Source organism: Rutidosis leptorrhynchoides, chromosome 7 (genome assembly GCF_046630445.1).
Source record: "Rutidosis leptorrhynchoides isolate AG116_Rl617_1_P2 chromosome 7, CSIRO_AGI_Rlap_v1, whole genome shotgun sequence".
Lineage (NCBI taxonomy): Eukaryota > Viridiplantae > Streptophyta > Magnoliopsida > Asterales > Asteraceae > Rutidosis > Rutidosis leptorrhynchoides.
This window is the reverse complement of record NC_092339.1, coordinates 200,017,616-200,089,704: the sequence shown is the minus strand read 5'-3', so window position 1 is coordinate 200,089,704 and position 72,089 is coordinate 200,017,616.

Sequence of the window (72,089 nt, the reverse complement as noted above, 5' to 3'; positions counted from 1 at the left end):
TCTATTGGTTGACCCATGAATGTCAATCATAGAAGCAGTGCTGGTGTTGATGATTTCTCTGGTGGGGTGCTCATTTCGGAGGTCTTCAAATAATGTCAGAAACTATATCTTTAGAATTTCGAAGTCTTCGGAACGGTGATCTCCACAATAAGAGTCAGTAGCTTTGCTCAAATTTACTAAGAGGCGAAGCTGAAAAGAACTGAAGAGCAATCCTGATCCGAGCATTAATTTCACCATCTTTGAGTATATCTCCCTACATCCAGCTTTAAATGTGAAACTAGGATCCGTGGATTCTTGGAAGATACGTGTTATCTGCTTAGTAACGTAGGTGGCAATGTTGACTCGGTCTGGTTCAAGATGAGAGAATAGATTGTTTCTCCTTGCTTCTTCCATAACAATGTCTCGTAGCTATTTGATAATCAGATCGGCGTGGTGATCAATTGTTACGTAAATTACTAGCCTCTCTGGTGTGCTTTCGAAATTATATCTTTCCAAGAGAGCGAAAAAGCTGTGAATATCCTTGATCATTTACAAGTCAGAGTGATAAGTCGGGCGTCCGGTGGAAAGATCCATATGCTTCCGGATGAGAGTCAGTAGTGCTCGTTGGTTTTGTGAGAACGGAAGTGCAGATCTGGCTAAGGCATTATAAACCTTAGAGTAAATGATCTTCTGATCTCGACAGAATCTTGTCTCGAGAATAGTACGAACCACTGAATTGTGCTCTCGTTGCCTTTCTTCGTGTTAGATATGATTGTGAAGAGAATTGATAAAGTCTTGAATGCGTTCTTCTAGGATTTCAACATCATTGTCTTCTCTTTGGAGTTAGAGGTGGTGTTCTTCTCAGATAGCCATAATTCGTTCTGTTAAGCGTAGCAAAAAATCAATGGTTGATTTTCGGATGGCTTCGAGAATGTCTTCAAATTCATCGGTATTATTGATGAAGGTGATCATGTCTGCATGTGTGGAGATAACCGGAATTCGATCTGAGGAAGAGTCCGGTTCCCCTTGATCTGGTTCGGTTGGAGAGTGCGAGTTATTCAGAATGTCTTCATGTTGCTCTTCCTCGTCATCATCGGTGTATTGTTCTTCTGAGGATACGTCTGATGAACGGGTTTCTTCATTATTCTGATTCTCCACTTGGATACTTGCAGGATCAATTTCTATATCCTTAACCTCAGCCTTATCGATCTTCTTTTTAAAGCGAATGATTAAACTGTGATCTGCCGTCTCAAGCCTCATTACTTCTTCATGATGCTCAATGCTTGGAGCGGGTATTGTCGTAGTTTCTTTTACGTCTTCCATTTCCTCTTCCTCTTCAGAGTCCTCCTCTTCCTCTATTTCTTCGCTAGGATCCTCTTCTTCCATTTCTGGGTCATCTACAGACTGTGATTTGACACCCATCTCGATATCGTCGGCTGGTGGTGAAGACTCATCATCGGAAGTGATCCGTCTGGTGGAAATAGCAAACATCTCTTGTAACGTCCTCCCAATAGGGTCTGGAAGGAACGTCACTAATATCAAAACATACCAACATATTATAATAAACGAGAACAATACTAAATGATGAATTTAACTTTAATGAGTACGCAGCGGAAAATGAAATATCGTTACAATGACAGGAATAACAATATAGTAAATGTTCACATGCAGAAGTAATAAATGCGATATCTCTTGATCCTATGTCCAAGTAGCATCACATAAGCAGTAAGTATAAGAGCTTGAATCAAACAGTACCTGAGACAAAACATGCTAAAGTGTCAACCAAAAAGGTTAAGTGAAGTTCATAGGTTTAACAAAAAGTTTGTCGTTGTTTTAGACCACAAGATTTAGTTTGTAAAGTTGATCTCCCGCAGGATCAAAAAGTTATGCCAATGCGTGATATTTAGACTAAACGTTCAAGTTTGCCCCATGACAAGTTGTGTCTTTCCTTGTCAGTTTAATTTCATTATTAAGTAATACAATGACTTGGTCAAATGTATCGGGGACATTACTCCCGATAGGCCTACCCCCAATAATTAAGCATGCCGCAGCAATTAAAAATATCATTGTAGGGACTTAGTCGGACCTAGCCGGGTATAGCATAGTTTAACAGTTTGGTACTTGTGTCTAAAGTGTAAAAAGTAAAAACAGCATGTGTCTCACCCCAAGTAAAGTAAGTAAGTTTGCTAGCAATAAAGAGGGGCTATGAATTCACCTTAGTAAGTAGAGAGAGAGTTATTCCTCGGAATAAAGAGTTGAACGAGTGAGCAGGAAAGTCAACCTATTGACATTTAAGAGTAGTTAAGTGTTTTGCCCATGTTTAAGTTTAAGTATGTGTTTAAGTATAGTTTGTTTTACTAAGTTCCTATTCCTAGTAAGTTACTATTTTTATAAAGTTTCCATTTTTAGAAAGTTTCTTATTTTACTAAGTTTTTATGACTAGAGAGTTTCTACTTTTATCAGTGTTTTCCATTTTAGGATACTTGCCGTATTAGATAAGCTTTCAATCACCCCTTTCCCTTCGAATGGCTAATTTAGATCTAGGGGCTTGAGCCATAGGGCCCTTTAAATCGGAAATCCAAACCCTCTGCCTAGAATCTCATAGAAACCATTCGTCAAGAAAGTTCGAAGATCTTTACATCTCTAATACATATCCCAAAATGTTTTTATGTTACAATATAAGTAGTAGGTTATAGGTGCTAGTAATAGTAATAGTGTATACATGTTATTTATTTTATTTTTAATTGTATATAATTTATAACATTATTTACATGTTTAGGTAAAAATAATAACCGAAGTAAAAAGTAAAAAGTAAAAAGTAAAAAAGTAAAAAGTAAAAAAAATAAAAAGTAAGAAAAGAATACTTACTAGTAGTAATTCTTTAAAGAGAGAATGAGAGAAATTTTGGTGTGAGTTTGAATGAGAAATGAGGGGTATTTATACTTGAAAAAATTAGGTAAAAAGAATAAAATAATTAAAAGAAAAAGAAATATTTTAATTCATAATGGGATTTTAAAATTAAAAAGTATTAAATGTTAGGTCATGGGATAATGCACAAAATAAAATAATAAAAGTAGTTTTTCCATTACAATTTTTAATTAAAAAGTAATTTATTTATTTATTTATTTATTTATTTTTATTTTAAGGATTTTTTTATATAAATAAACAAATTGATTTAATGCTTTTCCAAGAATATTTGACAATATTATTTTATTTTATTTTTTTATTTTATTTTATTTAATTAATAAATACAAATTTTGCATAAAAATAATAAATAATTCGGTATTTTGTATTTTTAATAATGATTATGATTTTAATTATTAAACTATAGTTTTAGTAAGTTTGTAAATATTATTACATTTATATATAATTGGATTTATTATATAGTTAAATATACAATACATTAACTAAATAATAAAAGTGATACAAAGTTTATATACTTAGTTAAATTATGTCAAATTATATAAATTAATGATATATTATTTATTTAAGAGTACATTGTTGACTAAAAATTACTATTCGGTCAATATTTAATTGTATATAACAACCCTTAATACATATAGTCAGACATCTAACTCTAGGGTTAATTCAGTAATTTAGAAGTCGAAAAGTGAGGGTTGTTACAGTAACTCCCCGTTAATAAAAACTTCGTCCCGAAGTTTTAGGTAGACTTCTCGGAAGCATCAGCGGTTGAGAAGAGATGGGGATATTTCTGTTTCATTTGGTCTTCACGTTCCCAGGTATGTTCGGGGCCTTGCGTGTTTTCCAAAGGATAGAATATTGTTTTGTTTCAAGCGTTTAAGTCATACAAACCATAATCTCTATAGGTTCTTCTACGAAGTGCATTTTATCATTAATGCAGAGATCATTCAAAATGATGATGTTATGCAAGTCATTTCAGTAAATTGGATACATGAAATGTGTTATGAATAATATTGAGCTCATTTAAAACCTTGAGCGTTTATGCTGCAATATTAGGCAGACAAAACAGAGAGGAGTTCATGAAAATCATAGTCATGAAATTTGATAGAGATCGTCATTCTTTATAACAAGAATGATGAATTAGAGTTTTATCGACATTAAATAATATGGATAAAGTAATTCGATTATAGAAAGAGTATAAACGAAGCTATCGTAAAAGAGTAAATTAGAAAATTAAATGTTTGCCTTAACTTTTGACGTAGTTATGATTGATTTCCGGATTTCAGGGAATTAAAGAAATCTTCGAAATCTTTATAAGATTTGATTTTCCGGTAATTACAGAAATTAGGATTTTCTTTAATTAAAGGCGGTGAATTGCCTCGATTGCTGTGTCTGGAATTTTTGCTATAAATTAGTTTCTTCCGTTTCATTATCTTCACCACTTATATACTTTCTTTCTCAATTCATACTTCTAAAAGTTTTGTTAATATGCTCAATCCAGTTCTTGTCTTTGACATTATATTGGTTATCGCCACAATCATCCTTCTTTTCCAACTCCCACTAGAGGAGTCTGTTTACTTCTACTATGCTCTAGAATTTATTGTGTTTTTAGTTCTCCCTTGTCTTTATATTGCTATACGCATTGATATACACGGTTTGTAATTTCAGTGTTGTTATCGGGATTTATATTTTCCCTTATATGTCGAAGTTTCATGCTTTTGTAAAGCAAGTAATGGTCCAGAATTCGTAGGTATGAAGTTTCGAATGATCATGATATTCAAAGCAGAAGGAAAGGTAATAGCACGATTTGATTTGTCATATTACCAGAATATCCGAAAAAGACCGAATTATCAAGAAAAATATTTTTTTGATATGTTTAGAGTTTAAATAGATAAGAGTCGTGTAACATGGTAAATGATGATTATAAGGTCTATGAATCACCATCTTCCATTAAAAATTTAGCATGACTTACTGTAATATAATCACGTTGGCCTGACGTCATTATATTATACTAACTCATGCTTCAATTCCCAACACTACTTCAAATCATTCATAATTTAAACTTGAACTTTACAGAATATAGAAACTAAAACAGTGTCCTTTATGATGTGATAAAGATATCGCAAAGAGATAATTAATTGCTGACAAGAATCGTTATAAAGATATCTTCAGAAATATAGAGGATATTTATAACGAAAGATACAGTGATATCTCAGAATTTCTAAGTTCCAATGATGAGGAAAATTCTTTTGTTTCCTCTGCATTTAATGCTACCATATCTGAATCATTGGTTATCAATCCGAGATGGTTTCAAGAAATTTTATTTTTTAAGATGATTAAACGCTGATTGTAATCGTCAACGGATCTAATGGTTAACGAATATGCGTTGTTGATGATAATTTCGGTGGTTTGATGTGATAATTCATCATAGAATACGAATGAATATAATTCATGAATGTAGTGATCTTTAGGAAGATAACACCTGCTAAAGCTTTACTTGAATTCTGGTATGTTAATTTCAGAATGTGTAATTAAATTTGTATGAAAATGATTGTGTATCACAGTGAAGGCAGTGAGTATAATTAATGATTTATGAATCGAAATTGAAGAATGTACAGTGTATTTATGTGAGATGTAAATATTTCTCGGGTATTACCTACCCGTTAAAATATTTTCACAATTAACAGTTTTTACAATCTTTATAAAGATATACGTTCATATATGTATTCTTCAGATATAATCATGGATTTAATGAGTTAATATATATTAAACTCATTTGATTTGCGTTTTGGAAAGAGAGTAAATAATCTCCAAAATCTTAGAGATTTCATAATTGTTGCAAAATATTTCGCTAATGAAGTTATGAATCAATACATTCATCATTATACTTGATTTATTATGAAATGGAGTTTATTATGCTGAAGCAGTGATTAACAATTGTTAAGTCATTAGCGAAGGGTGTACATCATAGCATATTAGTGATATGAATTAACCAAGTAGTACATACTAGTTGAGATTCTCACGTAATTGCTTAGTACGACAAGATTTATTATTGTTCCAAATCATATATATATAAGGTATACATATATAATTCTTCACGAAGAATGAGTCAATACATCTTAACTCTTTATTGCTAATATTCCTTGGTATCTATGGGGCGTATCATGTTGATGTTTGAGGTACTGAGTGTGTTGTTGAGGCGGGGGATGTGAATGTTGTTGTTGATGAAGCTGATGCTGTTAGTGGTGATGTTGATGGTACTGGTGGTGATGCTGGTTATGCTGCTGGTGCTGCTTCTGGTGTTCGTAGGTTTCGCACCAGATTTTCCAGAGCCACTACTCGAGCGCGAAGCTCGTTGACTTCTTCTATTATTCCGGGATGATTGGTGGTTGGAACAAGGGGGTGAATAAGATCTAGAATCTTTGATATTATATATTTGTGATGGGATACCCTGGAAAGAAGAGAGAAAATGGTGTTTCGGACTGGTTCGCCGGTAAGCGCTTCAGGTTCTTCGCCAAGTGGTGAATTCGGTTGGTGGAAGGGATCACCTTCTTCTTGTCTCCATTGATTGAGTCGGCTATGAACCCATCCCCAATTCATCTAGAATAGATGATGGCTGATTGGTTCATTTGTTCCGGTAACGCTGCTGTGGGAGCTTGAAGAGTTTGAGAAATTCATATTATATCTTTGGAATAGGGTTTGTTATGAAATGGGTATTGAATACCGAATGATATATTCGTCTCCTTAAATACGTATTTATAGCAAAAAGATTTTCGTAATTTACGGAGGAAATTTAGGATAAGTGGTAGACAAAGTTTATAGACATGATAATATATGATAAGATATGATGTGTCATCCATTTATGTAATAATGGGGGTATGACCTGTTGAGATTTGTAACCAGATATTGATTAAAGAATTTCAATTCGTATACTGTGATAACCCAATAATATTTTCTGGTTCGTAAACCGATGCATAAAGGCATAAGATACGTGAGTGTTTGAAGTAGTAGTAGGAGCTTGTGGACGAACCGTTATCTTCAATAACATATAGAAGTTTGATAAACTTGATAGGTCATAAGTTTGAAAAAAAAATTTAAGTGGAATAAAGATGAATATGATATAAACGAAACACTTTATTTTATTAAGAACAAGGCTTTAAACAAGCCTTCTTATTACACGATTCGGGGATAGAAATAGTTTAAGGCCTAGCCTTTGCATAGATAGAAAATAACTAGGAAATATTAAGATTGAAGTAGTCTTCATATTTCTTCTTCTCATCCTCAACCTCCTTCATAAACTTCTCAAACTTGTCGTTCTTCTCCTTTTGTTCCTCATAAAGATACTCGATGTTATCATAAAGATTGGAAACATCATTGTTGATTACATGGTACTTGTGGTCCCTCATAGAAAGTTGATTATTCACGCGGTTTTCCTCCATCTTCAATCTAAAGTCAACATCTTCTCTTAGGTAGGAGAGATATTGCTTCCCCCATCGGGCATTTCTTGTAAGGGTGCAAACCAAAGTCCCACATCGGTCTTGGGATAAAACAAATGTATGTATATAATCTCTTTCTTTAGCTCAGCATTTTCCTTCATGATCTTCTTGATCGCTAGGTCTTTTTCCTTCATTTGAGCATCGACCCTTGCAATATGGCGAATTAGGCCTTCGGTAGTTCTTCGCAGATTCATGATCTCGTACTTGACATCAACTTCATCGTAGGAAGGAGATCGGGATCTTTTCTTTGACGGGCCAGTTTCTTCAAGACGTTTCCTCTTGTCTTTATTTCTTGGGGTTGGATAGTATTGAGGAGACCCATGTGAATCAAGATTAGTATTTGGGCTATAATTTGGTGATGGAGGACCACCAAAGCCATAAGGTGGGCTTTGGACTGGTCTTTCAGTGGAAGATCTTTCAGTATCTTTTTCGGTTGGCTCGAAAAGATTCATTTTGTTCGCTTGATGAGAATTAAACATCCTAATATTAAGAAAGAGATTTTGATTAGAATCTTTAAGTCAAGTATATTAAAGCATAATCGTTAAGATTATGGAGCAATCCTAAGTGCTTTAATTCTAAGGCAGGAAAGGTTATAGTTTCCTAGATTGCTAAGGCACCCTACCTAACAAGTAAGGCACACATAAAAATGCAATCCTGGTTCTCTATAACAGCCTGGTTATGCTCTGATACCAATCTGTAACGTCCTCCCAATAGGGTCTGGAAGGAACGTCACTAATATCAAAACATACCAACATATTATAATAAACGAGAACAATACTAAATGATGAATTTAACTTTAATGAGTACGCAGCGGAAAATGAAATATCGTTACAATGACAGGAATAACAATATCGTAAATGTTCACATGCAGAAGTAATAAATGCGATATCTATTGATCCTATGTCCAAGTAGCATCACATAAGCAGTAAGTATAAGAGCTTGAATCAAACAGTACCTGAGACAAAACATGCTAAAGTGTCAACCAAAAAGGTTGAGTGAAGTTCATAGGTTTAGCAAAAAGTTTGTCGTTGTTTTAGACCACAAGATTTAGTTTGTAAAGTTGATCTCCCACAGGATCAAAAAGTTATGCCAATGCGTGATATTTAGACTAAACGTTCAAGTTTGCCCCATGACAAGTTGTGTCTGTCCTTGTCGGTTTAATTTCATTAATAAGTAATACAATGACTTAGTCAAATGTATCGGGGACGTTACTCCCGATAGGCCTACCCCCAATAATTAAGCATGCCGCAGCAATTAAAAATATCACTGTAGGGACTTAGTCGGACCTAGCCGGGTATAGCATAGTTTAACAGTTTGGTACTTGTGTCTAAAGTGTAAAAAGTAAAAAGAGCATGTGTCTCACCCCAAGTAAAGTAAGTAAGTTTGCTATCAATAAAAGGGGCTATGAATTCACCTTAGTAAGTAGAGAGAGAGTTATTCCTCAGAATAAAGAGTTGAACGAGTGAGCAGGAAAGTCAATCTATTGACATTTAAGAGTAGTTAAGTGTTTTGCCCATTTTTAAGTTTAAGTATGTGTTTAAGTATAGTTTGTTTTACTAAGTTTCTATTCCTAGTAAGTTACTATTTTTATAAAATTTCCATTTTTAGAAAGTTTCTTATTTTACTAAGTTTTTATGACTAGAGAGTTTCTACTTTTATCAGTGTTTTCCATTTTAGGATACTTGCCGTATTAGATAAGCTTCCAATCACCCCTTTCCCTTCGAATGGCTAATTTAGATATAGGGGCTTGAGTCATAGGACCCTTTAAATCGGAAATCCAAACCCTCTGCCTAGAATCTCATAGAAACCATTCGTCAAGAAAGTTCGAAGATCTATACATCTCTAATACATATCCCAAAATGTTTTTATGTTACAATATAAGTAGTAGGTTATAGGTGCTAGTAATAGTAATAGTAATAGTGTATACATGTTATTTATTTTATTTTTAATTGCATATAATTTATAACATTATTTACATGTTTCGGTAAAAATAATAACCGAAGTAAAAAGTAAAAAGTAAAAAGTAAAAAAGTAAAAAGTAAAAAAAATAAAAAGTAAGAAAAGAATACTTACTAGTAGTAATTCTTCAAAGAGAGAATGAGAGAAATTTTGGTGTGAGTTTGAATAAGAAATGAGGGGTATTTATACTTGAAAAAATTAGGTAAAAAGAATAAAATAATTAAAAGAAAAAGAAATATTTTAATTCTTAATGGGATTTTAAAATTAAAAAGTATTAAATGTTAGGTTATGGGATAATGCACAAAATAAAATAATAAAAGTAGTTTTTCCATTACAATTTTTAATTAAAAAGTAATTTATTTATTTATTTTTATTTTAAGGATTTTTTTATATAAATAAACAAATTGATTTAATACTTTTCCAAGAATATTTGACAATAATATTTTATTTTATTTTATTTTATTTAATTAATAAATACAAATTTTGCATAAAAATAATAAATAATTCGGTATTTTGTATTTTTAATAATGATTATTATTTTAATTATTAAACTATAGTTTTAGTAAGTTTGTAAATATTATTACATTTATATATAATTGGATTTATTATATAGTTAAATATATAATACATTAACTAAATAATAAAAGTGATACAAAGTTTATATACTTAGTTAAATTATGTCAAATTATATAAATTAATGATATATTATTTATTTAAGCGTACATTGTTGACTAAAAATTACTATTCGGTCAATATTTAATTGTATATAATAACCCTTAATACATATAGTCAGACATATAACCCTAGGGTTAATTCAGTAATTTAGAAGTAGAAAAGTGAGGGTTGTTACATCTCTGCATGCCCAGAAAGATCGGTTGATCGGTCAATTTTGAAGGTAACGCTATCCCCATGTGATCGTAAGATCAAGGTTTGATTGTACACATCAATGACAGTCCTAGCCGTATTCATGAAAGGTCTTCCTAACACCACTGATGTGTGTAGGTCTTCCTTAATGTCCATCACTACGAAATCCGTAGGATACCAGAATTTGTCGACTTTCACCAAGACGTTCTCAACTATGTCCTCTTAGGATATCGAATTGTGTGATCGGCAAGTTGGATTGTCATTTTGGTTGGTAACAAGTCTCCTAACTCTAATCTCTAATAGAGAGAGTAAGGGATTAGGTTGATACTTGCTCCTAAATCTGCTAGTGCCTGAATGGTTGCAGATTGGTAGATTGAACATAGAAAAAAGAATCGGCCTGTATCTCATAGCTTTGGTGGTAAAGAGTTTCTGAGTAATGCAGAGCATTCTTCACTTAGTGGAATTTTGTTGGAGTCTGGTATCCTCTCCTTTGTAGAAAGAAGCCTTCAGATGTATCTCTTCTGGTTGGGGACTTTGGACATGGTGTCCAGGAATCTTCCATCAAGTTTGAAGGAATCAAGCTTAGATGGTTCTTCTTGTAGCCTTCCAGGATAAGGTACGCTAACTAGAGTTTCAGGAGTCAGCTTCTGAGTATATGTCGATTTGTTCTTGAGCCTAGTTGACCTTCTCCGTGGTTCTTCCTCCGAGATTACGGCGTCCATTTGCTTTGCTTCTTCAATGTGGGGATTTTGGATAGTATTACTTGGCAATCTTCCCTGCGATCGGGTTTCAAGGCGTTGTGATAACTGTCCGAGCTGCGTTTCCAAACTTTTGAGCAGAGCCAATTGATTTCTCATTAGTATCTCCGTCTGATCTTGTCTGGTTGCAATTCTCTGATTTAACTATTGTTGCCCTTGAATGAACTGAGTTAACTGATCATCAGCTCCGAGAGTGAGGTTAGTTGCTTTTATAATCTGGGTGGTAGGAGAATTTTCCTCAACTGAGGGACCTGTGAATGGAAGTGGTTGATCATAGTTCAATTGAGATTGTTGGGCTGGATAAGGTGGATAGCGATAGTGAAAAGGTTGATTGCTTCGCTAAAATTGATTAACCCTAGGTGGTTGATTGAATCCGGGATTTGGTGGACGAGCTGGGTATTGGACGTAACAGACTAAACCGTCAGGGTTTTCGTACTCAACTTGATATTCTTCAGTAGGTTGCGGGTTGGTACAATTAACACAAGCCTGAGCTTGGTTAACCTGCTATGGTTGCGTCTTCAGTTCTCTGAGTTGTTTAGCAAGAGATTCCATCTTATCCGTGAGAGATTTGTTGGCCTCCGTTTGATTGTTAAGTGCAGAGAGTGGGGCAGATGATGAAGTTGTTTCACCACTGTTCCAGTCATGATGATGCATTGTCATGTTCTCGAGTAATTCCCATGCTTCGTCTGCAGTTTGGTTCATCAGATTCCCTTGAGATGTTGCATCGATCGTCGTCCTATGATTTACCGTAAGACCATTGTAGAAGGTACAGATTTGGGCTAACCATTCTAGCTGGTGATTAGGGCATTTCTTTAGCAGGGTTTTGAATTGCTCCCATGCAGTGTAAAGAGATTCATCATAACTTTGTTTGAAGTTAATGATGTCATTCTTTAGTTTGGTTTATTTAGAAGGAGGGAAATATTTGGTTAGGAATTTAGTAGCCATCTCCGTCCATGGCGTGATGTAATCTTTTTCCAATCCTTCAAACCAAGTTTGAGCATGATGAGTGAGAGAATAGGGGAACAAGTATAGCAGGACTATATCTTGTCATATCCCTGGCTGTTTGTAGGAGTTCGAAAGAGATATGAATTTATCAAGGTGAGAATTAGGATCATCATTCGGTAATCCATGAAACTGACAGCTATTCGGGATGAGTAGGATGATGTGATGTTTTAATTCGAACGAGTGTCCTTGAATCTCTAGAAATCTGATTGGTCCTCCTCGACCTTTAATCGAGGGTTTGGTGTTTTCTACTAAAGTAACGTGTAACGCCATTTGATTTCTGATTCGTGCTTCCTTGCATGCTTTAGAGATTATTGTGTTTGGATCAGGTACGAATAACAACGGCCCTGGTCTGGATCGGGTTTGGGTCATACACTAGGTATGCCTTTTTGTTTTTAATTTTTCGCAAATAAACTAAATTATCAAGTAATCTAAAGTAAGCTAAACTATTCTAAGGTAATCTAAGTCTAATGTAATTTAATCTAATTTAATCTAGGGTAGTCTAAAGTAATCTAATTTAATTAACTAACTATCCTACGGTGAAATATGTTTTTGGTTCTGGCTACTGATTCCCTAGTATTTCGGTAACAGAGCTTCGCACGAACTATCCAACAAACCAAGTGGCTAGGCCGACTACGGAGAGGCAGGATCCTTTTGGTCCCAATATAATTGGCAACTGTTCGAAAAATCCAATAACCAAGTCCGTGTATAATTGTCTTTCTTAGACACCACTAAATGCTTGTGAATAAGTTTGATAGAGAGCAGTATTGCCTGATACCAGTTCCCCGGCAGCGTCGCCAAAAACTTAGTATCCTCCCGTGATATGGCCGAAACGGACGGTTTTTATTCGCGCGGTGTCTTCAGGCCGCGGCTCGCCAGGATCAGCCACTCGTGGGAGGAAGGTACTTGTTTTAAATTTATATTTAGCGGGGCCTAAATCTTACTACTCCTTATAAGTAAGGGAGGTATGACCTAGAGTCGTATTTTTAAGATATCAGTAGAATCGAACCTATATTTAAGCCTAAGATAGTTAGGGAGTAGTGAATATTTATTTTGGAATTTTCTAATTTATAAGATAGATAAAGTAAATGCGATAAAATTCGTAATTCAAAAAAGGTTAAAGTGAGTGCATACTATGACTTCATCAGTTATTCTACCGCGATTATGGAATGCTGGCTCATGAATATGCAGAGGCCTTGTATTCATTACACTGGTCCTAAACGCCCGTGTCATAAGACATGTCACTGGATACTGCGTTAGGCTTGAAGATTCTGAATAGACAGCAACATCCCTTACCCCCGACGCCCGTGCAGTCTGACTACAGGCATACACGTTCAGACGGCTCATCCAATTGAGCGACTCGGTTGGGTGACGTATTAACATTCCAAAATGGTCTAAACTTTCTTAAGCATAATATAATACATGGTTTACCATATCTGAGAGAAGTGATGCGTTTCAATGCTTTCGTTAATGATTGGTAAAAGATAGTTAGGCCCTTAAAAAGAGTTTAACCATAAAGAACACCATGACCAATTCAAGCTGACTTCCATGAACACGTTCGGTTATCCTAATGGTCCAATCCTTTATGTGTCTAAACAAACAGTTCCTTAATTACCTAAAAATCCCTCAAGCAGGGTGCAATGCTTGAGACCGCGTTATAGTGCAGTGTACTGGTCAACACTAACCGGGTTCCATGGCCTTACTTAGCAGAGGTACAGCTTACAACAACCGTTGTGCTTCAGCATGCACGTACGAAGTTTATATGCTTGGTGACTACACTAGCATGGTCTAGGACCGACAATGTACTAAGGGTCTAGTCAGATGTTTCACTATGAAAGAGTCCTCAGTCGGAATCCAAAGCTTGATAGACTTACTACAACCGGTGTGCCTCTGTCGATCTTACGTTGTATCCGATAGACTTCTCTTACCAAGGGGTGACACAGATAGTGTACTCTGAATCAGGGTTCGTGACTTCCCAATAACAGATCCTATAACTACGTTCTCTTAGTTGGAAAAGCGATTGAGTTTAAAGCATAATCAAAAAGCATTTCAACAGCATACACAGACCATAATATTATTTCGGTATTATAACTGCTTACATCATAGCATACACTAATGATAACTACTCGATAATCATGGCAAAAATATCATAAAACATTATATAAGATAAAGGATAGAATTATCAGTAGATAAAACGAGTTTTGAATACAAAAGTGACAACTTCAAGACTCCAGACCGCTCCTAATACAATCTTCAGCGTTCTTCTCCGGGTACTAGGTTTCCCGCACGAACTCGAAGGCCTTGAGAGTATGACTAATATTGTACAAAAGAGAGAAAGAAGTGAATTGAAGTGTGTGTTGGAATGAATGACAAAGACCCTTTAAATAGACTAGGAATTTGCCAAAATACGGCTGGCTGGCCGTATGGCAGGCCGTTTGGTGGCCCGTATTTGGCAGGCCATTTTCCTGGCAGCCCGTATGGCAGGCCGTTTGGTAAGCCGTATTTGGCAGGCCGTTTCCATATTGGCAGGCCATATGGCATGCTGTATGGCAGGCCGTTTTTGATGCTGGTCAGCCTTGATTCACTGGATCGTAACTTGATTTCTTATCTTTCACCGTTTTCGCTCTAGAATCTTCGTTTTAGCTCCGATTCTCTTGATTCTTTTTGCACTGCCTTCGTAATTACTTGTTCTTCAATTCTAACTGACGAAGTGGGTATTTTTCCAATAAAGTTCGAATCTTTGTTGTTTTTGGGCCTTAATACCGGGGTGAAAACGTGACTTTTTAGCCGATATCATTGATAATTTTCGAACTTATACTGATGATGAAAAAGCTGAAATGTTTGACTACCTAAGAGTTGATCTATGCAGAGGCAGTAAACGTGAATAAGTTTTGAAAAATGATAACAAATCTTTAAATGATAAACTTAAAAGCAAAATTAGAGAAATTAAGATCTTGAAGGATGAAATTTTAAAACTTGAAAAATAAAATTTTGCTTTAAAGTCTCTTCACGTTAAGGCAGCAGATGTTAAGAACCAGCTAAACGACCTCAAGAAGGTTGTTGTTTCATGGTGTACATCTGCTCAACGCACAGCTAAGTGTGTAATTGAGCAGGTGCCTGCCCAAGTTGCAGCCTTCTTTGCTGGTGACTATGCTGCTGCTGCTCTTGCAGAAGTTACTTATATGGACCCCATTCTTGAAACTGATCCTGAAGTTGTCTTGCCAAATACTTTTGCCAAGATAGTTAAGGGTAAAAAGGTCTTAACAAATAAGTTTGTCAGACCTACAGAGACCCCACCACCGTCCATGAAATAATTTTTGGAAGATGAAGTAAAAGCCAAGGAAATCAGTACTTCAATTGATGAAACTATTGATCCCTCAAGCATTTACTATATGACTCCAAAGGAAAGGCGCATTAAAAGGGAAATCACTGAAAATAATTAAATAAAGTCAAAAACAATTGATTCCCCTTCGTGTTCAAATTCCACCAATGCTGAGCCAGCTGATAAAAATTGTACTGGTCAACCAGTAGCTAGTGATAAGCCAGCAAAACACAATTCTGGCAAGTCACAGGCAGCAATCAAGATTCACACGAATCAACCGGTATCAGCTGACGGGTGAGTAACTTCCCACACTGGCTCGTCGAACAACAAAGGCAAAGCAGTATACCATGATTATGGTACTGGTTCTAAAAAGGAAAGCTGCCCTTAAGGGAAAAGCTAAAGTGAACCAAATTATGGAATCATGTGCTGAGTCATCTATCACTGAGATAATGACTGTCAAGCTTGACCAGCTCATAACTGCCATATCTGAAAGCACACACGATCTTAATGCACCCATTTACTCAGTGTATGACCAGTCACCATTGAAAATGTGATAAAATGCTACAAGTGTGGCAGTAAGTTTCACTTAGCCAACCGGTGTACTCTAACCCTAACCCCATCTGCTGCTGCCTCTTCAAGCAAACCAGCAGACATGAAGAGATCATCAAAGATGACCTTTTTAAAAACCATCCTTGGATGGGTTCCCAAAAAGAACTAATCTCTTAGCTACTCTGCAGGGCATTCAAAACAAGCAGATCTGGTATCTCAATAGTAGTTGTTCGAGGCATATGACCGGAAGTAATTCCCTGCTAATGGACTATCAAGAAAAGGATGGTCCAGTTGTTTCATATGGAGATAATTCATTGGGTTACACAAAGGGTTTTGGTACTTTAACAGATGAGAATGTTACATTCTCAAATGTAGCATATGTCGTTGGGCTTAAACACAATTTACTCAGCATAAGCTAACTGACAAGCAAAAATAAGATAATACAATTCAAAATGAAAATTGGCACTATTTTTGATAAGATAGGGAAGCCACTGCTGACAGCCAAAAGATATGAGAACATGTATCAAATTGACATGAACACAGCAGTCACAACAACTGATACTTGTTTTTATTCAAAGGCAGCAGACAATCTCAAATGGTTATGGCACAAGAGACTCTCACATTTCAACTTTAAAGATATTCACAAATTATCTAGTAAAATTTTGGTTTCTGGGCTACCCACAATGTCTTATGTGAAGGAGAGATTGTGTCCTGGATGTGAAAAAAGGAAGCATCACCATGCCTCATTCAAGTCGAAGCAGATTTCATCTGTTGAGAAACCATTTCACCTACTTCATATGGATCTTTTTGGTCCTGTTAATATAGCCAGCTATAGTGGGAAGAAGTATACACTTGTGATTGTTGATGAATATTCCAGATACACTTGGGTATTCTTTTTGAAGAAAAAGAGTGAAGCTGCTGATAAAATTATCAATTTTATCAAAAGAATGGAACTACTGAATGGGCAACTGGTTAAGCAGCTTAGAAATGATCATGGTACAGATTTCAGGAATGCTACATTGGAAGAATTTTGTGCTGACAAAGGTATTTCACAGAAATTTTCTGCTGTAGAACACCTCAACAGAATGGTGTTGCAGAAAGAAGAAATAGAACTCTCATTGAAGAAGCAAGATCTATGTTGGCTGAGTCTGGGCTGAAAAATTCATACTGGGCAGAAGCTGTGAACACTGCTTGTTTTACCCAGAATAGATCTTTAATAGTGAAAAGACATCAGAAGACTGCTTATGAAGTTCTCAAAGGCAGAAGACCATCAATTTCATTTCTTCATGTATTTGGAACTCCCTGTTTCATTCTAAACAATAGGGATCACCTAGGGAAGTTTGATGCTAAGGCTGATGAAGGTATATTTCTCGGATATTCCAACTTGTCAAAGGCATATAGGGTTTTCAATAAAAGAAGGGGTTGTTTTGAAGAATCTATTAATGTAACATTTGATGAAACTGCCCCTACTTCATCTTCTGGTCAAGAAGATGAGGAGTTACTGTTTAAAGAGCCAACTCAGAAAGCTCTAAATGATGAAGAAGAACCAGCAGCAAATTCCTCACCAATCCATGTTACTGGGTTCTCTAATGATGAGATGGAACACTCTGTTCCATCTGTGTCTAAAGCAGATGGACCTTCTGGCTCTACTGAAGTTTTACAACTTGAGCATAGGTCTACTGGTTCTGAAGGATCTCAAACTGGTACTGGTTACACTCATAATGAACAGCTGTCTCCCATTGCTGCTCATTCCTCTAAGCCAGCTAATGATGAAGATGTTGTGTGTTTCACAACAAGCTCACCCATTCATAACACTAGATGGACAAAGGAGCATCCAATTGAACAAGTTATTGGTAATCTGGCCAGTGGTGTTAATGATGGAATTCATCACATAAACAAATTCACAAAACCCATTTTGTATATATATAAATTCGTGTGTATATGTATATATCAAGCGGAAGCAATTTCAAGTTTGCATGTGTAGTTTAACCTTTTAAACATGAATTCCATTTATAGATCTAGTCATGAAAATATACTAAAATGTAAATAGACCTAGTTAGGGTTTATACCTTCTCCAAATATGGAGGTTGAAGCAAGATGAAGATGAAGATGAAGAGTGGCAAGTTTCTAACTTGAAACCTCAAACCTTTGATACCCACAAACCTTGAATCAACACCCTTTTCTTGGTTAGGATTTAAGACACAAATGTACTAGCAAAAATCAACCAAAGAACCCTTGTAATTGCCCAAAAATTTCGGCCAAGGAGGAAGAAGGAAGAAGAGGATTTTGCTAGTTTGAAATTGCAAGTGTAAGAGTGTGTTTTGAAAAGTGCAAGTCTTAATTACAATTAGTTGGAGTAAACCACTAGTTAAAGCAAGCATTGGGGGAGTTTTGGGACTCCCAAACCCGTCCCACCCTTTCTCTCTTTCCTTTTTTTTTTTTTTTTTTTGCTAAACTTTAAATAACTTGTAATTCTTTCATGATACTTGCACTTTATGAATATAAATACATGTTACTTGTTTTTATCTTTATAAACCAATTACAAATATAAATATATAACTTGCACATGTATATATATATATAATTTTATAAATCACTTTATAAAATTATAACACACACATATAAGTTTAATCATAAATAATTAAACTTGCACCTATAATTATCCAAATAATTATTTCTTGCATTTTATCTTTAGAAAACCAATTTCTAAAGTCTAAGTGTCAAATATTTATTTTAAAGATCCACTCATTAAAACAAATACATAGAGTGTTGACGGTTTGTTATTGGGTATGACCCGACTTGGATCATAACATATTGGCCACATTAATTAATTATGTCTCTCGGGCATATGAAATACCTTCAGTTAAAACGAGAAGACATGCAACCAGCAATTTTTGAACAATTTTTGTATCTACCATTGAACCTACATGTCCTGAAGAAGCAATCAAAGATCCAAGATGGGCAGGAGACATGCAAGAAGAGATCTCCCAGTTTGATAGGAATAAGGTTTGGACATTGGTACCTCAACTTGATGATGAAACTAAAAAGATCATTGGTACCAAGTGGGTTTTCAAATATAAGATGGATAAAGATGGGATTGTGATCAGAAACAAAGCTAGATTGGTAGCTCAAGATTTCAAACAGGAAGAAGGATTGGATTATGAAGAGACATATGCTGCAGTGGCTAGGATGGAAGCTATCAGATTGTTCTTGGCATATGCTGCTAAGATGAACTTTAGGGTATTCCAGATGGATGTTAAGTCTGCATTTCTAAATGTGAAGCTGTAAGGAGAAGTTTATGTCAAACAGGCTCCTGGTTTTGTAAGCAGTAAATATCCAGACCATGTCTACAAGTTAGACAAAGCCCTTTATGGCCTCAAATAGGCACCAAGAGTATGGTATGAGACACTTCATGTGTATCTCACTGGTATAGGTTTTAAAGTTGGGACAATTGATACCACTCTATTCTCAAAAGAGATAGATGGTGATCTCTTACTGGTACAGATCTATGTGGATGATATTATTTATAGATCTAAAAATGAGGAACATTGTCAAGATTTTTCAAAACTTATGTCAACGACATATGAAATGAGCTTACAAAGAGATTTGCAATACTTTTTACGATTGCAAATTAAACAACTTGATGATGGAATTTTTATAAGTCAAGATAAATATATCAAAGATATATTAAAGAAATTTGGTCTGACCTGTTTAAAATATATAGGGACTCCAATGGCATCATCTATCAAAATCGATGCTTATCCCAATGGTGAACCAGTCAATATCACTAAATATAGAGGTATGCTTGGGTCCTTACTTTATCTCACAGCCAGCAAACTAGATATTATGTTTGCCACTTGTCTCTGTGCCAGATATCAAGCTGATCCTAAAGAGTCACATATGCTAGCAGTAAAAAGGATATTTAGGTATCTGAAAGGTACTGCTAAACATGGTCTTTGGTATCCTAAAGACCAGGATTTTGAGCTAATCGGGTATTCAGATGCTGATTTTGCAGGGTGTAAAATAGACAGGAAAAGTACTACTGGTGGTTGCTAGTTACTAGGTGGTAGGCTAGTAAGCTGGACGAGCAAAAAGAAAAATATTGTGTCCACATCTATTGCTGAGGTAGAATATGTTTCTGCTGGTAGTTGTACTGCTCAAGTGCTATGGATGCAAAGCCAGCTGAAGGACTATGGTGTTCATGTTGCAAAAACTCCAATCTACTGTGACAACACAAGTGCAATTGCTATTACCAACAATCCTGTGATGCATTCAAGGACAAAGCACATTGACGTTCAATATCACTTCATAAGGGATCATGTTCAAAAAGGAGATGTGGAGATACATTTTATTTCAACAGACCAGCAGTTAGCAGATCTATTCACAAAGCTCTTAGATGAGAAACGTTTTAACTATCTCATCTATGAGCTGGGTATGCTTGAACTTTAAAATAAAAGACAACTTTGTTGGTGTGCTGGCTCTACAACATGTAGGGCAACCCAGTAAGTCACAAATTCTTTACCTACTGCCTACATGTCAAACAATCAGCACAACAAGGTCTTTAATATCATGGTTACTCAATGTCTAAAATGAAATAATAAATAGCTCACATTAAATGATACCTTAAAACAGAAACTCATTTACTCCCAATGATTTACAATTAAATTCATAACATATTAAATGTAAAAAAAGAATGTTTGTATTTTATACAAACTTTATTTTGTGGTCTTTAACTTCATTTTGAATTAAAACCTGCTACATTTAATGCTTAACGGGAGATATGAGTGCTCAAGCTGATTATATGTCATGTCAACAGTCTGTGTCCCCTCGAAAATGTGCCAGTCTGTCATATCTGCCCACGCGCTTGTAGATGACAGTTGCCATCTTTCTTTCTCCTGCACTTTTTCCACCAATCTGAAAGGTTAAATAAGGCAATCCATTTCTCATAATAACCTTCGGTTATTAACTCTTCAATTTACCTTTCAAAAACACACTCTTCTCTCTAAATCCCCAAATTTTCAAATCATTCATACATTCATCTTCATCAAAATCATCAATGGCAGACCAACAACAATCACCACCCTTAGAGAACCAATCGGAGGAACAACAACAACAGTAACAACAACCAGAACATCAACCTCCTCCAGTCATAGAGGAACTGGTTAAACAGGGACCATTGTTCAATCTTCACCCGAACCTGATCAGGGCTGCTAATGCACCAGATCCTACACTCATTCACCTATCCAGAGGCAATGCTGCTCATGCCCTTTCAATTCCAAAATCTAAAGCCAACATGGGTTATGACACACTCATCGCTTACATAAGACAATCACCTCTGGCTCGAGCAATTACCGTGTTCCCTCTCATTTGTATCCAGCCTACTTAGCTGGATTCTGGTACACTACCACCATGGCCACCACTCAAGAGAATGCTCCATGTATTTGTGGCATGGTTACTGAAACCCTAAACTGTTCAATCATCGTTGATGTCATTCGACGAGCCCTTCAACTGCCAAGTGGACCATTTGTTGATTCACCAACAAGAGATGAATTCAGAAGGGAGGTCCTTGAAATTATTGGTTTTAATCGACCAGTGGCTCATATGCCTTTAAGGAAGCATATGCCACCTCTTTAGTATTACTTCTTTGGATTGATGAAACAATGCATCAGCCAGAAGTCTGGTAGTTTTGACCAATGCTTAGATTTTGAACTTAAGATTGGTCATGGCTTGCTGTTCAACTGAAATATTAATTATGCCGGTGAAATCTTCTTGAGGCTAAGGGAAATTGTGCTTGCACCCAAAAGAACACACTTAATCCCCTTTTCAAGGTTTTTGAGCCTTGTGTTTGAAAACGAGCTGGGTGATGCTTACCAGCAGATTACTGATGAATCAGTCAACCTACCCGTGAAACAAGGGGGAATGAACAAAGATGCTCCTACTGCTCCATATGCTGCCTTGACACCAAACATGCTCGAGTATCTTACTGCTCAGGGTGGAGTTCACCAATCTACTGCCTCTAGTGTTGCACCAGCTGAGGGGGAGGGACCTCAGCGCAAGCCAGCAGTTAAAAGGAAGACGCCAGCTACCTCAACTAGTACAGCCACTGTCTCATATACTGGTAAAGCAGTAGTTGTATTAGAATCTAGTGCTCTCTGATAATAAAGAACAGCCCTAATCTTATATACTGACTACCCACTTCTAGTATTGGAATCCGTTGCTTATCTATTTCTTGGTAACAAGCAAATCCAAATGAGCTAAAGCTGGCTCCAAGTAAACCACAGGGGAGATTGCCCCAGTCTCAACTGCTGCTTCTGAAAAGAAGGCTGCTATGGAACCTGGTGCGTCTCTAGACCAAACAGCAGAAATCTTTAACTTAATGAAAATTATTTTAACTGCTGACTTGAAAAATGAAAGTGGAGTTAAAGGTACAACCTTGACTCCCAAGCTGACTGGATTTAAAACTAGTGTTAAGAAGAGTAGCATCCCATACTCTTCTATCCAGGCACTTCCACATTTTTCAAAATTATCCTTCAAGAAATATCCTCTGCTGACAGTACAACCAGCAGAGAACATAACTGACCCCCAAAGCAGACTTGAGCTGGCTCCTCATCGTGTTGAGTTAGCTCAGGCTACTGTACAGCCCATTTGTTACTTGGATCATGATAAAAGTCACACTCCTACATCATTACCAGCCAGAACTCTTACACAATCTGGGTCAACATGTGTTGCCAATGAGTCAGCAGAGTCACAGCTGCACTTACAGACACCTTACTCTGTCTCAATCAAAGGGCTGACTAAATCACCAATCTGTCCCCAAAGACCAACAACAAATGCAATTGTTGAGCCAAATTTATTTAGTTCTACAGTTGTTAACTTAAAATGTTCTTTTGTTTAAGTTCTTAGCAGGGTAGATGAACATGCAGAGGGTAGAAAGAAAAGATTGTTATTGTTTCTACTGATGAGCTCTCTATTTCTGCTACTGGTGTTGGTGCTACTGATTTGCCTACTAGTGGTGCTGATACTCGTACTGTTGCCTCTACTGTTGCTGGTACTACTGGAGAGATTGTGGATGTTGGTTCCACTGACCTTACTGTTAATGAGGAGTTAGCTACTGCTGATATTTCTGCTGCTCCTCATGCTGTCTCTGGTATTGCTACTTCAACCACTGCTTCTGAGGTGGTTGATGAAATTATAATGGAACCTCCTCCTGCACTTGCAAAAGTTATTGACAATATTGTTAAGGAGGTTCTTGATTTCGAGGTTACTGAATCTACCACTGTTATGTGACAACCTGGAAATTTCTGACCAAATTTAAACATCAATCTTTATATTATTCCGACACGATAAGCAAAGTTTGTTAAGTTGAATCTCAAGGATTTTAAAACTGTGTTCATACATTCATTTAACCTCGACCAAATTTCTACGATTCACGAACCATTATATATATATATATATATATATATATATATATATATATATATATATATATATATATATATATATGCAATATTAATATAATTATAAAATGTTTTAATTTGAGAAATATTTTAAATATAACATAAAATATATTTAAATAAACAACGAGACTTTGATTTATAGAAGAAAATGACCAAAACACTTAAATGTATAAGTTACACTTCGTGTAATATTGTTTATCAATGATTTTAGTCTATATTTTGACATGGGTACGAATCACGAAACGTAAAGTGTTAGTTTTCTAAGTGTACGAATGTTCGTTCGAAAAACCGGAATCAGGACATAGGTCGAGAGTAAACGTACGAGTCATTGGAACTAATTTTTACAAGTTTACTATGCACGTAAATATAATATATTATATAATTAATTATATAGATTAAATAATTATTTATAATTAATAATAATTAAACGAGTGTCGGTAAGAAACTTGATGGATACCAGCTGTCAAATGGTTTCATGCAATCGCATGAAGTGTTACCACAAACCCCATGCGATCGCATGGGTTGTGGTTGTCCAAAATATGTATAAAGCTCGCGTTATGGTTCAGCCGAATTCATTCAATTTTTTTCTTAATCTCTTGCACTCTCTTTACTTTTATATTTATATTTACTAATATTATTATTATTAAGATTAATATTATTATTAATATTATTAGTAGTAGTATTATTATTATTTATACATAAAATACTACGACGAGGTCCTGAGAAAATTATTTCAAGACCGGTTTTTCGAGTGGGATAGGGTTAAGGAAATTATGGGTTATAGCTATGGAGGTGATGGGTATGGTTCGGGGGTATAGCTCGTGAGTCAATCTAGTGTTTATCGTTTCCGTTGCGTCTACGTACTTTCCTGCAATATTGAATCTCAATATTGATACGTGAGCACTCATAACTTAACTATATTATATTATTAGTGTATCCCTGACTAGTGCTCGAGTATATATATGTTTATGCATGCTTGTATGTTTAGTTTCGTCGTTAGATAACTTATGATAAATTATGAATTTGATACATATGCGATTGAGAAAAGGTATATGATATGCATGTCGTTGGAAAGCTGGCGAAAAACTATAAACTTTTCATTTAAATATCGCATGGTTTTGATGAACGGATTAAAAGATATCTTCAATTGAACTATCTATAATTTTAAAGTATTATTGTTAAAATGATTATCATTATCGTTATCGTTATCGTTATCGTTATCGTTATCGTCGTTATTATCGTTATTATTATTATTATTATTATTATTATTATTATTATTATTATTATTATTATTATTATTATTATTTAATAATCATTATTATTATTATTATTATTATTATTATTATTATTTTTATTATTATTATTATTATTATTATTATTATTATTATTATTATTATTATTATTATTATTATTATGATGATGATTATTATTATTATTATTATTATTATTATTAACATTATTAAAATAATTAATATTTTTATCGAAACTATCAATTTATTATTTTTATCATCATTATTATTATTAAAAGTATCACTAATATTAAAACCATCATTTTTATTAAAATTATCATATCATTGTTATTATAAAATATCATTATTATTATCATTTTAGTATTATTATTATTTAAAATTAACATTTTGAATAGAAATATTATTTTTATATAATATATTATTATTACAGTTAATATTAAAAAGTATTGCTATTATTAAGATTTCCATGATTAGAATTATCATTTTTTTATAATCATTAGTAAATATAAATATTGTTATTTTTATTAGTAGAATAATATTAATTATTATTACAAAATAATATAACTTTCACTTATTATTGTTATTATCGATATTATTTTATCAAATCAATATGTGATATAAAGATATTTTACTACATGTAATATAGTTACATTAATAATACCTATCATTATATTTTTATGATATTAAATGAACTTTATGAATTTTATTACTTAAAATATATAAAAGTATATTTTTATTATATAAATTTTAATGTAAAATTTTTTTATTAATAAATGAATTATATTATTACTCTAATAAAATCTGTTAAATATATTAAATATATAAAACGACTATATTTAAGTTATATAATAATCATGTATATATTTTGAAAGTCATTTTGGGTCAAGTTGACTTTTGTTGACTTTTGCATATTAATCTCGAGCATTAGGATTGTGATACACTACGATTTAACCTAAATTGTTAGACAGATATTGATCGACATATAAATATATATAATTAATTTAGGTTCGTGAATCCGATGCCAAACTTGCACTTGTTCAATGCCATCATATGCTTAATTACTACGAAATACAATATTGTGAGTCTCATTTGCTCCATTTTTAAATGCTTTTGCAATATATATTTTTGGGACTGAGAATACATGCGCTGCTTTTATAAATTCTTTATGAAATAGACACAAGTGATCGAAAATACATTCTATGGTTGGATTATCAAACCGAATATGCCCCTTTTTAGCTTGGTAGCCTAAGAATTGATGTTTATTATAATTGCCACCAATTGACGCGAATCCTAAAGATAGATCTATTTGGCCCAACAAGCCTCATCCGAGTTACGGATGCTTTAGTACTTCGATATATCATGTCCGATGAGAGTCCCGAAATGATGGGGATATTCTATATGCATCCTGTTAAGTTCGGTTACCAGGTGTTCAATCCATATGAATGAATTTTAAATACCTGCGAGTATATGATTATTGAATAATGAAATCTTATGGTCTATTAAAATTATGAAAATGATTGGTTGCGATAAACTAATGAACTCACCAACCTTTTGGTTGACACTTGAAAGCATGTTTATTCTCAGGTATTAAAGAAATCTTTCGCTGTGCATTTGCTCATTTTAGAGATATTAATTGGAGTCATTCATGGCATATTTCAAAACACGTTGCATTCAAGTCGTTGAGTTCAATAAAGATTATTATTAAGTAAATGACAGATTAGGTCATTTATAGTTTGGATATTATGAAGTGGTATGCATACCTGTCAACTTTCGATGTAATGAAAGGTTGTCTTTTAAAAACGAATGCAATGTTTGTAAAATGTATCATATAGAGGTCAAAACCTCACAACGTAACCATATGTTATTGTATTCGTCCTTATGGATTGGGACGGGTCGTCTCATGTTACTCCTCCAACTGATGCTACTGAGGAAGTTTCTATAGGTGGTGACTAGGGTGATGTGGTGCTCACAGATGAATTTATTGAAGCAAATGCTGCCTATTCTGCACATGTCACTGGTTCCATGGAACCCTCTTTAGATGCTGGTACCCCAACTGCTACTACTACTGACACTACTCAGGCTTCTGTTTCTGGTGAAAAGCCCAAGTATGTGTGCCAGGTACCAGATCCAGATGAAGTTGTGCCCAACTTCATATTTAAGGGGGCCTCTATCACCTCCAAGATTGCCTTGCTGGTGGATCAGCTGACAATTGATCCTCAAAGTGCTTTAGTCTCAGCCAGCAAGCTACCATGGGAAGAGCTGATTGAACTATTGTCTCAGCTTGATCAACCAGCAAGAGTAGAGGTTTATGAGAGACTAGCCACTTTAGAACAATTCAATGAGCAACCATACTGCCATTACTTTGGTATGGCTCCAGCTGCTTCTCCATGGCCTGGTACATAGAGGCCTCTCAAGTTCATCATCAATCCTGCTACTGGTATATGTGTCATGCAAAATGTTCCTGATTCGCCAGTACCTTCTGATTCATTAGCTTCTTCCTCATCATCTTCTTCATCCGATGATGATGCTGATAAAGGTACTGGTAAGGATGAGCCAGTCATTCATGATAATGTGACTGGTTCCAAAGACACACCATTGAATCTTACTGATGATGCTGATAATGATGCTAACAAGGATACAAGTGGTTCTAAACCTTCGGGTGAAGGTAAAAATGGTGGTGATCATGGTGATGAGTCATATTCTGACCTTCCACCTCCACCACTCCATGGTGGTATTCCTGTTGTCACTGCTAGTGATCGCCCCTCAACCAGTATTTTTGATCCCACTGAGGTGGCTGCCATTTTCACTCTGGCTGTTTATTGTACTGTAGCCAGAATAACACCAAACATCCAAAGATCCATCCGAGATACTGTTACTGATCGAATGACTGAATCCATATGCAGAGCTGGGGATGTTACAACTTCCACTATTGAAGCCCAACTCAAGCAGGTATGTGCTTTTGCAGATCTCGCGGTGGATGTCATTGTCCAACACCATGAGGAAGAGGAGGACCTTAAAAGGTGAATCATCTCTCATAATGAATATGCTGATCATATTGCCCGTCTTTAAGCTGATCTTGATGCTGCTAATCGACGAATTCTTTTTCTTAATGAGGAGAATAGGGTATTGGAAGAGAGGTTGGATTCGCAGGAACAGCAAAAGGCTACAATGGTTCCTGCCTCTGCTTATGTTCAAATGGTGGAGGTAATGCAACGCATGGCTGCTCTTCAAGGTGATGTAAGGGCCAGCTTAACTCAAATGGCCATGGGTGTTGCAAGGAATGAAGTTCGTACTTCAAACCTATGCCTCAGACAATATGGCCTGGATCATGGTGCCCATCTTTCTCCTGCTGATGCTGAGTGGAACAACTTTGCTTTCTCTGTTCCAGAGTCAGATAGTGACCTTGATGCACATGTTTCCCCAGACCATCCTTCTACCCCTGCTGATGGCAAAAAGGGGGGAGAAGAAATCTAAAAAGCATAAAAAGATAAAACAAACTGAGGGGGAGCATGAGCATGAGAAGGCCCAAAAGCAGCAAAGGAGATATGGTGATGGTACTGATCAAGGTACTGGCACTAAGCCCATCAATGCTCATACTGAAGCAAGTGTCAAGACTGCTGGTGAATCTAAACCTAGTGTGTCTGCCACATCTGTAGATGATATTGGTTATGGCAGTAAGCCTAGTGATGTTTCTGAACTGGCTGTTACTGAATCTTTTGTTGTTTCTCAATCTATTGAAAGGAAAATGAAAAGAAAAATGGAGAGACATCAGAAGAGACAACAGGAATTGAATGATGCCTTTAATGCTAAATGGGAGGCCTATGCTGCTCGTAAATGACATAGAATTGAGCATAGAAGAAGCCTAGACCATGACAAGATGGATATTCAAGATGAACTGATTAGCATAAATAAATACAAAAGAGATGCTCGAAAACGCAATACTAAGTTCATGGTGAAATATGACAAGAAGAAGCTAAAGTTGTATGCGAGCGAGCAGACAGAATTAAGAAGATGACACCTGAAGAGTGCAAGATTACTTGGCTTCAACTGAGTCAGGAGGAGTTAGAGCTGATTATATTCATGAAGTGGCTGGATGCTATATTAGAAACCAGCCAATCCTCTCGATCTGCATCTACTGCTCAGCCAGCTACACAATCACAGCCAGTAGAAACTATCAACCTTGATGATGATGATGATGTTCAGGGGGAGTATCTTACTATTACTCCCTATCTGCCTCCACAAGAACCAGTATCAACACAAGAACCATCAGCTGAACCCATGCCAATTGATAAACAAAGGGTAAAATCTGCCCCTAGGGACAATCAGCCCCTAAGGAAAGAGATCTTATTTGGGGCAGCTGATGAAGATACTGTGGCAGTTATGCCAGCTGATACTAATTAGTCAGCTGGTACTGAAGACACAACAAGGAGTTCTGTGAGTGAAGACCCAGCCAGAAGTGTGTGGCTGGGTGTAACAAGTGATGAATACCTAGCAAAGGTGGATGAGCTGGGTGCTAACAAAAATGCTGATTCTGTTGATGTTGCTGACTTCACAGTCTGGGGCAGAAGAAGTTCAACATTTATTCAATCACCTATTCCTGCCCGGACTCTTGATTACTTTAACAGGACACGGGATGAATGTATTAACTTTTATTCAGTGGGTTCTTCTGGCATAGCAGAATCACGTATGTATCCTCCATCTTCCCCAAAAAGTCATGATAAACAAACAACTTGGGAAGATGATCCAGCTGCACAGGGTGAGCCAGACATAAGAAAGATGAAATCCAGACGAAAGAGAGGCTTACAGGCTGGAGATCACTGTTCCAGAACTGCTTGAACAACGAGCAGCAGCTATACCTGAAAGGATACACCACATCAGATTGCGGTACCATCCACTTGATCAGCAATTCTACATCAATGCTTTAAAATTCGGCATTGAAGTTGGTGTGTATCTATACAACAGTGGTCAAAGGCTACATACTGATACATAGAAAGCTCTCTTTTATGAGGCTCTACAGCTAGACATGGATCTAAAGCAATACTATGATGCCATGACTACTGATGAAGGCAGACAGTTGATTGCTACAACAAAATCCCTCAATGTTACTGCCAATGATTATTTTTTGAGTGTTCAACTTGAAAAGCAAAGAAGGGAGGATGCTGATGGCAAATATGCTGAGAGGCTGAGGCTTCAGGAAGAAGAAGCTAAGTTGGTTACTGATAGAAAACAAGAGGCTGAGTCTCTCAAGTTAGCCAAAGCCATTGTTAAGGAACAAGGCAAGGCATTCGATGAACTGGAAGCTGCTGTGAAAGCACCTGCTGCTGCACCTATAGAAACTGAACGAACAATAGAGTTATCTGATCATTACTATATTAGAAAATATGGTGATGTACTAACTAGGAGATCAAATCCTAGTAAGATCATCAAGGTGCATAAAGGCACAAAAAGGGCTTTCTCTGTCAGCAGGGAAGGTAATGTTCAAGAGAGGATAAACTACAGTGAACTAAGAACCTTAGGGTTCAGTGAGTGGATGGAGATACTGCAGTACTTTATTGACAAAGGTAAAAGTGGTATTAAAGATACACTAAAACCTGAACTTCAAGAGCTTTTCAACAAAGCAGTAAAGTATGGGAATGCACTAGTAGTGAATGTTGAAGATGTTCTCTCTCAAAAACCTAAAGGAAAAAATCTACTGGTGATGGCCCACACAGAAGGGATCCCATCATTCTACCCCCTCAGATTCCAGTATTCGATCCTGCAGAAGTGCCTTACTTATTTCCTGAAGCCTGGCAGCCCTCAAAGTAAAAGAAGAAGAGCTATCTGGTGATGAACAAGAGAAAGACAAAGATAAAGACAGATAGCCTTCTAGTGATTTAATTGTATCTTTTGTAATTTCATTTTTCATTATACCGTTCTGTAAATGTTTGTAAATACTATGCTGTAATGAAAATGAAATGAGTTTATCTTCAAAATTATATCTATTTATAAGATATAGATAACTCAACAAAAGATCCCAAAACAAACCTAAAAGGGACAAATTTACTGCCTATTTTTCTTTAGGTCCCTTAGTGCCGGCTTTAGTGTTTTCTCTTTATGTCATAGGTTTTGTCATCATCAAATAGGGGGAGATTTTTGAGTCCCTAAAATAATTAAGGATTTAATTATGACAAAACTGTAATTTATTTGCACTAAAATGTTATATGCAGCCAGCACAAGTTTATTTATGTATAGACAGTAGATATTGGTGTGTCGAGTGTTTAGTTTGCTGCCTAGTCTACCAGCACAAGGTAGACAGTATTCTTCAATTAAGCACAGGATGTGTACTCAGCAATTCAAGAATAACAAGTGACTCAGCAATGAAGAACCAGCATAGCTGGAATGCAGCTTACTACACAAGACAGCTATGCTCCATTACAAGCATAGTGGTTTCCCGAGTGGTCTACATCAATTGTACTATTCAACAGAATTCAAAGACAAAGTTGAACAGAAAAGGACACGCATCGGCTGCTGACAAGTGACCTTACAAGACCACGTGGGAATGCAGAAGTTTAACGCATGTGCAGACATGTGTTATACTTTGTCAATGCCTAGGGAACATAACATGTAGCGACCCGACAAAATCATCATTGACGGCGCCGCTAACTTAGGTCCCGTTACGTGGTCGTAGTCCCTATACGAGACTCGTTTGACCAAAATTATGTCGCGTTCTTTTGAAACGTATCATGCTTACAAAGTTTAGTTTACAAAACCATTCGACAACAATTTTAAGTTTACAAAAGTTACAAAGTGTAAATGAAATAACTTGCGACATAATATAAGTTGAAAATCACGGTTGCTATAAATAGCGTAAGTATGTAAACATTTGTTTGAATCCAAAGGTGCTATCACTAGCGTATGCATGTATGCTTGACTCCAATCAAAGTAATCAAAGTGTGCGGAAGCATGTATCAATTAGCCAAGTATGAACCTGAGAAAACATGTAAAAAACTGTCAACGAAAAACGTTGGTGAGATCATAAATGTATTTGTAAAAGTATGTTTTTAAATCACAAGGTTTAGTATCAAAGCGTATACATCTACAAAGACGTGTTTGTATCAAAGAGTATACATCTCGAAAGATGTTGTTTGTAAACCATAAGATTTAGTATAAAGTGAATATCAAGCGTATACATCCCAAAAGATGTTGTCTGTATCACGAGCACCCAATTACCAAAACTTAACTGAATCTTACCTCTGCATAATAGTGTTAGAACCTACACTATATCCCGAAAATACATTTCATCCCTTAGATGAGGGTTCGTAAAACCCGCATGGCCACACAACATAAGTTCTCGCTCACACCCTACAAGTGTAACTAATGGTAATTGGACTTGAGGATTTTTGTTCTAACTCGTATGTATCTTTGCTTTTGTATTCGTATTTGTGTTCAAAGTATGAAAGTATAAACCGTATAAAATGTATATAAAGTATATGTTTCTCAGCCCACGATTTAAATGTATAAAAGTATTTGAAAGGGTGGGACTATGATCTCACCTCGAGTGCACGAGTATAAATGTACTTCACAAAGTAAATGCGTGCATGAAAGTTGTTTAGCCTTGACCTAAACAAGTAAGTTGTATCAATTAACCGGTTACAACACAAGGTCGGGCGAAATGTGTTAGATTAGTCCTATGGCTCGTTACGACTCGAATAGTATAGCATGTGAATCAAGTTGTCAAGTTTCATGCAAGAATCAAGTATAGAAACAAGTTAGAAAGATTGCATAATCATTTGGTTAAGTTTGACGAAAAGTCAAACTTTGGTCGGTCAAAGTCAACGAAAAAGTCAACGAACTATTTTTCTGAGGTTTTTAATCATATATGAGCATGTTAGAACAAGTTACATACGAATCGGAGGTGCGTAGCATACCAAACATTTTTCAAAAATTGATAAAGTTGGACAACCCACTTTGGCACGCCGCGCGGGTATATGGCGCGCCGCGCCATTACCTGTGTAGAGAATTCTTGCAGTTTTTAAGTTTTATGCATGAACCTAACTTCAAACAATCACCATTTATGACCCGCAAACAACCAAAGCATGTATCTTATATCATCAGAAAGGTATTTTGACAAGGAAAACAACTAAGAACATATTATCAATCAAAACATGCATTTAAAATAATCAAATTCTCGTCAAATGTTCAATGATCGTTCATAATCAAAGTTTCAAGTTTGTAAAACGTATTTCATGATTCGGGCAACCAATTTACATGTATGATATGCCGTTTTGAAGGTAATGAAACATACATTACAACTATACATTTATATTTTACATTTCATGGCATTCGAAATATCAAAAGCTCGTTTTAAGTCTATCAAACCCTAACCAAAATCCACAAAAATCAATATTCATGTTTTTAAAGTTTTCTTAATCAACCTACGCATCAAAACGTAGCTAGTGATACTAGTAACACAATTAAAACATGAACTTTAACAATTTGACAACATTAACTCTTCCAAAATCAAAGATGAAGCACACCCATTTTCAAGTTCATGCTAGTTACTCCAAAACAACAAATCGAGCAAACAAAATATATATTCATGTTATACTTGAGCCATAGACACTAACTAACACCATTTCAAGTATAAAAAAAATGAATTTAGAGAAATCTAGAGTTTTTAGAAAGTTACCCAAACGAGATGAAATTGGTACGAAAATGTAGAGGATGAAGAGAGGATCACAAAAATGTAATTTGTTTTGATGTTTGCTTCTTGATCCGGATTTAGATGATGATTTTGTGAGTTGGGTGTTTAAGTCCAAAAATGGAAGTATGAAGAGAGAAAGAGGAGAAAGAGATGAGAAGGTGGGTGAAAATGAATGAGTGGATGAGGTGGGTTGACTAGTTGACCTAGTCAACTAGTTTGCCCACTTGGCAACCTCGGTCCCTCAAGTTTCGAAGCGGGTGCGTGAATTAACCAAACAAATATTTTAAAAACGCTCAAGTAAACGAGTGATGTTATAACTAAATAACGAGAATATTATGAACGTTTGTCAATGCAATCTACGAATATAAATAACGAAAGATATTATAAAAAAAAAAGATAGTGTTAAAAATAAATTTAACGGAAAAACGCGGGATGTTACATTACCTACACCTTAAAAGAAATTTCGTCCCGAAATTTAGTGGGAAGTAATAGTTGTTGTTTCTTCTTCGAAACCTTGCGTTGCAAATTCTACGGATATGTGAAGGTACTTCCTTGGGCATTTCAACGAACTTTGACAGTCGGGATTTTACGTTGTTTTAAAGTTTGGTTTCACGATTTATAGTTTCAATCGGTCCTTCTATGAGGTGGAGTTTATCGTTGATAGTAAGTTCATCGAAGAGGATAACAAGTTCTTGTTTCGCAAGACACGCCTTTAAGTTTGATACACAGAATGTAGGATGAACGGAATTTGTTTGAGTCAGAAGTTCTAAGCGGTAATCAACGGGTACGATACGCCCCAAGATTTCAAAAGGATCAGAATATCACGGATTTAGCTTTCTACTTTTCTCGAAACGGATTACACCTTTCCAAGGTGCGACTTTTATTGGCATAGCTCTTTTGGTAAATACGGGCCGTCTTGAGCCTTCCTCGGATTGGAACGATTTTAACGGTTACTCCATGAATGAGTCCAGGTTCGGTGACTTGATTATCATTTACTTAGTTCTACAAAAGGAGGATGACGTTTCCGGTCATATAAGATTTCAAAAGGTGTGACGTTAAGACTTGAATGATAACCATCGTTGTAAGAGAATTTGGTTAAAGGTAAAAACTTTTCTCAAGTATATTTGAAGTTGATAACATGAACTCGTGTTTATGGTTTCCATGGTTCGAGTCATACATTTGCTTTGTTCGTCGGTTCGTGGATGATACGCGGTACTTATGTCTAAACGTGGTCCCGAGACTTTTGTAAGGCACCCCGAAATCTAGAAGTGAAACGAGGATCTCGATCCGAAACGAGGTACATTTCCTTAAGAGATATTTTGAACAAGTTTTTGTTTCTCAAGAATTTCGCGCCGCGGAAGATTTATCGGTTTTCGAAAATGTTCGTTAGAGCAAGTTTCTTATCGGTTTCAAAAAAAAAAAGTTAGTTAGGACTATTCACCCTTGTGGTGAATACTAGTATAATGTGAAGAGTCTCTCTCTCCACTGAGAATTTAGATAAAATATTTCCTTATACGGGAGTACGAACGTGATGTGAGAGAAGTTTTCACCTCAATGTGAGCGTAACAAGCATATTGTAGTTCGTCGATAAAACTGTGCGAAAAATGAGATGGTATACACGTATAGCATATGGTTGAAGTTGAAGGAATTTGTCATTCATTCGGAAGCATAAGTATGGTTCGATAATAATCGACGACGTGTCCCGGGTATGGTTTTTATCAGTATTCTCAGAGTTGTCGGATGTTCAAACAAGAAAAATGAAGTCATGTACATGGCACATGGTGATGATTAGGTTGATCGAGTCCAACCACCATCACGTGTCATTAGAACTTTGGTATGAATTACCGTAATATAACCACGTTGATCGAGTGTCGTTATATTATGCTAACTCATACCTCCATTAATACATCACTCCATAGAATCAAGTTCGTGTAACCGTGAAGATCTAAAATGAAGAAAGTGTAACGGCATCTCTAACGTGACTCGTATTGAATCGAAAGAATTAGTGCAACTCTAAAGAAGCGTTCCACGAGGGAAGTGTATAAATGATTGTTCACGTCAATGCGGTTCGATTCAAACGATAATGTATTAGGTATGAAAAGAGTAACGAATCATGATAACGAGTAGTACGCAACCGTAGTGATAAGTATTGACGACGATACTCACCTAGAGTAGTGATGGTAGTAACAAGAAGTGGTAGATAGTAAGGAACACCGGCGTGAATCTGGGAGACAGAGTTCCCGAACAAGTGTGACTAATGAAGTCGTCGTCATCCTTACGTGTATGAATCTTGAATTTACGTGTGTTACCAGAAAGTGGCAGAATACGGATTCGTAAGATGAAAACTTGGTACCATTAAGAAGTTTGCCTAAGAATGATTCAAGTATAATGTACAAGTAGTCAAGTAAGTGCTATCTATAGAAAATGTATGTCAGAATGCAATGGCTAACTATCCGGTTGTAGTCTAGATTCACTAATGCGTCCTAACGACTCTGTCAGACACACTAATGCACATCCTAGTTCCCTACAACCAATGCTCTGATACCATCTGTAGCGACCTGACAAAATCGTCATTGACGGCGCTGCTAACTTAGGTCCCGGTACGTGGTCGTAGTCCCAATATGAGACTCGTTTGACCAAAATTATGTCGCGTTCTTTTGAAACATATCATGCTTACAAAGTTTAGTTTACAAAACTGTTCGACAACAATTTTAAGTTTACAAAAGTTACAAAGTGTAAATGAAATAACTTGCGACATAATATAAGTTGAAAATCACGGTTGCTATAAATAGCGTAAGTATGTAAACATTTGTTTGAATCCAAAGGTGCTATCACTAGCGTATGCATGTATGCTTGACTCCAATCAAAGTAATCAAAGTGTGTAGAAGCATGTATCAATTAGCCAAGTATGAACCTAAGAAAACATGTAGAAAACTGTCAACGAAAAACGTTGGTGAGATCATAAATGTATTTGTAAAAGTATGTTTTTAAATCACAAGGTTTAGTATAAAAGCGTATACATCTACAAAGATGTGTTTGTATCAAAGCGTATACATCTCGAAAGATGTTGTTTGTAAACCATAAGATTTAGAATAAAGTGAATATCAAGCGTATACATCCCAAAAGATGTTGTCTGTATCACGAGCACCCAATTACCAAAACTTAACTGAATCTTACCTCTGCATAATAGTGTTAGAACCTACACTATATCCCGAAAATACGTTTCATCCCTTAGATGAGGATTCGTAAAACCCTCATGGCCACAGAACATAAGTTCTCGCTCACACCCTACAAGTGTAACTAATGGTAATTGGACTTGAGGATTTTCCTTCTAACTCGTATGTATCTTTGCTCTTGTATTCGTATTTGTGTTCAAAGTATGAAAGTATAAACCGTATAAAATGTTTTTATATATAAAGTATATGTTTCTCAGCCCACAATTTAAATGTATAAAAGTATTTGAAAGGGTGGGACTATGATCTCACCTCGAGTGCACGAGTATAAATGTACTTCACAAAGTAAACGCGTGCATGAAAGTTGTTTAGCCTTGACCTAAATAAGTAAGTTGTATCAATTAACCGGTTACGACACAAGGTCGGGCGAAATGTGTTCGATAATAGTATAGCATGTGAATCACGTTGTCAAGTTTCATGCAAGAATCAAGTATAGAAACAAGTTAGAAAGATTTCATAATCATTTGGTTAAGTTTGACAAAAAGTAAAACTTTGGTCGGTCAAAGTCAACGAAAACGTCAACACGTTCGGGTCGGGTCCCGAACTATTTTTCTGAGGTTTTTAATCATATATGAGCATATTAGAACAAGTTACATGTGAATCGGAGGTGCGTAGCATAGAAAACATTTTCGAAAATTGATAAAGTTGGACAGCCCACTTTGGTGCGCCGCGCGGGTATATGGCGCGCCGCGCCATTACCTGTGCAGAGAATTCTGGCAGTTTTTAAGTTTTATGCACGAACCTAACTTCAAACAATCACCATTTATGACCCGCAAACAACCAAAGCATGTATCTTATATCATTGGAAAGGTATTTTGACAAGGAAAACAACTAAGAACATATTATCAATCAAAACATGCATTTAAAATAATCAAATTCTCGTCAAATGTTCAATGATCGTTCATAATCAAAGTTTCAAGTTTGTAAAACGCATTTCATGATTCGGGCAACCAATTTACATGTATGATATGCCGTTTTGAAGGTAATGAAACATACATTACAACTATACATTTACAATTTGATAGGTCAGATCATGTTGAGATTGAGAGAAATGATAAGATAAAGAGAGATTCGGTATGTAAGAATGAGACTCGGTATTAGAGAGAATCGGTAAAATTACATTCCACAGCTTCTAGAATTCGGTTACAATGTAATGGCTATCTAATTAGGACTACTTAGGTTCCTTATATAGCCCTCTTCAAAGGAACCTTCATTTAAGCTTATTTAACATTAACACTATACAACTTCTGGGTCCTAATAATCTCCCCCTTAGTGTTAAATGTGAACTTTACAACATAATCCTATTTAAAACATCTAAAGGAACTTTGTTCCTCTGAAGTGAACTTTGGATTTGAAACCCTTGAGATTCTCATATCTTCGTATGTTCACTCTTGTTTTGAGACGACTTTTTAATCTTGTGAGAATGTATTTGTCAATCGCAATATCTTCAGTTGAATAGCAGTTATTCAACAATCTCCATCTCATGTACTTGAAAGCATACATCAACGTTCCGTCTGAGTATCTTCTGAAATCTGAGACTCTGATGAAGATCTTTGTATAGTGAGAATTGACAAATGCAAACCCATATGGACAGTCGCTCACTTCAAGTAAGGACATGTATCTTAGCTCTTCAATCACTTGATTTGGTGGTTTGATTCCGAGCTTTTTGTGTCCAGATTCCAATCCCAACTGAAAATCATGAACTGACATCCATCTCATCGAATCAAGAATAAATCTGTAGACTGCCTTCATTACAGTAGCATGATAAATTGTTGCAAATTCATTCAAGTTAATCAGATAGTTGTAAATGAAAATAATGTCATCCATCTTCAGTTTATCAAAATCCGCTTCTGAGAATTGGTAATCCTCATCATCCATTCTTGTAACTTGAAACAATGGCATCTTCACTCCATCCTTATTAATCATCAAAACCTTATTTATGCTTTTAATCTCTGAACTCCGCTGAATTTGAAGTTTCTCTTCATTCTTCAATTTGAATTTGTCACGAACACTCAGATAAGCTTTGAGATATTCTGGTTTCTTATGATATTTCCATGCACCCAGAACACTCATTGATGTAGAAAGGACGAGATCAGAATCACCATAAATTCTATATGCTTGTTGTTCAATGAATGGTGAACGAAGAATATCTTTCTCTTCATCCTCACTCAGTTGGTAATTAGCATCACGTTCAAGAACAATCTCTGCAATTTGAAAAGGAACATTCAAATCGGGAGGAGTCGTGGTATCTTCTTTGCCATTAGAGAAAATCTCCTTTTCGAAGTGTATTCCAAATTCGTCAGTTAGAGATGTCAAATTAACAAATTGATGATCATTGAATTCATTGGCGAAACTCGATGAGCCCTTCAAAATATCTTCAATGTTGTCAAAGTTTTGATTGTCCTCTTGAGTTAACTTTTTCTCTGATTGATCAGCTGAATCTATAATCATTAACATCCCTGAGTCACCCTCTCTCTGACTTTCCGATTCATCTAGAAAACTTTCACACTGAATTTCTTAAATTTCATCACTGGAATCAGATATATCAATAACATCTTTATCCTTCTTTTGACTAGATGTACCAGCTTCATACGTTGATCTTTGAAAAACACTGGACCGATAACCACCTTGTCTATTCTCCCCCTCATGAAGATTGTCGAAATCGAAATCATCATGATCAGGCATGTGAATTGGTCCAGGTGACTTGCATGGAGATAAAGGATACACTATCCTTGTTTGCTCAAGATAAATCATCATAGTTTTACGAACTTCATCAAGATCAGTTCGTTTAGCAAACTCAGCAAGATAGAGCTCCTCCACCTCATTGTCAGAGAGATATTGTAATCCATATCTATTTGAACTTCGAGAAGGTGACCCAGTTGGTGAAACAACAGTGTAACCATGAACAAAAGCAGCATCAGCAGCAACTGTTGAAGGCGATGTTGGTGGAAGTGTTTGAGTTGCCGTGAGGGCAGGTAAGGATGATTGTGCGGTATTATTCTTATATGTAGGGCTATACATACTACTAGTCAGATTCGTGATATCCCCTTCTGATGGAGGTTGGGTAACAACCGGGGTTGTCACCGGCGAAGTTTCTTTCGAAGCATCCGCCTCCATGACTTTGGTCTCATAGGACTCTAACAGAGTAGTAGAACTACCCGTCTGTTTAGTTCTCGCAGAGATATTGCTATCCCCTACTCCTAAAATCATTGATATACCATGAGGTGGCACATCTCTTTCAGTTAAAGACTCTTCCTCCAGACCCTGAGATTCAGAATCCGGAAGAGAAGTGGTTTGAACCAATGGATCACTTTCATGAACCAAGGGAACAGTCTGCTGGAAGTCTGATAAATATCCCGAAGGATTGTCATGTTGACTCGTTTCCATGGGACGCGGCAGATCTTCCTTATCAAGATAAGCCGGACCTCGAGACCCTATTGTATGTTGAAGCACATGAGGATTTCCAGCCGATACGCAGGGTGCCTTTTCAAGATTTTTCGCCTCCCCTTCGGCCGTTCTGTACTTCAATGATTGAGTGTCCTCAATCGATTGAGTCAACGCAGACTTTACTGCAGAGGAAGACTTTACTTCCTTAGATGCCGAAGCATCTTGCTTTGTGGGATTTATTCTTAAGTCCTGTTTAGATTAGATGGGCTTAGTGGTCTTTTTACCATCCGTGCATTTAGATCTCTTGCCTACCGAAGCTTGCGCTTCATTTAGTGTAGGGCTTACTATTATTCTTGGATGTGATACGGAGATGGGTGAAGGTGACCTAATTGGCTCTAGGTCTTGGTCCGTATCACCAATGGTTGGAGTAACTGTTTGGCAGACGATGGGTGTTGAAGTCCTAGATCTAGTTACTCGTTGGGTTGGCGGAGTCTGAATCATCTTATCAGGCATGTATCGAGTTCTCTTAGGAGAATGTTCAGGAGATGATTCAGATATTGTTGCTGAAGTGTCACTGCTTATTTCGGGTGTTGTGGAAAGGGTTGGTTCAATCCTAGTTGAACTAGGTTCCCTGATCCTCACGGGTTGAGCTTGGTGTGCTACCCTAGCTCGTTTAAGGTTCACCCTAAGTGGAGGATTAGCTTGCCCGGGTGGTTGAACTACAGGTTCCTCTACAATCTCTGGGGCTGGAACCACGGCAGGTTCAACTTGTTCTTGTTGTACCGGGTTCGGAAGAGGTATTCCTACAACCTGAAAATAAGAACGCATACGAGCATCTTGGGGTTCAGCTAGCCTCACTAGCCAATTTGGAATTGGCGTAGTGAATTGATTATCAGACACCATAGGGGTTCATCTTCATCTCACCAAACCTTTTCATCTGTAATCCATGTGTACCTGGTACAAATATATTTGCATTTCTGCATGCATTTATAGCATCATGGATAAAGATACAGAAAAACCTTTCGCAAGGGATATAAGCACCCCTTGGCTTTTCAACCTGTGCCTGAACCAAATCCCATATAAGTTCTGCATAATCAGGATTCTCTACTCTTGTGAATGAGTAGAAAAGTTTGAGCATCGGCACAGTTAAGCTATCAGATCCACTTCTTGTCATCAACAAGCATCTGTTGATGATTAAGAATATCACATACCACCTGGAGTGCAGATACTTCTTTTGAAACTTAGCAGGTGGAACATTAGTTGCTCCAACATATCCAAGAGAAAAGATTGAAGACATCATCTGCTGTGTGGCAGGAAAAGCAGGAGCATTATGTACAAGAGGAAGTCTGAATATCCTCCTGAAGTCTGCTTTTGTGATACTCCTGAATCCTTGTACTCCCCTCAGCCTAAATTCAAATCTGGCTGGTTCACCCTGTAGATTAGTAGCATTTGGTTGTGTGGCCTCCACAAATCTGATTGATCTGTTAAGAATATCCAAGTCTGTTTCTGGCACACTAACTGTGGAGCTCTGAGCAGGCCATAAAGTATGCCTCTCTAGAATTGCAGTCCAATAATTGCAGGGAATATTGGTTTCTGAATTGATAAAGTGATTATTCTCCATTTTAGCTGTATACATAAGAAATAGAAGACCACAAAATGTTATCATAAAGCACATTTCTCTATTCTTATTTCCTTTGAAATCCTTTTTATATTTTTCAAATTTTATAATTTTTATGACTTTTCTAAGATATAAAAATCATTTATTCCAAATATGAACAAATAATTGAAAACCATGACATTCACATGATATTCATCTTAGTACAAAATCATCATGCAAAGTCAATTTTCAGCACAATTCAAGCAGATTCGGTATTTATGAAAACTTTAGATTCTGTAACCAAATAAGCTTGAGTTTTCATATCAGAAAAATATAGAATAAACATGTTAAGTGTTTGAAGATAAAAATCAGAAAATTTCAAGGTACCAAATTTCAGACAGTATCAAGAAAGAAAACCAGATTCGGTATCTTCAACAATTAATAGAAAGTCACTCAAACATGCATATTCTATCACATATCATGTAATTTCACAACTATGATCAATTAACCATTCAATTACAAGTATATTAACATGTTAATTGTATGAACAAACTCGGTATCAGGATAAGAACACATTCGATAGATACAGAATTCATCAAATAAGCAATTAAACATGTAATCAGGCTCGGTCAAATGATATGTCAATCAATTTAACTCAGAGTAGACAAGATTTCATGTTGATTTTCCAAATCAATTGTGTTTAATCAAAGATTAATTGAAATCGACTCAGACTCGGTATAATCAACAAGATTTCAAAAATTAAAGGTCATAATCCAGTTATTTTTTAACTTTTCTGGTTGATAAAAACTTAATTATCTCAGATCTACAATTATATATCTTAAACATTGATTAAAATGAACAATTACCAAGAATTTAAAGAAACAGAATGACGGACTCGGTAGAATTAGGCAGATTCAGTATAATCAACAGACTCGGTAGGTAATTAATAATAGTAAGAGAGCAATGTTTGACTTTGACTCTCCTTTTATAGATACTGAAGGTAAAATACCAAATGGGCTTTACAGAATGGGCCTAATATACCGAATACAGTCCAATTTTTCAAAACTTTAACAATTTAACTCCAAATCTTGACAAATTGATTTTTCCTCTTGAAATCCATTTCAATCTTTTCATGAAAAACAATTCTGAGACAATTTTTGAAAACTTTGAACTTACCGAATCTGTACTGTTGGTTGTCAGATTCGGTAAAATGCTAAAAATAGCATTTATTCAGTAAAATTTAAATATTTTTTTGATTTTATCTTTTCCAATTTTTATGAATTTTTCAAAATAAGATTTGTACTTAAAAGAACTTTGAATTTTATACAAAGTACAAATCTTTAGTGATACCAATTGTTAACACGGGTTGCATACTGAGATGTATACAAGCCATAGTGAATTATTTCAGATAAAAACAAAGAAATTTTGAATTCACTTTTGAAAAACAATATTTTTGAATAATTTTCTCATTTTCTCCCTTTTTCTCCCCCTCAAAATGTGATATACAAGAAAGTAAATCAGCATTTTGATTATGTTTCCAAGAAAATGAATTAACTCCCCCTTGAAATAGGATATCAATGAGTTACCTCCCCCTCGCGTAACCATTAAACAAATATGAAATGTCCCGTTCTTATTGATTAAAAACGTTCCATATTAATGGATTTCATTGCGAGGTTTTGACCTCTATATGAGACGTTATTCAAAGACTGCATTCATTTTAAAACAAACCATAACCTTTATTTCATCAATAAAGATTTAAAAAGCTTTACGTAGATTATCAAATAATGATAATATAAAATATCCTGTTTATACACGACTATTACATAATGGTTTACAATACAAATATGTTACAATGAAATAAGTTTCTTGAATGCAGTTTTTACACAATATCATACAAGCATGGACTCCAAATCTTGTCCTTATTTAAGTATGCGACAGCGGAAGCTCTTAATAATCACCTGAGAATAAACATGTTTAAAACGTCAACAAAAAATGTTGGTGAGTTATAGGTTTAACCCATATATATCAAATCGTAACAATAGACCACAAGATTTCATATTTCAATATACATCCCATACATAGAGATAAAAATCATTCATATGGTGAACATCTGGTAACCGACATTAACAAGATGCATATTTAAGAATATCCCCATCATTCCGGGACACCCTTCGGATATGATATAAATTTTGAAGTACTAAAGCATCCGGTACTTTGGATGGGGTTTGTTAGGCCCAATAGATCTATCTTTAGGATTCGCGTCAATTAGGGTGTCTGTTCCCTAATTCTTAGATTACCAGACTTAATAAAAAGAGGCATATTCGATTTCGATAATTCAACCATAGAATGTAGTTTCACGTACTTGTGTCTATTTTGTAAATCATTTACAAAACCTGCATGTATTCTCATCCCAAAAATATTAGATTTTAAAAGTGGGACTATAACTCACTTTCACAGATTTTTTACTTCGTCGAGAAGTAAGACTTGGCCACTGGTCGATTCACGAACCTATAACAAATATTTAAATATATATCAAAGTATGTTCAAAATATATTTACAACACTTTTAATACATTTTGATGTTTTAAGTTTATTAAGTCAGCTGTCCTCGTTAGTAACCTACAACTAGTTGTCTACAGTTAGATGTACAGAAATAAATCGATATATATTATCTTGAATCAATCCACGACCCAGTGTATACATATCTCAGTATTGATCACAACTCAAACTATATATATTTTGGAATCAACCTCAACCCTGTATAGCTAACTCCAACATTCACATATAGAGTGTCTATGGTTGTTTCGAAATATATATAGATGTGTCGACATGATTGGTCGAAACATTGTATACGTGTCTATGGTATCTCAAGATTACATAATATACAATACAAGTTGATTAAGTTATGGTTGGAATAGATTTGTTACTAATTTTCACGTAGCTAAAATGAGTAGTTTTTACCAATTTTGTTTTGCTCGCCAGTTCTTCGTTTCTAATCGGTTTTGAGTGATTTAAGCGGCCATGGTTTCGTATTGAACTTGAATTTATGAAACTAAACAGAAAAGGTATAGGTTTATAGTCGGAAATACAAGTTACAAGTCGTTTTTGAAAGAGGTAGTCATTTCCGTCGAAAGAACGACATCTTGATGACTGTTTTGAAAAACATACTTTCACTTTGAGTTTAACCATGATTTTTGGATATGGTTTCATGTTCATAAGAAAAATCATTTTCCCAGAAGTATAGCTTTTAAATCAAAATTTTTCATAGTTTTTAATTATCCAAACCAAAACAGCCCCCGGTTGTAACTACGACGGCGTAAATCCAGTTTTATGGTGTTTATCGTGTTTCCGGGTTTTAAATCATTAAGTTAGCATATCATATAGATATATATCATGTGTATAGTTGATTTTAAAAGTGTAGTTAGAAGGATTAAATTTATTTGCAAACAAGTTTAGAATTAACTAAACTATGTACTAGTGATTACTAGTTTACCACTTCGAATATGATAGCTTTTTATGTATGAATCGAATGATGTTATGAATATCATTACTACCTTAAGTTCCTTGGATAATCCTACTGGAAAAGAGAAAAATGGATCTAGCTTCAACGGATCCTTGGATGGCTCGAAGTTCTTGAAGCAGGATCATGACACGAAAACAAGTTCAAGTAAGATCATCACTTAAAATAAGATTGTTATAGTTATAGAAATTGAACCAAAGTTTGAATATGATTATTACCTTGTATTAGAATGATAACTGACTGTAAGAAACAAAGATCTCTTGAGGTTGAATGATCACCTTACAAGATTGGAAGTGAGCTAGCAAACTTGAAAGTATTCTTGATTTTATGTAACTAGAACTTGTAGAATTTATGAAGAACACTTAGAACTTGAAGTTAGAACTTGAAAGAGATCAATTAGATGAAGAAAATTGAAGAATGAAAGTGTTTGTAGGTGTTTTTGGTCGTTGGTTTATTGATTAGATATAAAGGATATGTAATTTTGTTTTCATGTAAATAAGTCATGAATGATTACTCATATTTTTGTAATTTTATGAGATATTTCATGCTAGTTGCCAAATGATGGTTCCCACATGTGTTAGGTGACTCACATGGGCTGCTAAGAGCTAATCATTGGAGTTTATATACCAATAGTACATACATCTAAAAGCTGTGTATTGTACGAGTACGAATACGGGTGCATACGAATAGAATTGTTGATGAAACTGAACGAGGATGTAATTGTAAGCATTTTTGTTAAGTAGAAGTATTTTGATAAGTGTATTGAAGTCTTTTAAAAGTGTATGAATACATATTAAATGAAAGGACCCGTTCATATACATTATAAACGATTCACAATAGTTGATTACATTGCGAGGTATTTGACCTCTATATGATACATTTTACAAACATTGCATTCGTTTTTAAAAGACAATCTTTGTTTACATCGAAAATTGACAGGCATGCATACCATTTCATAATATCCACTATCCAACTATAAATTGATTTAATAATAATCTTTGATGAACTCAATGACTCGAATGCAACATTCTTCGAAATATGCTATGAAAGACTCCAAGTAATATCTTTAAAATGAGCAAATGCACAGCGGAAGATTTCTTTAACACCTGAGAATAAACATGCTTTAAAGTGTCAACCAAAAGGTTGGTGAGTTCATTAGTTTATCATAATCATTTATTTCCATCATTTTAATAGACCACAAGAATTTCATTTCCAGTTCTCATAAATATACGTCCCATGCATAGAGACAACAATAATCATTCATATGGTGAACACCTGGTAACCGACATTAACAATATGCATATAAGAATATCCCCTATCATTCCGGGATCCTCCTTTGGACATGATATAAATTTCGAAGTACTAAAGCATCTGGTACTTTGGATGGGGCTTGTTGGGCCCGATAGATCTATCTTTAGGATTCGTGTCAATTAGGGTGTCTGTTCCCTAATTCTTAGATTACCAGACTAAAAAGGGGCATATTCGGTTTAATAATCCAGCCATAGAATGTAGTTTTAAGTACTTGTGTCTATTTCGTAAAATAGTTATAAAAGCAGCGCATGTATTCTTAGTCCCAAAAATATATATTGCAAAAGCATTTAAAAAGGGAGTAATGAAACTCACGCATATAATTATTGTAAAACAGTTAATAAAACATTTGCATGTATTCTCAGCCCCAAAAATGTAAAGAGTAAAAGGGAATCAAATGAAACTCACCATACTGTATTTCGTAGTAAAAATACATATAACGTCATTGAACAAGTGCAAGGTTGGCCTCCGATTCACGAACATATTAATATTGAGATTCAATATTGCAGGAAAGGTACGTAAACGCAACGGAGATGATAAACACTATATTGACCTCACGAGCATACCCATGAACCATACTCAATCACCTCCATAGCTATAACCCATAATTTCCTTAATCCTATCCCACTCGAAAAAACAACTTCGAAATCACTCGGACAGCACTCCGTCGTAATATTTTATGTATACTAATAATATCTTGAGATAATACTGAGTAAATATATATATGTAAATCGATTGAGAGAGTTTAGAGAAAACTATTTTCAAGTTTCTATGAAATAATGAAACCTATTGAATTCTATTTATAATAGATTTTTGAATTATTAAAGTGAATTATTAAAGTATGAATTATTAAAGTGAATTATTAAAGTATGAATTATTAAAGTGAATTATTAAAGTATGAATTATTAAAGTGAATTATTAAAGTATGAATTATTAAAGTTAAAGTAAAGTAAAAATAAAGTAAAGGTAAAGTTTAAGTATAGTAAAAGTATAAAACTATGTACGTATAATACGCGTATAAATATATATAATATTAATTTAAATCGTTATATATATTTAATAAAATAAAATATAAATATCGTTATCTTTATCATACTAGTTAAGTAATGAGTTGTCAAAAGTGGTTCTAGATATTTATAAAAGTTATATACGTTTTAATAATAAAGTTCTTTTTAAACTGAAAACGTTTTTGTACGTTTGAAACTAAATAGATCAATCGAGTCTTTATGAGATTCAATCTTCCACTATCCTTTGTCTAGTTCTCAATGATTGACAATTTGTTCATATTTATAAATCACTTTACCATTTTTCGAATATTGTTAAAATGAAAAGATTTCTCAAATCAACGTGGGCCTTTCAACAGAGACTTGTAATCATAATTTAATATATCTGATAATTCAATCATTTGATCTTATCTTCTAATTCCATTGATAAACATTTTGAAACAGATACAATCATATAAAGTATTTAATCTAATATTTTGTTTACATTTCAAGTTATAATATATATACACATATACATATATAATTATATTCGTTTAATGGTTCGTGAATCGTTGGAACTTGGTCGAGGTTGAATGAATGTATGAACATAGTTTAAAATTCTTGAAATTTAACTTAACAAATATTGCTTATCGTGTCGGAAACATATAAAGATTAAAGTTTAAATTTGGTTGAAAATTTCCGGGTTGTCACAGTACCTACCCGTTAAAGAAATTTCGTCCCGAAATTTGAGTGGAAAGGTCGTGAATGATAATAAGTATGTTTTCATGATGCATACGGGCTGAAAATTAGAGTTTTATCATCAGCGAATAATTTGGATAAACAATCCATTTATTTGAAGAGTACGAATGAAGCTAACATAGAAGAGTGAAATGAGTAAGTGTAGATTCATCTTATCATTTGACGTAGATATGATTGATTCCCAGATTTTAATGGATTTGAAGAAAATCTTCTTAATACGATTTGACTCTCCGGTAATCAAGGGAATTAGGATCCGCTTTAAATGCAATCATCCATTTTAATTGTTCTGTCGGAGATTTTCTTATAAATTCACCTCCTTCATTTCCTTACAACTCACACCATCTGTTGATGCATTTTATGCAAGTCCCTAGACATCTACCTACGTCCATTGCCTGTACAACAGTTTACAGGCCACCATGATTTCTCGTTATTATCCTATCCGTGTTTGTATGTGGTTACAGGAACTGCAGGAACGAGATTTAGATGTTTGACTATGTTAGACTTAGTCAGACGTACGAGTGAAGCCTCACTAGTACGGCTAACAGGCTCATACGCGCATGGTTGATGCTGAGCTAAGTCACAATTACAACCTAAATGATAAGACAAGAGTGAGTGATCACCCGTACGGTTGATGAAGCCAACTCGTACGTGTGATGAATGAATCGTATGGGTGTGTCAACAGCAGGGGTATATAAAGTCTTATGTTCTTCATTTTTAGTTAAGCCTCTTATTTGTTACACACACTCAGATCTAGTGAGCTCCTTCGATTCTCTCTCAGTCCAAATCACCCAGGTGGTGAATAATAGCTCTAGGTGTTGATCTAATCACACTTGATTTAGTTGTGATTTGACTAAATTAATCAAAAAAAAAAACTTAACCTATTCACTAGAGGGTTTGATTCACTTATTCTGCCATTGTGTGAGTTAAATCTGTTGATTTCTAAGTTCCTAGTCATGTTTCATCACCTTCTATTCTTTCCCCCTCAACTCATATTTTAAAGTATTCATCAATATGCTCCATCCAGTTCTGATTCTCGATATACTTCTAACTTTCATATCGGTCATTCTTCTTTTTTTTCATCTACCGCCGGAAGAATCTATTTACTTCTACTATACTCTTGGGTTTATAGTGTTCCTAGTTCTCCCGTGTCTTTATATTGCTATATGCATCGATATATATGGTTTATAATTTTTGGTTTGTCGTTGGGCTTTATATGTTCCCTTATATTTCAAAGTCTCTGCTTCTGTCTTCTATAATCATTATTATTCACAGTTAATGCTCTCTTTTATTTGCTGCAATTTATACCCCAATTTCTATTTCGGAGTTTTGTCCTTTCGTTTCTTCTTCTTGCAATTAAGCACCGCTTGTAATGGTCCAGAATTCACAAATATGAATTTCGAAATGAACATTGTTAATGTTCTAGGAAGGAAATTGTGATGACACGATCTTGACTTGTCAAATTACTAAAATACCTTGGAAAAGGCCGAATCATCAAGAAATATTTTCTTGATATTTTAGAGGTTAAATAGAATACAAGAGTCGTATAACATGGCACATGATGATGTTATGATCTGTGAATCATCACGTTCCATTTAGAAACTCAGCATGACTTACTGTAATATAATCACATTGATCAAGTGTCATTATATTATACTAATTCATGTTTCAGTTCCCAACACTACTTCAAAATATTCCTATTTTAAACTTGAATGTTTCAGAATTTAGAAACTAAAATAGTTTCTTTTATGATGTAATACAGATAGCGCGAAGAGGTAAATGATTTCAAATAAGAAAAATTAAGAAAATATCTTCAGAAATATGGAGGATATTTATAATGAAAGATATGATGATATTTTAGAATTTCTAATATCAGAGGATGATGAAGAATATTGTCCGCAGGGGTTTAGAGTCAGGAGCAAGGTATTCGTTAATGACTTCAGCAGATACTGAATTATTTGGATCCTTTGAAGTCAGGTTCAGTCTTTGTAATTTTTCCACAGCCTCCTTCCTACTTTGCTCAATCCGTTTTCCAGTTCCAAGACTTCTCTTTTTCTGCGCTTTGCCAGCACACCTATTCATTATCATCAAACTTTTACTGTTAAGGTCGTTTATATTTTTTTTTGCTGCTTCATCTGTATTTTTCCATTTTCGGAGAACCAATTCGTAGTTCGAAGTGTTTTTCAGAATCTTCACATTCAAATTAAGTCCAGAAGATAGACATTATATATACACATATAACTGTTGGCGTAGACATGCTGCGAGATTTCAAAATACTGATTGCTAATTCCCAATGATTCGTATGGAAATTCTCATTACAAGATGCGAATGAGTAATTGATGGGGTTTCAATGAATAATTATAATGACTTTTTGGAGAGGCTAAAGTCAAAGGGTAATGAAGTTGTTGATACATCTGTTAATAATGTGGTGTAATGTAAAAGGTTCCCTGGTAACGATGGTGTATATCTCAAGGTTATAATAAGGTTAGTCTGACTGAAAAGTCGAAGTTGACTTGCTGGAGCTGTGACAAAACTGGCTACTTTGAATAGGAGTCGCAAAGTTATTTTTGCTAATAAATGCTAAAGAATCTGACGCGGATACGTTGTTTAAACTTTTACTTTGGTTTCAAGAGTTTTTCGGGTACATAACTGTGGGTAACATGTGGTTGGATCATCATCTCGATTGCTCATCATTCGAAGTGTCTTCAGAAATTTTCGAAGGGTTTGAACACAGATTGTAATCGTTAACATACATTTGATGTTCTAACACAGTTTTGAAGTCAAAATATAGCTTGTGAAAGATGTAAGGATCTAAGAGTGATGATTTTGGTCATATCTCAAGTTGAATTTTGAGATTTCAAAATCAGAATATGTAATTAAATTTTGAATGAGTATGGTTGTTTTGATTTCTATAAAAGAATGTATATTGTAGTGAAAGTAGGGAGTATAATGGATGATTTGCTGAATCAGATTCGAAGAATGTAATATATTAATTGTGAATTTATATATCTCTCGGGTATTACCTACCCGTTAAAAAAATTTCACAATTAATATTTTGTACAAAAGAATTTTATTACAGTCTTTATGAAAATATATATATGTATATTTTCTTCAGATGTAACATAGATTTAATGAGTTAATGTTAAATTAAACTCATTTGATTTACGGTTGAAACTAGAATTGAATAATCCCTAAAGGCTTTAAAAAGTACATAACTTTTACGCAGTATTTCTTTAATGACATTGAAATTATGAATCAATACTTCGTTATTTGTTGATGTATGATGTTCGGTTCGTGGAATTCTTGTGAATTTCACAAAGTACGAATGATGTTATCTGAATAGTTTCGGGTACATCGATGATGAAAGTGTAAAATCAAATATATACTTGATTTATTATGAATTGGAATTTGTTGAATTACGACAGAGATTGTAGTTAACGCTGGTTAAGTTGCGGCCGAAGGACGTACATTATTGCATATTTTTAATATGAATTAACCGAGTAGTTAAGATTCACACACAATAGCTTAGCACGGAAAGATTTATTTTTTATTTCAAAATATATAAAATATACATATAATTTCTTCAAAGGGAATGAGTTAATTCTTCATAACTCGTTGATACAATATACGGGTTATTGATTCGTAATGATGTCCATAGTGATTCTTGAGCTGACGGAGTTTGTGATGTTATAGGTGTTGTTGATTCTGATGTTGACTGTACTGATGATGCTGGTGACGCTGACGGTACTGTTGATGCTGTTGGTAAAACAAGTTTAGCTTGTTAATCACACACCATTTTTGTCAGGGTTTCTACTCTTCCTTCTATCATTTTGGTTCGCTTAACTGATTTATGGTTAGGGCTAGATTAGATAATCTCTAAGACTTTAGAGATTACATAATCTGCGCGGAATGTTTCTCCAATGAAGTTATGAATTAATACTTCGTCGGTTATTGTTGTTGGTATTCCTTGGTATCTACAGGGCGTATGACATTGGTGCTCGTGGGACAGAGTGTAAAGTTGAGGTTTACGACGTGGTTGTGGTTGGGGTGGTAATGGTACTATTGGCGTTGATGATGGTGTTACTGGTTATGCTGCTGATGCTGCTGCTGGTGTTTGTAATCTCTGCACCATATTCTCCAAAGCCACTACCCGAGCGCGAAGCTCGTTGACTTCTTCTATTACACCGGGGTGATTGTCGGTTCGGACGAGCGGATAAATAAAATCTAAAATTTGATGTAATATATAATCGTGACGAGATACTCTGGAAATGAGCGAGAAAATGGTGTTTCGAACAGGTTCGCTGGTAAGTGCTTCAGGTTCTTCATCAAGAGGGCAATGTGGTGGATGGAAGGGATCACCTTCTTCTTGTCTCCAATGATTGAGGAGGCTACGAACCCATCCCCAATTCATCCAGAATAGGTGATGACTGATTGGTTGATCTATTCCGGTCACACTACTTTCGGAGCTGGAGTGGGATTCCATTTCGAAATCCGAGGAACTTGAATTAATGATGAATTCCATTTCGTACGATTGAATAAGGATTTTTTTTTTTCGATATGAAATGATTTTCGGTTATCGGATGGTATTCTAATTACATAGAATATCCATATATATAGAACAAAAGATTTCATAAATTACGGAGGAATTTACGGGATATATCAGGCAACGTTTACAGTAATAGATACGATAAGATATGATTTAGCAAATACGCTAAGATATGAATTTTTGTCTATACACTATTCATGCAATCAATGCAGCAAGACGTGTCTTAGACTAAAAATGATAAGCAGGTAATTTCCTGAGGATGATAAGCAGTTAATTTTTGACACAAAATGATAAGCAAAACTATTGACATGCAGACACGGTCGAAGTCCAGACTCACTAATGCATCCTATCGACTTATCTGTTAGACACACTAATGCAGACCTGGTTCGCTAAGACCACCGCTCTGATACCAACTGAAAGGACCCGTTCATATACATTATAAACGATTCACAATAGTTGATTACATTGCGAGGTATTTGACCTCTATATGATACATTTTACAAACATTGCATTCGTTTTTAAAAGACAATCTTTGTTTACATCGAAAATTGACAGGCATGCATACCATTTCATAATATCCACTATCCAACTATAAATTGATTTAATAATAATCTTTGATGAACTCAATGACTCGAATGCAACGTTCTTCGAAATATGCTATGAAAGACTCCAAGTAATATCTTTAAAACGAGCAAATGCACAGCGGAAGATTTCTTTAACACCTGAGAATAAACATGCTTTAAAGTGTCAACCAAAAGGTTGGTGAGTTCATTAGTTTATCATAATCATTTATTTCCATCATTTTAATAGACCACAAGAATTTCATTTCCAGTTCTCATAAATATACGTCCCATGCATAGAGACAAAAATAATCATTCATATGGTGAACACCTGGTAACCGACATTAACAATATGCATATAAGAATATCCCCTATCATTCCGGGATCCTCCTTCGGACATGATATAAATTTCGAAGTACTAAAGCATCCGGTACTTTGGATGGGGCTTGTTGGGCCCGATAGATCTATCTTTAGGATTCGCGTCAATTAGGGTGTCTGTTCCCTAATTCTTAGATTACCAGACTAAAAAGGGGCATATTCGGTTTAATAATCCAGCCATAGAATGTAGTTTTAAGTACTTGTGTCTATTTCGTAAAACAGTTATAAAAGCAGCGCATGTATTCTCAGTCCCAAAAATATATATTGCAAAAGCATTTAAAAAGGGAGTAATGAAACTCACGCATATAATTATTGTAAAACAGTTAATAAAACATTTGCATGTATTCTCAGCCCCAAAAATGTAAAGAGTAAAAGGGAATCAAATGAAACTCACCATACTGTATTTCGTAGTAAAAATACATATAACGTCATTGAACAAGTGCAAGGTTGGCCTCCGATTCACGAACATATTAATATTGAGATTCAATATTGCAGGAAAGGTACGTAAACGCAACGGAGATGATAAACACTATATTGACCTCACGAGCATACCCATGAACCATACTCAATCACCTCCATAGCTATAACCCATAATTTCCTTAATCCTATCCCACTCGAAAAAACAACTTCGAAATCACTCGGACAGCACTCCGTCGTAATATTTTATGTATACTAATAATATCTTGAGATAATACTGAGTAAATATATATATGTAAATCGATTGAGAGAGTTTAGAGAAAACTATTTTCAAGTTTCTATGAAATAATGAAACCTATTGAATTCTATTTATAATAGATTTTTGAATTATTAAAGTGAATTATTAAAGTATGAATTATTAAAGTGAATTATTAAAGTATGAATTATTAAAGTGAATTATTAAAGTATGAATTATTAAAGTGAATTATTAAAGTATGAATTATTAAAGTTAAAGTAAAGTAAAAATAAAGTAAAGGTAAAGTTTAAGTATAGTAAAAGTATAAAACTATGTACGTATAATACGCGTATAAATATATATAATATTAATTTAAATCGTTATATATATTTAATAAAATAAAATATAAATATCGTTATCTTTATCATACTAGTTAAGTAATGAGTTGTCAAAAGTGGTTCTAGATATTTATAAAAGTTATATACGTTTTAATAATAAAGTTCTTTTTAAACTGAAAACGTTTTTGTACGTTTGAAACTAAATAGATCAATCGGGTCTTTATGAGATTCAATCTTCCACTATCCTTTGTCTAGTTCTCAATGATTGACAATTTGTTCATATTTATAAATCACTTTACCATTTTTCGAATATTGTTAAAATGAAAAGATTTCTCAAATCAACGTGGGCCTTTCAACAGAGACTTGTAATCATAATTTAATATATCTGATAATTCAATCATTTGATCTTATCTTCTAATTCCATTGATAAACATTTTGAAACAGATACAATCATATAAAGTATTTAATCTAATATTTTGTTTACATTTCAAGTTATAATATATATACACATATACATATATAATTATATTCGTTTAATGGTTCGTGAATCGTTGGAACTTGGTCGAGGTTGAATGAATGTATGAACATAGTTTAAAATTCTTGAAATTTAACTTAACAAATATTGCTTATCGTGTCGGAAACATATAAAGATTAAAGTTTAAATTTGGTTGAAAATTTCCGGGTTGTCACATTAAAACACTACATGTATATACATTTTAACTGAGTCGTTAAGTCATCGTTAGTCGTTACATGTAAGTGTTGTTTTGAGACCTTTAGGTTAACGATCTTGTTAAATGTTGTTAACCCAAGGTTTATAATATCAAATGAGATTTTAAATTATTATATTATCATGATATTATGATATATTAATATATCTTAATATGATATATACATTTAAATGTCGTTACAACGATAATCGTTACATATATGTCTCGTTTCGAAATCCTTAAGTTAGTAGTCTTGTTTTTACTTATGTAGTTCATTGTTAATACACTTAATGATATATTTAATTATCATATTATCATGTTATATATAATATAACAATGTATTAATATGCATCATATATATTTAGTAGGACGTGGTTATAACGATAATCGTTATATGTATCGTTTCGAGTTTCATACGTCAATAGTCTCTTTTTAAGTATATAACTTATTGTTACTATTTTTAATGAGATACTTGATGATCATTATATCATGTTAAACATATATATTTATTCATTTATGTATCATCATGTCATATACAACTTATAGCGTTCGTGAATCATTGGTCAAACTTGGGTAATCAGACGTTTACAAAATTTCCGTTTCAATTAACCAAGTCTTAACAAGTTTGATTACTTAACATGTTGGAAACATTTAATCATGTAAATATAGTTTTCATTAAACATATAATCATAGAAAGGTTTGGAAAAGTTCGGGTCACTACAGTACCTACCCGTTAAATAAATTTCGTCCCGAAATTTTAAGCCATTGGAGGTGTTATCTCATCTTCTGGAAATAAGTGCGGGTACTTCTTCTTCATCTGATCTTCTCGTTCCCAGGTGAACTCGGGTCCTCTACGAGTATTCCATCGAACCTTAACAATCGGTATCTTGTTTTGTTTAAGTCTCTTAACCTCACGATCCATTATTTCAACGGGTTCTTCAATGAATTGAAGTTTTTCATTGATTTGGATTTCGTCCAACGGAATAGTGAGATCTTCTTTAGCAAAAAATTTCTTTAAATTCGAGACGTGGAAAGTGTTATGTACAGCCGCGAGTTGTTGAGGTAACTCAAGTCGGTAAGCTACTGGTCCGACACGATCAATAATCTTGAATGGTCCAATATACCTTGGATTTAATTTCCCTCGTTTACCAAATCAAACAACACCTTTCCAAGGTGCAACCTTAAGCATGACCATCTCTCCAATTTCAAATTCTATATCTTTTCTTTTAATGTCGGCGTAGCTCTTTTGTCGACTTTGGGTGGTTTTCAACCGTTGTTGAATTTGGATGATCTTCTCGGTAGTTTCTTGTATTATCTCCGGACCCGTAATCTGTCTATCCCCCACTTCACTCCAACAAATCAGAGACCTGCACTTTCTACCATAAAGTGCTTCAAACGGAGCCATCTCAATGCTTGAATGGTAGTTATTGTTGTAGGAAAATTCTGCTAACGGTAGATGTCAATCCCAACTATTTCCGAAATCAATAACACATGCTCGTAGCATGTCTTCAAGCGTTTGTATCGTCCTTTTACTATGCCCATCAGTTTGTAGATGATAGGCAGTACTCATGTCTAGACGAGTTCCTAATGCTTGTTGTAATGTCTTCCAGAATCTTGAAATAAATCTGCCATCCCTATCAGAGATAATAGAGATTGGTATTCCATGTCTGGAGACGACTTCCTTCAAATACAGTCGTGCTAACTTCTCCATCTTGTCATCTTCTCTTATTGGCAGGAAGTGTGCTGATTTGGTGAGACGATCAACTATTACCCAAATAGTATCAAAACCACTTGCAGTCCTTGGCAATTTAGTGATGAAATCCATGGTAATGTTTTTCCATTTCCATTCTGGGATTTCGGGTTGTTGAAGTAGACCTGATGGTTTCTGATGCTCAGCTTTGACCTTAGAACACATCAAACATTCTCCTACGTATTTAGCAACATCGACTTTCATACCCGGCCACCAAAAATGTTTCTTGAGATCCTTGTACATCTTTCCCGTTCCAGGATGTATTGAGTATCTGGTTTTATGAGCTTCTCTAAGTACCATTTCTCTCATATCTCCAAATTTTGGTACCCAAATCCTTTCAGCCCTATACCGGGTTCCGTCTTCCCAAATATTAAGATGCTTCTCCGATCCTTTGGGTATTTCATCCTTTAAATTTCCCTCTTTTAAAACTCCTTGTTGCGCCTCCTTTATTTGAGTAGTAAGGTAATTGTGAATCATTATATTCGTAGATTTTACTCGAATGGGTTCTCTGTCCTTCCTGCTCAAGGTGTCGGCTACCACATTTGCCTTCCCTGGGTGGTAACGAATCTCAAAGTCGTAATCATTCAACAATTCAATCCACCTACGCTACCTCATATTCAGTTGTTTCTGATTAAATATGTGTTGAAGACTTTTGTGGTCGGTATATATAATACTTTTGACCCCATATAAGTAGTGCCTCCAAGTCTTTAATGCAAAAACAACCGCGCCTAATTCCAAATCATGCGTCGTATAATTTTGTTCGTGAATCTTCAATTGTCTAGACGCATAAGCAATCACCTTTGTTCGTTGCATTAATACACAACCGAGACCTTGCTTTGATGCGTCACAATAAATCACAAAATCATCATTCCCTTCAGGCAATGACAATATAGGTGTCGTAGTTAGCTTTTTCTTCAATTACTGAAACGCTTTCTCTTGTTCATCCTTCCATTCAAATTTCTTCCCTTTATGCGTTAATGCAGTCAAGGGTTTTGCTATTCTGGAAAAGTCTTGGATGAACCTTCTGTAGTAACCAGCTAGTCCTAAAAACTGGCGTATGTGTTTCGGAGTTTTCGGGGTTTCCCACTTTTCAACAGTTTCTATCTTTGCCGGATCCACCTTAATACCTTCTTTGGTCACTATGTGACTGAGGAATTGAACTTCTTCCAACCAAAATGCACACTTTGAAAACTTAGCGTACAATTCTTCCTTCCTCAATACTTCTAACACCTTTCTCAAATGTTCACCGTATTCTTGGTCATTCTTTGAGTAAATAAGTATGTCATCAATGAAAACAATGACAAACTTGTCAAGGTATGATCCACACACTCGGTTCATAAGGTCCATGAACACAGCTGGTGCATTAGTTAAACCAAACGGCATGACCATAAACTCGTAATGACCGTAACGTGTTCTGAAAGCAGTCTTTGGAATATCATCTTCTTTCACCCGCATTTGATGATACCCGGAACGTAAGTCAATCTTTGAATAAACAGACGAGCCTTGTAGTTGATCAAATAAGTCGTCAATTCTCGGTAGTGGGTAGCGGTTCTTGATTGTAAGTTTGTTCAACTCTCGGTAGTCGATACACAACCTTAATGTACCATCTTTCTCTTGACAAACAAAATAGGAGCTCCCCACGGTGATGTGCTTGGTCGAATGAAACCACGCTGTAAAAGTTCTTGTAATTGGCTTTGCAGTTCTTTCATCTCGCTAGGTGCGAGTCTGTAAGGAGCACGAGCTATTGGTGTAGCTCCTGGTACAAGATCTATTTGAAATTCAACAGATCGATGTGGAGGTAGTCCCGGTAATTCTTTCGGAAATACATCGGGAAATTCTTTTGCGACAGGAACATCATTGATGCTCTTTTCTTCAGTTTGTACTTTCTCGACGTGTGCTAGAACAGTATAGCAACCTTTTCTTATTAGTTTTTGTGCCTTCAAATTACTAATAAGATGTAGCTTCGTGTTGCCCTTTTCTCTGTACACCATTAAGGGTTCTCCTTCTCGTACAATGCGAATTACATTTTTGTAATATACGATCTCTGCTTTCATCTCCTTCAGCAAGTCCATGCCAACTATTACATCAAAACTCCCTAACTCTACTGGTATCAAATCAATCTTAAATATTTCGCTACCCAGTTTAATTTCTCGATTCCGGCATATATAATCTGCTGAAATTAATTTACCGTTTGCTAATTCGAGTAAAAATTTACTATCCAACGGTGTCAATGGACAACTTAATTTAGCACAAAAATCTCTACTCATATAGCTTCTATCCGCACCCGAATCAAATAAAATGTAAGCATATTTATTGTCAATAAGAAACGTACCCGTAACAAGCTCCGGGTCTTCCTGTGCCTCTGCCGCATTAATATTGAAAACTCTTCCACGGCCTTGTCCATTCGTGTTCTCCTGGTTCGGGCAATTTCTAATAATGTGGCCCGATTTTCCACATTTATAACAAACTACATTGGTATAACTTGCTCCGACACTACTTGCTCCGCCATTACTCGTTCCGACACCATTTGTTCCTTTCGTTCTGTTAACCCCTGGTCCGTAGAGCTCACACTTCACTGCGCTATGACCATTTCTTTTACACTTGTTGCAAAATTTGGTGCAGAACCTCGAGTGATACTTTTCACACCTTTGGCATAGCTGCTTCTGATTGTTTTTTGTTGTTGCGGTTATTATTATTGTTGGGATGATTGTTGTAGTTGCTATTGTTGTTGTTATTGTTGTTGTTGTTGTTGGGCCGTTTGTTGTAGTTGCGATTGATGTTGCGATTGTTGGGATAGTTGTTGCGATTATTGTTGTAATTGCTGTTGGTGTTGTATTGGTGATTCTTATCACCGTTTTCCTCCCACTTTCTTTTGACTTGCTTCACATTGGCCTCTTCAGCAGTCTGTTCTTTAATTCTTTCTTCAATCTGGTTCACTAGTTTGTGAGCCATTCTACATGCCTGTTGTATGGAGGCGGACTCGTGTGAACTTATATCTTCTTGGATTCTTTCCGGTAATCCTTTCACAAACGCGTCGATCTTCTCTTCCTCATCTTCGATCGCTCCCGGACACAATAGGCATAATTCTGTGAATCGTCTTTCGTACGTGGTAATATCAAATCCTTGGGTTCGTAACCCTCTAAGTTCTATCTTGAGCTTATTGACCTCGGTTCTGGGACGGTACTTCTCGTTCATTAAGTGCTTGAATGCTGACCATGGTAGTGCGTAAGCATCATCTTGTCCCACTTGCTCTAGATAGGTATTCCACCATGTTAACGCAGAACCTGTGAAGGTATGCGTAGCGTACTTCACTTTGTCCTCTTCAGTACACTTACTTATGGCAAACACCGATTCGACCTTCTCGGTCCACCATTTCAATCCGATCGGTCCTTCGGTTCCATCAAATTCCAAAGGTTTGCAGGCAGTGAATTCTTTGTAGGTGCATCCTACACGATTTCCTGTACTGCTAGATCCAAGGTTATTGTTGGTATGTAGCGCAGCCTGTACTGCGGCTATGTTTGAAGCAAGAAAGACACGAAATTCTTCTTCGCTCATATTCAAGGTGTGTCGAGTAGTTGGTGCCATTTCCTTCAAAATAGTCAAATGAAACAAGTTAATCATATAGAATATTAAGAGTAGTCAATAGTATCTCGTAGCATAATATGAACTCATTTATAAAAGCTTTTTCTTCATATTAGCGTTTTATAAGTTTAAATTCGGGTAGTACCTACCCGTTAAGTTCATACTTCTATTCAACTACTACAATTCTATATGAAAAACTGATTATAATAATATTTCGCGTTCAAACTTTTACACAATATTTTACAAACTTACAATACCGCTTATTTTACATATAGCATGAAATATAGCACACAATAAATTTGATACAAGATGGTTGTGAAGATAATTCTAGCTAGTACATAAGTCGTTCAGCAAAGGCAATAAAGACACGTAATTCATACGTCCAGAAACAAGTCATGCATTCTGGCTTTACTAGGACTACTTCCCATCCTTGGTCTTGTGGAACATAACCGTTATGGCCGTTGATAAGACAGCGTGTTGTAACGTCGTCAAAGGTACGAGGGTTACCTAATGTCCAACAGTCCTGTAACAATCTAAATACCTCATTTCTTACCCTAATTACCGACTCCGTCACTTGTGGGAACGTTTTATTTAATAGTTGTAGCCCGATGTTCTTGTTCTCACTTTGGTGAGAGGCGAACATTACTAACCCGTAAGCATAACATGCTTCTTTATGTTGCATGTTAGCCGATTTTTCTAAATCACTAAGTCCTATATTCAGATATATTGAGTCAAAATAATTTCTTAACCCATTGCGTAAAATAGAATTTGGGTTCCCCGCAATATATGCGTCAAAGTAAACACATCGTAACTTATGGATTTCCCAATGTGATATCCCCCATCTTTCGAACAAAAGCCTTTTATAAACCAAGGCATTCTTGGAACGTTCTTCGAATGTCTTACAAACTGATCTCGCCTTAAATAGTTGTGCCGAGGAATTCTGACCGACTCTAGACAAGATTTCATCAATCATGTCTCCGGGTAGGTCTCTTAAAATATTGGGTTGTCTATCCATTTTGTGTTTTTATACTGTAAAATAGACAAGAGTTAGATTCATAAAAAAATATACTTATTAATACAAGCAATTTTTACATATATCATAAAGCATAAGCACACTATATTACATATATTACACCACACGAATACAACTACCTTATTCCAACTCGCTCATTTCTTCTTCTTCATTTTTGGTTCGTTTTGCTAAGTTTCTAGGGATATATGATGTTCCCCTAATACGATCCATCGTTTTACACATTGGTTTAGAAAAACCTGGTGGTTTAGAAGTTCCCGGGTTATTGTCACAACTTAAGAAATACGGGTGTTGACGATAAATATAAAGTTCATCGCGTTTGGAATCAAATTTCTCTATTTTTATGCCCTTTCTCTTATTGTTCTCTTTTTCCTTATTAAATTGTGTTGGGGTAATTTCTATAACATCATCGGAATCCTTGTCGGGATCTGATTCATCGAAGAATTGGTAATCCTCCCAATACTTTGCTTCCTTGGCGGAAACACCATTGACCATAATTAAATTTGGTCGGTTGGTTGAGGATTTTCTTCTACTTAACCGTTTTATTATTTCCACCACTGGTTCTATTTCTTCTTCCGGTTCCAATTCTTCTTCCGGTTCCGATTCTTCTTCCGGTTCCGACTCTTCTTCCGGTTCCTCTTCGGGAACTTGTGAATCAGTCCACGAATCATTCCAATTTACATTTGACTCTTCATTATTATTAGGTGAGTCAATAGGACTTGTTCTAGAGGTAGACATCTATCACATAATATCAAACACGTTAAGAGATTAATATATCACATAATATTCACATGTTAAAAATATATAGTTTCCAACAAAATTTGTTAAGCAATCATTTTTCAAGTAAACACGGTCGAAGTCCAGACTCACTAATGCATCCTAACAAACTCGATAAGACACACTAATGCAAAATTCTGGTTCTCTAAGACCAACGCTCGGATACCAACTGAAATGTCCCGTTCTTATTGATTAAAAACGTTCCATATTAATTGATTTCGTTGAGAGGTTTTGACCTCTATATGAGATGTTTTTCAAAGACTACATTCATTTAAAACAAACCATAACCTTTATTTCATCAATAAAGGTTTAAAAAGCTTTACGTAGATTATCAAATAATGATAATCTAAAATATCCTGTTTATACACGACTATTACATAATGGTTTACAATACAAATATGTTACAATGAAATAAGTTTCTTGAATGCAGTTTTTACACAATATCATACAAGCATGGACTCCAAATCTTGTCCTTATTTAAGTATGTGACAGCGGAAGCTCTTAATAATCACCTGAGAATAAACATGCTTAAAACGTCAACAAAAAATGTTGGTGAGTTATAGGTTTAACCTATATATATCAAATCGTAACAATAGACCACAAGATTTCATATTTCAATATACATCCCATACATAGAGATAAAAATCATTCATATGGTGAACACCTGGTAACCGACATTAACAAGATGCATATTTAAGAATATCCCCATCATTCCGGGAAACCCTTCGGATATGATATAAATTTCGAAGTACTAAAGCATCCGGTACTTTGGATGAGGTTTGTTAGGCCTAATAGATCTATCTTTAGGATTCGCGTCAATTAGGGTGTCTGTTCCCTAATTCTTAGATTACCAGACTTAATAAAAAGGGGCATATTCGATTTCGATAATTCAACCATAGAATGTAGTTTCACGTACATGTATTCTCATCCCAAAAATATTAGATTTTAAAAGTGGGACTATAACTCACTTTCACAGATTTTTTACTTCGTCGGGAAGTAAAACTTGGCCACTGGTCGATTCACGAACCTATAACAAATATGTACATATATATCAAAGTATGTTCAAAATATATTTACAACACTTTTAATACATTTTGATGTCTTAAGTTTATTAAGTCAGCTGTCCTCGTTAGTAACCTACAACTAGTTGTCTACAGTTAGATGTACAGAAATAAATCGATATATATTATCTTGAATCAATCCACGACCCAGTGTATACATATCTCAGTATTGATCACAACTCAAACTATATATATTTTGGAATCAACCTCAACCCTGTATAGTTAACTCCAACATTCACATATAGAGTGTCTATGGTTGTTCCGAAATATATATAGATGTGTCGATATGATAGGTCAAAACATTGTATACGTGTCTATGGTATCTCAAGATTACATAATATAAAATACAAGTTGATTAAGTTATGGTTGGAATAGATTTGTTACCAATTTTCACGTTGCTAAAATGAGTAGTTTTTACCAATTTTGTTTTGCTCGCCATTTCTTCGTTTCTAATCCGTTTTGAGTGATTTAAGCGGCCACGGTTTCGTATTGAACTTGAATTTATGAAACTAAACAGAAAAGGTATAGGTTTATAGTCGGAAATACAAGTTACAAGTCATTTTTGAAAGAGGTAGTCATTTCCGTCGAAAGAACGACATCTTGATGACTGTTTTGAAAAACATACTTTCACTTTGAGTTTAACCATGATTTTTGGATATGGTTTCATGTTCATAAGAAAAATCATTTTCCCAGAAGTATAGCTTTTAAATCAAAGTTTTTCATAGTTTTTAATTATCCAAACCAAAACAGCCCCCGGTTGTAACTACGACGGCGTAAATCCGGTTTTATGGTGTTTATCTTATTTCCGAGTTTTAAATCATTAAGTTAGCATATCATATAGATATAGATCATGTGTATTGTTGATTTTAAAAGTGTAGTTAGAAGGATTAACTTTATTTACAAACAAGTTTAGAATTAACTAAACTATGTTCTAGTGATTACTAGTTTACCACTTCGAATATGATAGCTTTTTATGTATGAATCGAATGATGTTATGAACATCATTACTACCTTAAGTTCCTTGGATAAATCTACTGGAAAAGTGAAAAATAGATCTAGCTTCAACGGATCCTTGGATGGCTCGAAGTTCTTGAAGCAGAATCATGACACGAAAACAAGTTCAAGTAAGATCATCACTTAAAATAAGATTGTTATAGTTATAGAAATTGAACCAAAGTTTGAATATGATTATTACCTTGTATTAGAATTATAACATACTATAACAAACAAAGATTTCTTGAGGTTGGATGATCACCTTACAAGATTGGAAGTGAGCTAGCAAACTTGAAAGTATTCTTGATTTTATGTAACTAGAACTTGTAGAATTTATGAAGAACACTTAGAACTTGAAGTTAGAACTTGAGAGAGATCAATTAGATGAAGAAAATTGAAGAATGAAAGTGTTTGTAGGTGTTTTTGGTCGTTGGTGTATGGATTAGATATAAAGGATATGTAATTTTGTTTTCATGTAAATAAGTCATGAATGATTACTCATATTTTTGTAATTTTATGAGATATTTCATGATAGTTGCCAAATAATGGTTCCCACATGTGTTAGGTGACTCACATGGGCTGCTAAGAGCTGATAATTGGAGTGTATATACCAATAGAACATACATCTAAAATCTGTGTATTGTACGAGTACGAATACGGGTGCATACGAGTAGAATTGTTGATGAAACTGAACGAGGATGTAGTTGTAAGCATTTTTGTTAAGTAGAAGTATTTTGATAAGTGTCTTAAAGTCTTTCAAAAGTGTATGAATACATATTAAAACACTACATGTATATACATTTTAACTGAATTGTTAAGTCATCGTTAGTCGTTACATGTAAGTGTTGTTTTGAGACCTTTAGGTTAACGATCTTGTTAAATGTTTTTAACCCAAAGTTTATAATATCAAATGAGATTTTAAATTATTATATTATCATTATATTATCATGATATATTAATATATCTTAATATGATATATACATTTAAATGTCGTTACAACGATAATCGTTACATATATGTCTCGTTTCGAAATCCTTAAGTTAGTAGTCTTGTTTTTACTTATGTAGTTCATTGTTAATACACTTAATGATATATTTAATTATCATATTATCATGTTATATATAATATAACAATGTATTAATATGCTTCATATATATTTAGTAAGACGTGGTTATAACGATAATCGTTATATGTATCGTTTCGAGTTTCATACGTCAATAGTCTCTTTTTAAGTATATAACTTATTGTTACTATTTATAATGAGATACTTGATGATCATTATATCATGTTAAACATATATATTTATTCATTTATGTATCATCATGTCATATACAACTTATAGCGTTCGTGAATCATTGGTCAAACTGGGTAATCAGACGGTTACAAAATTTCCGTTTCAATTAACCAAGTCTTAACAAGTTTGATTGCTTAACATGTTGGAAACATTTAATCATGTAAATATAGTTTTCATTAAACATATAATCATAGAAAGTTTCGGAAAATTTCGGGTCACTACAAAATATATCTAGGAAGTTATCATTAATCTAAAGGCAGTCCCTTAAAGAAAAATTATCTAAAGTACTGAAACTTAGTTGCTCCCCCTAGAAAGTATCTACTCCCCCTAAACACAAGATCCCAAAAATAAGTCCCAACAGATCTAAGGAATATCAAGCACTATACTCTACCATGCCAATCTCTTTGATCAAGAATTTTAGCCTAAGTTCATCTAAAGGTTTATTGAACATGTCAGCTAATTGCACTTTAGTAGGCACAAAGTATAACTCTACATCCCCTTTCTCTACATGGTCCTTAATGAAATGATAACGAAATCTATGTGTTTAGTTTTAGAATGCTGAACCGAGTTGCTTGTTATTGCAATAGCACTTTGTGAATCACAATAGATCGGGGTCTTAGAAATCTTAAAGCCATAGTCTAAGAGTTGAGTTTGCATCCATAAAACTTGTGAACAACAGTGAGCTGCAGCATTGTACTCAGACTCAGCTGTTGATAAAGACACACATTTCTGCTTTTTGGATGACTAACCAACAAGCCTATTCCCCAATATCTGAATTGATCCAGATGTGCTCTTTCTATCAACATGGCAACCACCATGATCCGCATCAGTATAAGCAGTGAGATTGAAATCGGATCCATGAGGATACCAGATCCCAAGGTTAGGTGTACCTTTAAGGTATTGAAAAATCCTAACAACCGCTTTGGAATGAGATTTCTTAGGGTTGGACTGAAAGCGAGCACAGACAGTTACGGCAAGTGTAATGTCTGGTCGACTTGCAGTCAGATACATTAAAGAACCAACCATGCTTCGATAAAGTGTAATATCAAAGGGTTCCCCATTAGTATCAGCATCCAGTAAAGTCCTCATCGGGGTTGTCATTGGTTTTAAAGCAGTCATTTTAAAACGTTTTAGCATATCATTGATATACTTTGTTTGACTGATAAAAATCCCATTTGGTAATTGTTTTACTTGTAACCCCAAGACGAAAGTTAACTGGTCAAGCATGCTCATTTCGAATTTGCTGGCCATAAGGTCACCAAATTCTTTGCATAAGGCCGGGGACGTGGAACCAAAAATAATATCATCAACGTAAATTTGAACCAAGAGAATGTGACCGTGGTTTTTACGGATGAATATCGTTGTATCAATCGTTCAACAAGAGAAGTCATTGTCCAGCAAATACTTTGTTAAGGTCTCGTACCATGCATGCGGTGCTTGCTTCAGACCGTATAAAGCTTTCTCCAAGTAGAAAACGTGGTTTGGATGAATGGGATCGACAAAGCCTTCTAGTTGATCAACATAGACTTCCTCTTGAAGATAACCATTCAGAAAAGCAGTTTTGACATCCATTTGAAACACCGTGAACTTCATATGAGAAGCAAATGCAAGGAAAAGACGAATTTCCTAAATCCTAGTAACCGGAGAAAACGTTTCGTCATAACCAATGCCCTCTTGTTGTCTATATCCTTTGGCCACAAGACGTGCCTTATTTCGAACCACAATTCCATCAGAATCCTTCTTGTTCTTGAAAATCCACTTAACCCCTATTGGTCGTTGACCCGTTGGTCTTGGAACTAATTGCCATACTTTCAATCGTTCAAATTGATTGATCTCGTCTTGCATTGCAACTACCCAGTATGGATCTAGTAAAGCTTGAGCAACCGTTGTTAATTCAATCTTACTAAGAAAGGCTATGAATAGACACATATTCTGAGTAGCCCTTCGAGTTGAAACTGGAGCAGATGCGTCACCAATAATAAGATCCATTGGATGACTTTTAGTCCATCGGGTGTAGGGAAGAGATTGAACATCAATTGTATCCATCGGAACATCAACCGTTGTTGACGTTGAGCCTTGATCTGCTTGATCTGATGTAACATTATCTAATGGATTCAATAGAGTATCTGGAGAAACAGCTGGAGTTGTATCAAATGATGAATGTTGATCTTGTTCAAGATTATCAGTAACAGGAGGTTGGAGGGAGGATGAAGAAGCAACAGGTGAATCAGTTGGTGTTGAATCTTCATCAAAAAGACTTTGAAGAGTCTCCACAGTAGTTGACTATGATGGTGTAACCGGTACGGCTTGAATATTTGAATCCCGTTGAGGAGTATAAAGACTATCAAACAAGATATCTAATTCCTCTGATGTAACCGTAGGAACACCCTTATTCGAGAAAATTGAGTTTTGCGCGGAAGAAGTAGTAGCCAGGTTAGGATCGGGTTTTGAACTGAGTTGTTCAAAAGCCATTCCGGAAAATTCATCGAACTTGACGTTAATGCTCTCTTTAATCATCTTTGTCCGCTTATGATAAACACGATAAGCAACTTTGTTCGAGGAATAACTAAGAAATATGGCCTGATCGCCATGAGGATCAAACTTTCTGAGGCTGTCAAAATCGTTAAGCACATAGCATATACAACCAAAAACACGGAAATATTTGACATTCGGGCGTCTACCATATAATAACTCATATGGAGTTTTATCAAAATGTTTGTTTACAATACAACGATTTTGGGTATCGCATGCAGTTGAAATGGCCTCCCCCCACATTTTTGGAGGTAATTTGGAGTAGGCAAGCATCGTTCGTGCTGCTTCGCACAACGTACGATTACGTCGTTCGACTACTCCATTTTGCTGGAGGTCCGAGCAGTAGAGAACTGATGTTCAATGCCTTGGTCTTTCAAATAACTATCAAGCGGGTCATTCTTAAATTCCGTCCCATTATCAGTTCTGATGCTCTTAACATGTTTGTTAAAAGAGCGTTGAATCTTTTTAATGAACTCAATGATAATGGCGGGGGTTTCTGACTTAGTTTGCAAAAGAAAAATCCATGTAAACCGGGTATAGTCATCAACAATGACAAGCACATGTTTCTTGTCACCGAGGCTAGAAATACGCATGGGTCCACATAAGTCCATATGCAATAATTGCAAAGACGATGAAGTACTGGGGTTTTGCTTAAGCGGATGATTGGTCCGTTTCAGCTTACCCATCGCACATGATGGATACACATGATGCTTATCATATTGAAAGGTTGGAATACCATCAACTAAATCTTTAGAGACTAGTCGATTGAAACCCTTGTAATTCGGGTGTGACATCCGATGATACCATAACCATGAATTTTCTTTGGTAGAACGAGTGGCCAAACACATGGTTGCATGTGATGGTGCATCATTGAGGTCAATAGTATATAGTGAAGCACAACGTTTACCAACAAGAAGATCATTCCCTTCGGTGGATTGCACCGAGCATTGTCGACGTTCAAACAAAACTTTGAGATCTCCATCGCAGAATTGGCTCACACTAAATAAACTGCACCCCAATCCCTCAACATATGAAACCCGTTTGATTGTTATGCCATTTTGCACAAAATCTTCGTAATCCGTTATTGCTGCAATCTTATCGTTTTCGAATGTAACCGTTCCTAGGAATTTGTCAATGAAGTTGACAAGCAAGGATTTATCGCCCGTCATGTGTTGAGAACAACCGGAATCGATATACCAAACACAGACGTCGAAACCCTGTAAATGTGAATTTCCTAGAGTTTAGGTACCCAAAGTTTCTTGGGTCCTTTTCGGTTAGTACCAGCAATAAACTTTGGATTAACAACAAACTTTGGATCAATGATGAAATAATCACGTAAAGCATCATGCAGTTTAGACAATAAATCATTATTTAAAACCACATTACATGAAGCATCATACGTAATATCAATCTTTACATCGTTATCAGAAGTCTTAACACATAATTTATTCCAAGTAGATGTTTTGTTCACAGACGAAAATTGAAAAACATGAGATGATTTCCTAGGTCGACTAGCAGATTGCTTTGGTTTGGTTGTTACTTTCTTAGTCGTGGACTTAGGAACCCATATAGATTTGTAATTCAAGTTTGGATTATGACCTGTGACACGAAAAACACCTATGTTAGTTAGACGTCCAAACTTTTCAGTTGACACATGAGATGACTGATTTTGCAGAATTTCCAATTTGATTGTACGTTCTTTTGCATCATACTCACTTAAATCAGGTTTAGAACTTGTGTGTGTTGTGGACTTAACTAATTTCTTTAAAATACTCGCTTTTGAAGTTTTTGTCATAGGAATCATAGGAATCTTTTCAGTTAACACAGAACCATTTGGAGAATGAACCTTTTTAACAATATACTGAGTTGTAGAAACAACTTTCGAACCATGATTGCCAAATTGAGAACGTAGAGGATTTTTAAGAATAGTAATGGGTTTTACATCCTTAGATGTTGTTGTTCCCTTCCCCTTCTTAGTAATCCCAACAGTACATTCAAGCACATTGGTTGCAACATTAGACGTTTGCTTAAGTGTGTTAGCCTGTTTCAGTTGAATTATCTTTTGTTTTAAGCTTTTAATCTCAAGACATAATTCTTCAGCAGAAACTATCACTTCACCCTCCTTAAAAGCATAAGTACATTCTTTCTTAGGCAGTGAAGGCAATTTATCACACAAAGCAAGCATTTGTTCTAATGATCGGCACTTAAGTTGCAAGTCAATATTCTCCTGTTCAAGTTGAGCTACTATACAATTCAAATCACGTACAGCAGGCAAATGCAAGTAATAATCATGCAAAGGATCAAGTTAACTTTCAAAATCTATCAAAGGTTCAATGTTCGGTTCATTCTGAGGTTCTACTTTTTCATCTAAAGAATTTTGACCTAGAGAATCTGTCTTAAAGAAGACAGTTAGTTCATGTGCTAGGTCTTCATGGAAAACATCATTTGGACATGCAGGTAAAGTTGGTAGAATTGGTTTCACATTAAAAATTGGTTCATCAAACACCTCATCTATTGTAGTAATGCTAGAACTAGGTTTGTTAAACACTTCATTCTCAAGCATTAAAATATATTTCTCTAGCATGAGTGTTGGGATATAAACCAGTCTACGCTTAGGCACATAATCTTCACGTTGCATGTTCTTTTCAGTTTCAACAAGATTTTTCAAGAAATTAGGATTCGATTTACCTATCTTAGCATTGATTTTTTCATACCACCTTGCCCATAGTTTCATTTTGATTTCTAAAATCATTTAATAAATTAATATTCTTCGTCAATCGATTACCTCTCCCCCGACCCGAGGTATACTCCCTTTTAAGCTTTGATGGTATTTCCTAGATTTACGATTCACAATAATATCATCAAAATCAGCATCAGAAGCATGTACAAAATGAAATGGTAAACCGACTTGAAAATAATCAGAATGATATAATCCTGGAATCTTTTTGGAAGCATCTTCTAAAATTTTCGGATCTTCATAACCCAACCCCCACTTTTCACCATGAATCGTTTTTGGTCTATTCATGAAAATCGTTTGTTTTGAAAGTTCCATATCCATGATAGCTTTGTATTGCTCTGTTCGATAGAGTTTTTCCTCATATCGAGCAAGTTGTGCTTTCATTTGAAAAGATTCTTTTGACAATAAAGAAATTTCAGTGTTCTTTTCAATTATGGTGTTTTCCAATTGAATGATTTTCTTGTTTAGTTTTGAAAGTGTGGGTTCATGTTGGTTTTTCAAATCAGAAAGATCTTTTTCTAAAAATTGAACTTTTTCTGCAAGTCATTCCGATTTTAAACGATAATCAGTTCTTTCAACTTTAATCGGATGAATTATCTTTTTCAGATCTTCCAACTCTGTTTCCATAGAGTTGAGTTGGAGAGTCAATCGTTGCACATCCGTTTGCAATTTGGATGAGGAAGGTCTGGTCTCATTCATTTTGATTTTATCTTTTAAAACCTTATTTTCAGATTTTAAGCCTTTGACTTCTTTTGACATTGAGACCAGATTCTTCATCAAGTCATTTTGCATTTTTATAAAATCAGGTGAGAATTCAGTTGATTGTACCTCATCATCATCGAATGTTGAGTCAGAATTCTCCATTGCTTCCTTAGCTTTGATGAGCTTTGAAACCTTGTAAACATTTGCATGTTCCACCTCTGAATCTGAATTGTCAGTCCAGTTAAACCAAGTATCATCAACCGGTTTTAGCTCTCCCCCAGTTTCCACAATCTTAGCCATCAACATTTTCTTCTTGTAGTAAGTTGCGTCCTTCTTCTTAGACATCTTGCACTCACGAGAGTAATGACCAGCTTTGCCACAATTGAAACAAATTAAATCTTCCTTCTTGGAATCATCAGCACATTG